Here is a 72,089-nt window from a genome sequence, read left to right as displayed (position 1 = left end):
CAATGTAACAGATAGATGAGCACAAACCTGATTATTTCCATAAGATGAAGATTTGGTTTGGAAAATTGAGCTCTGCAAAATTTTCAAGGCAGAATTCTGATCTGAAGGTTCAATAACACAATAAGCAGTATAATGTGATTTACTCCTACATTTGAGCACAAAAAGTCTTCTTTTAGGTACCAACAAAGCAAGAAAGCAAAGCTTACTCAACTTATTTGAAAAAATTTATGGAAAGATAGTATAGCCAATGAATCAGTGAAATAATTTTAATGTTACTGTATTGTACAAGACCACATGAAAAGTAAAAGATATTTTTGACATTTTGTGGAGTCCATCCACTAAAGAATATTCCAAGACTCTGGAGAAAGAACACAAAACCAAAAAATAAACACATATACCCCCAAATTAAAAAAAAGAAAAGCTTTGCATAAAAGAAATGTAAGTTAAAAGAAGATCTTAGAAGAATAACCTGATGTAAACGGTTGAACAGTGAGAAGATGTCTTCATGAAAGACTGCCTAAAGTCCATGCAGAACTGGATCCATGTTCCCAAAACTGTGGGAAGTGAGATGTCCTAGGACAGAAGGAAAAACAGAGAGAGGTGGAAGAAAAAGGAGAGTAGAAAGAGAATGAACAAAAAAACGTTATTTAGGTGTATGAGACAGGGTGTTATCTTGTATTAACACACGGTAATCAGCTTAATTATCATTGTTTTCCAGCACTAAGATTATTTAAAGACAGGGAAGTAAAGGAAAAATAGGCAAAGGGATGCATATACTTCAATTCACTTCAAGTATGCACTACAGCAACAACAATGTCTAGCACACAGCATATATCCTCTTAATAACTATCCTTTTATCAGCAAAAACTCTCAGTGTGTATAATTCATCTGCTGTTGTATAAGATGAAGAAAGGAATGCAAATATGCGAAAAATCAGAATTTTCAGAGATAAAAAATAGTATGAAAAATTAAAATAAATAAAAATCCATTCAGTCTTCAAACACTCAGCTTGAAAAGAAAGCCTCAAGCTTATTTTTTTAAATCAAGCCACAGATTTTGTATTCAATAATACTGATTTATGTGTCCTATTTGATGACTAGCACAAACCCTTTCCCACAAGTAGTTACACTGCGGGAGGGGCATACTGTTCTCTCTATATTAAGCAAGAAAATATTTACAAAACAATAATCAAATCAATATATATTACAGCCTCAAGATCACTTCCACTTCAGACAAGTTTGAAAAACTGGTGCTCTAGGCATCAAAGCCCTCATCTGATAAATCACATATAGGCTGCCAAGTAACTAGTAAACCATCCATATAACAAAGATGAATAATGACCTGTACAGAGTTTATAAAAATGTTCTTAGGAATGTCCTTAAATAAAAGTCATGGCAAACATAAATGAAATGCATATAAAATAACTCTGGGAGCACACTGCTGAATGGTGGCCATAAATGATATACTGATGGTGGTGAAAATGAACATGAAATATTAGAGAAAAAGCCTGATGAAAGAGTGCTTTTTCTGTTTGCCTAGATACGGTAGGAAACATATACCTGCTGTTGCTCCTTAAATTGACTTCAGCTCAATACTGTACCTGTAATGAAATGTCATGCCTTGTCTTTGTTTACATATACAATGACCAGAATAGTAAGTCCTTTTGATCGGAACGTCTAGCCCTCTTAACAGTACAGAGAAATACAAGCAGAATGTGTATTTTCTGTAAATCCAAAGGTTCAATTCTGCCTTCAGTTATGTCAGTGTTACTCTTGAAATTTCTGCTGCCTTGAGCAGAGTTGATTTGTGTAATGCTGCTGAAATAAAGAACAAAAGAATCTGTATTCAGAAAGGAAAACACTTTGTAGAAGATAATAGAAGGAAGATTTCAAAAGAATTAATCAGGCAGGTACCCAAGACTGCAAAAAGAGATGGAAATTGAAAACAAGCATATCTGTAGCATGGCCATATTTGTATTGGTTTCCCATTTTTCTCCATTTATAATTTATAATCTTGTGAATTACTTATTCATTCCTACCTGAATCACAAAAAGGTGTTGTGTGAACCTGCCAGCTGATATTTATTAAGTATATTGAAAATGTATTGAGTATCACACTCGACACATTTAAGGCATGCTTTAAAAATGTCAGATTGAAAATTATTTTAGAACAACATACTTTAAGAATAACTTCTATCTTGGCAATGAAAAGGGAGCCGACCAGAAAAAGAGTAACCTACAGAAACATTAAATAGAAAAACAAAAAACCGAAGGCTGATTCATCAACCTGACACTCAAAAGCCTTTACAAGACTGAAATAACGAGTGGAAATAGTGGATATGCTTCATATCTGAAGGGCTGGGAGAATGAGGAGAAGATTACTGAAAATAAGTTCCTTACATCGTTACATTTATGTTCCTGAGGTTCAGTTCCATACTAAGCCTCAAATGGTTCACTAAATTGAAACTATAGAAAATGTAGGCCCAAATGTCAGAACAAAAATAAGTTGATGTATGTTGCACATGCAGCTGATACCCAATAGGATACATAAATGTCAGCAGTCAGCTTTGTTTGTCATTCCTGATTGGTAGAACATAAATCACCATTTTACTTCCTTCCCGTCATAAAACATTCCTTCCTAAGCTTCAAAAAGCTAGTTTTCATTGTGAAAGGCAGCATGTGTGTTCTTATTCCTCTAAGTAGGCTCAATTCTATAACTTTTATCTTCTCAGTGACTACTGCATTTCTGCAATCCTGTTTTCTGTAACAGCACAAATGACAGACCATTTCTTTGAATTCTCTACCTTAGTCAGGTTTTGTGATACAGAAGATCAAGGAACGAAACACATGGATCCTGGTACCATCATGTGTTATGTCTCACTCAAAGATTACATTTTTCTATGGTTGCACGTCTAGCTTTTCCCTTTATTTGTCTTCTGTCGTGAATAACAATACTTTCTGAGCAAACAAATTATTCCACCCATCTAAGGAAGATATATTAGTTTTCGAACTTATCTTCCAACAGTTTCACTAAGGTATATCAGGATATTTTTTACATATCAGAAAAGATATCCAGTTTTTATTTCAATACTCACAGAGACGTGGCTTCTATTCTAATTCGAGGTACTTACACCACGCCCATCACTGTGACAATATAAAATGGAAAGGGAACAATATTGTCTCCTGTCTGATTATAGCTGAAGTTAAACCCCCTTTTTTATTGTTCTGTGAGTTACATTAGTAGTAGGTCTGATTCTACAATAAACTGACACAGCACAGTTGATTTCAACATAAGTAGTGAGAAAATCAATCCACAGTTAAAAGCTGGGATCAGCTGTGTATGCATAAACCACACATTTCAATACCACTTTCAAGTGACCTTGGTTTTCCTTTCCCTCCACCTTGCGTACCAATAAGAGCAGTTAAAAATAAATTGCAGAAGACTGCCATATCACATGGTTGGAATCTCCATTCATATTACTCCTGCAGAAAGAAATATGAAAGGTGGAAGACACCTGGTTAACTTTCCACCACCAGTATAGGGAAGGCCATATTAACTTCTCTATCTAGAAACAAGAATTGTAAATTTCATCGTCTTCTGATATATCACTCATAAAAGTCTTTGTCATATCTTCCTTTTAATTGCTGTGGTACAGGTGCATAATGTATTTTGTAAGAAAAACTTTTCAATATTTCTAGCTTGTATGCTGACAGGTATTACCTTCTAACCCATTTACAATTACAGAAAAAGATTTTGCCTAGTATGAAAAAAATTAACAGGTTGTTCATACAGCTCACTTCTTCACAAGGACAAGCAACTAGAGGTGACTGAAGATTTTTCAGAATGTATGAAAATGGGATGCCATTTTGTATATGTGCTTCACAATCAAATACCATCATTTCTTCCCCTCCTCAGGCTCGTAGGAAGATAACTAAATTTTTTAATTAGTTGTTATTTGTTGTGTTCTGTAATCTAAAATGGAAATAATATAGTCTAATAAAATATCATTGTATTTGTGTACCTAGAGAGCTGCCAAAGGTGTGTATCTTCCTTTGAGAAGGATTGTTGCTATTAGGAAAAATCAGTAATTTATATCAAGTTTACTACTGGCTCTATTTACGACAAAAATATACAGTAGGGTCATTTATTCTGTTTAGTAGAAACAAAAATGGAGGTGCTGGAGTGTGTCCAAAGAAGGGCAACAAAGCTGGTGAAGGGTCTAGAGCACAAGTCTTATGAGGAGCAGCTGAGGGAACTGGGGTTTTTTAGTCTGGAGAAGAGGAGGCTGAGGGGAGACCTTATTGCTCTCTACAACTACCTGAAAGGAGGTTGTAGCGAGGTGGGGGTCAGTCTCTTCTCCCTAGTAACAAGCGATAGGACGAGAGGAAATGGCCTCAAGCTGCGCCAGGGGAATTTTAGGTTGGATATTAGGAAAAACTTCTTTACCAAAAGGGTAGTCAGGCATTGGACCAGGCTGCCCAGGGAAGTGGTTGAGTCTCCATCCCTGGAGGTATTTAAAAGATGGGTAGACATGGTGCTCAAGGACATGGTTTAGTGATGGACTGGCAGTGATAAGTTAACGGTTGGACTTGATGATCTTAAGGGTCTTTTCCAACCTTAACGATTCTATGATTCTATGATTCTATGATTCCATGAAAAAGATGCTCAAAATACTACTTCATCTCACTTCATCTCTGTTTCCTAAAAGTCCCATTTCAATGCCTCCTCTCAGGACTTAATCAGGACTCCTTCCTTAGACCTGCTTTCATCTCCTACCATGTGTCCTTTTCAATAGGCATATCCTTCTATTTACTACCGATCTGCCATATGCCCAAACTCTTAACTGGTTCCTTCTCTGTTTCAACAGATACTTACACTGTGCCTGAAACACAGTATCTGGAACACCTGATGGCATTAATGTAACCTGTGATTGACTTTGGATGAAAGATTTTCTTGGTAGCAGCCATCATCAGCTCTCAATGTATTCCACAATAAGCTACCTTTTTACAGCAAAGATTTTCAAATAAGCCTCCCAGTATGTGTGTAAGATTTACAAAGCTGCTGCCTTTTGATGTTTAAAAAACATTTCGCACGATGGACTTATCTTGTTACCTGTATGGCTTTAATTTCTGAGATACTTGGGTTTCTTTCAAATGTTTATTTTGTCATATATCTGTGAGGTAGTAGGGTATTATGCTCATTTCAGAGGTGGGGAAATGAAAAAGGGAAACTTAAAGTCTAGAAGATGTCTTCTGATTCAAGCATCTAAAATTGTTTTAGGAAGCTAGATGCCTATCAATGAGTCATCTCAACAAATTTCCTGTAACATCTGGCATCTACGTTTAGCGGCTACCTCAGATATTGAGGATGCATGCCTCTTATGCAAGACATCTTGAAATCGTAGGTGTCTGAGTGTCCTGGTTTCAGCTGGGATAGAGTTAATTTTCTTCTTAGTAGCTGGTATAGTGCTGTGTTTTGGATTTAGGATGAGAATAATGTTGGTAACACACTAATGTTTTCGTTCTTGCTGAGTAGAATTTACACTAGTCAAGGACTTTTCAGCTTCCCATGCTCTGCCAGGTGCATAAGAAGCTGGGAGGGAGCATAGCTAGGACAGCTGACCCAGACTGGCCAAAGGGCTATTCCATACCATATGACATCATGCTCAGTATATAAGCTAGGGGAAGAGGAAGGAAGGGGGGGACGTTCGGAGTGATGGCGTTTGTCTTCCCAAGTAACCGTTACGCATGATGGAGCCTTGCTTTACTGAGGATGGCTGAACACCTGCCTGCTGATGGGAAGTAGTGAATGAATTCCTTGCTTTGCTTTGCTTTGCTTGTGCACACGGCTTTTGCTTTACCTATTAAACTGTCTTTATCTCAACCCATGAGTTTTCCCACTTTTACTCTTCTGATTCGCTCCCCCATCCCACCGGAGGGGAATGAGCGAGTGGCTGTGTGGTTCTTAGTTGCTGGCTGGGGTTAAACCACGACACTGACCCACTCACTACCCATCCAGTTGTCTGTCTCACTGAGCATCTCTCCATTTCACTCCCCCCTATTTCTCTCTCTCATACACAAACACACACAGAAAGAATTATTTCTCTTACCCACAAATGCCTACTTTCCATTCAATCAGTTTACAAGCTTGTAGGTTTCACAGCTAAAATTCCAAAACTTTTTTGTAATCTTTCTTTTCTCGTTAACTTGTAAACTCTCAACAAGGTGCTTTTAGAAGAACTATCATCTTTCATATACTAGGATTTGCTAGAGATGCTAGATGATCATTATCTGATGTCTTCCTTTTAAATTGCTGTATGTATCAAAAGAAGTAGCACAGATTTATCCTCTTTCCCCTGCATCCACTTCATCCTGCCCACATCTAGGCATTGCAATTCTTCTACAAATGCTGTTCTATTACATATGTAACATTACATAACATTAGTCTTGTAGCAAAAGTTTCTGTCATTATTCAGAATGCAGAAGAAACTTTAAGTCCCTTTGATGCATTACCGCTCACATCACATCATATCACTTTGAGCCACAGAAAGCCACACGTTGACAGAATCAGACATAACAAGACACAATGCATCAAATCTCTTTAGTCTTATACTCAAGGTGCAAAGACAAATGTTATCAAAGAGGCTTGTAAGGCTGCTTTATAAAACTCATCACCAGGAAGCAGTGCATCTTGCAGCAATGCTACAATTTAAGTGTTTCGGTAGAGCACTAATATGTGGTTTGATAGCATAATGGCAGTACAAACTTACTGATGTGGGGAATGAAGTGTTGCTAAACATAAAAAGGCGACACGGTAAATAAATCTAGTGGCACAAGTTTGCTGTAAGGAGCAGTATCAGTGAAATACTAGTATTTTACCAATGCCTTACCTTCCTACTGATTTTTCTGTCTACATCCCTGTTAACTAGTATCCCATTTAGAGTACATGTTATTCTCACAGCACTCCCTAAGCTAGGCACATCCAAGAACAGACCATCTGTTCACTTTTGGAAACCTTGTAAGAGTATAGTTCTTGTTTGCGCAAAGTTTCAGACTCCTTCCTAAGGATCTTTCAGTCCTGGAATCTGTCCCTCCCATTAACTGTTAGTAAAACATTATGGTGCTGTACCAGGATTAGTTCTCCTTATTGGAGCACTTTCAAGTCTTTGAAAGATGAAAGGCAACATTTATTAAATGTGTATTTTGATGATGTATGCTAGTCAACTATTGTGCATGATCTGCAATAGTATAATTAAAGGACAGGTTTTTTTGTGTGATTCTTTCAGGGTGGTTTGCTGGCTGACTGCTTATTGGTAATAATATTCAGAGTAACAGTGATCTAGTTACAGAAAAATCTGGTAACATATGACTATTTTATAAAGCTATTATGAAATCACACATTTAAGTACTGAGCATGATACATGTATTTTCTCTAGAACATGATCTTTAAGTTGCATCACCTTAAAACATTGTTCAAAATGTTTATGTACAAATGTTTATCTTATAAGAATGGAAATTTTATGTCAGTTGATCAGTTCATTTGACCAAAGAAAGCAAGCAACAAAACTGAATTATAAATGACATTGGAGGGCTTCTCTTTTAAGAAAAAAAAAAAAAGAATCAGATAAGAAAATTTGAGAGCAGTTAGGCAGATGTCACAGTGATGACATATACTTGAAATGAAGGAATGAGCTTTCTAGTCTTGAGTTGTCATTGCTTCATTTACCTGTATTTCCTCACCTGGTGATATAAAGCATACAGAGAAACAAACAAACAAAAAATTATCCATTATTAATTAGCAATCAACTGGTTGGCAAGTAGCATTGAAATGTAACTTTCTTAGATCTGAGAGCTCCCAGAAATAGAACACTAGTTTAATTTCAATATTGTTTGGGATAGAACACAAAAATTAAAGACCTAGCCTTGATTCTCCAATAACAAAAAATAATAGAGCTTTGCTAGTATCCAAATGAGAAACATACAGAATGGCTTTCTCTGTGTGTCTCAGGACAGGCAATTTCATGTTTTGATGTTAAAATGTCCATCCTCTGAGTTTTCTGGAAGCACTTATTGTACAAATGCCAGAAGGCAAGGGTTTGTCTTTCACTCAAGTTTTAAAATTGGGTTTCTGTTCTTAAAATATAACAATGCAAGTTACGAATAAACACTTCTACCTTTACAGGATGCTGGTTGAAAAGAGGACCTTTTAAATAGCTTTCAGCCAAAAGCAAGTTGAAAAATTGTATATTGATTCAAAAACCTACAACAGCAGTTGAAAACAAGAGTCTTAGAAAGATGTGCCACTTTTAAGAACTAAGCTTTATTCTTTGTCATCTTCTGCAATTGTACTTTTTTCAGGGCCCTTTCTGCATGAATAAAAAATCTCTCTTCAAAGCTATAATTCCTTGTGTATTTCCAGTGTCTTCTCATAAATAAAAACTGGGGAAAAAAAAAAAAAGAAAACAGACGATTCTCAGTAGTCTTTTAGTTCATGGCACTTTGGGAAATAAAGACCATGGAAGAGCAGAGGCAGCAACTGGGCATGAATACCTCTTGGTAGTCAGGGTAAAGGAATTTTGTTTATGCAGCAGTGTCCACTCAGAATGAAGATTACTGAAATAATGACATCTTTGCTCAAAAGTAAGGGATTATGAAAGCATTTATACTCAAGAATTGGATTAAGGAGTCTCAAGAGAGGAAAAATAAACCTTTGCAGTAGCCCTGCAGTGCTGTAATGATCTTGTGGTTTAAGCACTCAGCATGAAGTTATCTCTCTGTAAACAAAAATGAAACCTGAACTGCAAAATTTGGATCCATATCCCAACGGCCCCTCAGAAGTACACAATGAAAGACAGGGACATGTATTTTTATGTCTATATGCTTTTGTCTATGTCTACATGAATTAACTTAATTTTGGTGTCCTTTATGATGTTGAAAGACAGAAATTGTTGAGTAATATCAAAAGTATAATACACTAGAGCATAGTAATTAAATGAAAACATTTTATAGGAAAATTGTCAGAAACACTAAAGAAATTAAGGAACATGAGTCCTCATTGAAGATTAATAGTACAAATGCTTCTAAACTTTTCATGGTCTTAGGGGTTAAACTTCAAAACAGTGGAATGTACTTGAAAGTTAATCGACCAGTTCATGAACTACTGGTCCAGTGACCTATCTGCATGCAAGCTTACAATTAGCAAGACACAGAATTCTGCTGGAGATGTGGAGTTTCTGAAATCTTATAATATCACTCCATAATGAATGTCCTTTGTGAAACAGCAAATGCAAGGAGAGGTGAAATAAGCACTGCTCAGTAAAGGAAAGAATTTGGAGGAAAGAAGCAGCTTCTCAGTTTTGAAGTAATTAAGAAAATGCCTTTCGCTTGTTTCTACTAAGACAAAACAACAAGACCAACAAAAAACCACCACAATGCCTTCGGAATTTTTAAAGTGATAAAAGCTTGAAACAACACAGTTTCTAAATGACCTATCAAAATCTCAAGATCTCTGTAAGTTTTTTTCACTGGTGAGAGAGTTATTCAATAGCTGAAAGCCTCTATTTTAAGATTGAAGAGATTATAACACTAACCAAATTGCCTTTTAATGATATATTTCTTAAACATTGAATTATGCTTTGCTTTCCATAAATCTCAAGATTTTAACTTAAAAAGTGAGACATTCATTCTTAACTTAATTATTTGATAAGATTAGAACTAAATTATTAATCTGAATCTCAAAGAAATCTCTATTTCTTCACATATTAAAAAAATCATTTTCCTGTGCTTGTGGAAGGAAAGAAGCGGTAGGCTAACAATCTACAACATGCCTTCAGTGACAAGGAAAGTCCATTTCAGATATCCTTCTTCATGTTTGGGGCATTTCTCCATCAATTCTGTTGGACTTTTTCTTTTCCGCTCACCCTAGTTCCCACATAAAATTAGCTTCGTCTGGCCAAGAAAAGGCATGGACAAGAGAAGGGCTAACTAATATTGTTCCTTCGGTTAGTACATAAATCAGTAATGATATTTGTTGGAGGTCAGTATCGCACAATCTTTTCCTCTCTCACCATACTGAGTAGTTGCAGTACTAGCTTAGTCCTTGCTGTGTGGGGGACTTGAACAAAAGGTAAGTGCTGGCACCAACTATAATGCTATACAGAGCTGTCCTATTCTCTGCCTGTACAGCAAAGGGGAAGGGAATACGTAGCAAGAGGTACAAGCCACAGCTCATGAAAATCAAACGAAAGTGAACAAACTTGAACACAAAGCAGAGCGGCAAACCTCACCAGCAGCGTCATGTAAATATTTATCAGCATCTGTTGGGAGTGCACGGCTAGGTGAGTATGTGCAAGAACCAGAGTAAACTGTTGGTCGAGAAAAGGAACGTGTGGCTTCCTGGGGCTGGTTAAGAAAACAGTAAATTTTAATACTAGTCCCCTGCCTAAATCACTGGCATTGATTACAGCTTTTTTTAGATGACCGGGTGAGATGGTGTTGATTCAGCTCTGCGCTGCTCACTGCAGATTCAGTACGGTGGCACTCTTTGTTACACTGTTGTAGAGTCAACATTGCATCATCTCAAGAAGAGTGAGAGATTCATAGGAGTGAGAGGTTCAGAGAGAAGAGTTCATAATGGAGCTAAGTTATACTTCTCATATTATTGACACATATCAAAATTTTGACAGAAAGAAATGAAGGTAAAGGTAGAAATAAGAGTAAAGAAGGGCTGGAGAACATGAAACAAGCATCAAACAAGATCTAAGTATGTTCACCCCATATAATATGTGTAAACAAATGGAAAAACACTTGTCTTTATGAAAAAGCACAGATCAATAGCTATGCTGCTGAAATACATCCGTTTCTGTCCCTGGCAATGACTTTCAGAAATAGGCTGAACTTTGTATGTCCAGTTTAACAAACATTACAAAACAGTCAGATGCTTAATAAGAATTATAAAGTAAGTAACAAAGAGGCTTAGTTCTCTGTGCATTTCTTTGAATTTTTATTTTTATTTTTATGTCTATTAGTAAACTTATAACTTTCAGAAAATCCCAAACTAACAAATCTTGTCATCTCTGTCAAAGAATAAATAGATGATATTTAGATACAGATTTATCAGTTCTTGGTATACCTAGCAATTTGTCAAGAAGGGTCTCATTTAGTGAACGCTTGTGTGAGATTATTGCAATAGAACTACAGAGGTGTGCAACATATTGACATCAATGGCTTCATTCACAATAGACCATTAAATGGTAATGTCTTTTGTTTCTTGTTGATTTGAGATAAATTTCAAGCAACAGTTGAAAGCTGAAAAGTTCTACTTTATCTTTTGAAACTCTTGTAAGTTCATCTCCCTGTTCCTTGGATATTAATATGTCTTACAAAAAGAGTTTCCATTACAAAAACTAGGCTCAGTATGCTGTCTACAGACAGGATGTGTCCCTGTGATCACATAGAGAAGGATGCATTGCATGTAAGGAAACACAGGAGTTGCACAAACAGGGGAACTTAACCCCTAAAGAGCAGATGTTTGTATGCCTGTCATCCCACTATACTGGGAGGCAGTCTCAAAAGCCAAATGACTTCTATACGGATCATGGAGACAGCAATATGTGTTTTTTCCTTGGAATGGGCCTTCTCCTAGTCAGGGTGTCAATCAATCCTGGGTATCTAGTGATGAAGGACATTCAGGAAAAGGCATATCACCTTTTCACCCTCTCCACTTTTAGCTTTTGATGGGTGCATTAAAAAAAAAAAAAAAGAAAGAAGAACAAAGTTGTTTTATTTTGCTTTTTCATAAAAGAGAGAGGAGTAATGTGCATATCTTGACAACAGTAATAAGAAAAAAGGTATGTTACTTTTAAATTCTGTTTATAAAAGCTCACAAAGTCCATCCTTATTTTGAACACTCTAACAAGTGTTTAAATGACTTCCAAAGGCTGTCATTTACTATTTTAATAATATTTAATCATGTTTTTAATCAAATTTCTGTTGTGGAAACACATTCATTCCAAAACTGCACAGCACTTTAGTCATAATGCTAACAGCAGCATATAATAGTACTGCAAGTATGACTGCTTCTCAAACACATGCAGTTCATGGGCAAGCTCCCTGGACTATGAGGGTTTATTTCATATAAGAAATGAAGGTAGTAAAAATGCTATTCATTGTTCTACCTGTAGATCAGCACTGCTGAAGACCTCTCTGTTTCTTTTTATGAATGCTGTACTTGACAGCAAATGGGTGCTTCTAGGTTCCAGAAGCATTCAAACTGACCTTAGACATCTTTAAAAAGCTGTGAACACACTGATTATGTCCTTTAATTTAAATATAAGCTGAAGATATCTGGAAATTCTTGACAAATACAAACCAGAGAACAAACATATCAAATCTACAATAGGGATGCAGTTAAATCCACTATGCACATGGCACAAAAACAATCCAGACATATCTTTTAAATCTGACGTATTCTGAATGAGTCATGTTTCTGGGCATTTACAGTTCAACGGCAGAGAAGAAACAGAGAAAGGAAAAAATCAGGAAAGCATTGACTTTTACCTCACACAGACTTGCTAACCTTTCTGTTCATGCCTGCTGTTAATCCCATACATGATTTTGTTGGCTTTATGGTGATGACTAATTTTCAATGTTTGTGGGATGATTGGCTAATTTTCCAGTTTTCTGGTTACCTCATTACATTCCCTGATGCTATCTCCCTCACTGATGAATTCCATCCATCTCATAAATAACTGACATAATCCACTGATTCCTCTTGCATTGATTCAAACTTTTCATTTTGTTTAAAGTAGATAGATTCATTTCCTTCTGGAATTCAGTCTTTTGTCACTCTGAAATTCTCTAGTGATTTTAATGTAGTTTTCTTATGTGCATGTGAAATTTTAAGCCAGGGAGCAATTTTGCTTCAGTTTGACTTTATTTTCAAGATCATCCAGCCCTGTGCTTACATGTATTTGAATGAAAGAAATTACTAAGAGGCATGAACATGAATATTTGACCTTACTGTCCTCTGCAGTACCTTATAAGAGAATCGAATATGTATTTTAGCTTCCAGATGAATGAAGACTATCTAACATTCCCATTTTTGTTGTGGTTATTCAGGTATAACTTTTTTTTTTTTTTGTAGCTTATAGCAAAATGACTGCTTTAAGACTCTCATCCTGTAGACTGGATTCAAAGATAAAAAGAAGAGGTGAGGGGGAATATAGCAAGAAGGAAGCATAAACTGGAATATGAGAAACAAATAGGAAAAAATGAGGGGAAAATGAAGAAACATCCACCTTTGTGAAACCACAAATTGTGAAGACACCTGTAACAAATTTCCTTTAATATCATGCATGATGCCAAGTGCTGCAGTAACCCATAGAAACTAGTAGGAGAAAAGACACTTGGCAAGTTTCATGCAAACAATAGCAATGATGAAATGGAAAGGATTTCATAGAATCATAGAATTGTTTAGGTTGGAAAAGACCTTTAAGATCATCAAGTCCAACTGTTAATCTAGCACTGCCAAGTCCACAACTAAACCATGTCCCTAAGCACTATTTCAAATTAATCTGCGCTGGGGCTTGAATATCTCAAGTGCATTATGCTTGGGCCCACAGCTATAAAGGTGAACGTAAGAGCAGAGTGACTTTAGGGATAATGGCATACTCATAAAGATAAGAAGTCAATCTACTTGTTAACATGTGCTTCTTTACTTCAGTGGGAATAATGGCACTCTGACTTCAAAGGGTACTGGATTAGCCCATGTTATTTAGCTGTTAGCACAAGGAATGAAGTATCAATAACAAAGCTCATTTGAAAACGAAAGCAAGTTTCTGCAAAAACTCCACAGGATGCTTTTCCAGTTTTCTGGCAAAACTTGAGCATCATATTTTTTTTTTAAAGATTTAGTAAGTAAACACTTATGGTTGTAGTGGCAGGAACGTCCTAGTCAACACTACATATATTCCTGCAGTTAGTTTGACATTCCGTTTTGCTGCATGAGTGTCAAGAGCTTCTGCGGTGCAGAACTAGGAACTTCATAGTAGCTCCTGTATTACTGTAAATTAGTTGTTAAGACCATTTTCCTCAGTCACGTGTAATATGTTAACATGACAACATCATAACATAGAGTGTTCACGATGACATAGATTAGCAATTTTTATAGACACTGAAGCACCTCTGGTTCTGATTTTTCTGCCATAGACCATGCAGCAATGACAGCGATGGTTGGAAAGGGACCCATACTGACTCCCTTTCTAACCTAATGAGTAGAATATTGTTCCTAATATTTGTTCCTAATAGGAACAAATGCACTGCTGCAGACAATCTGACTGAGTATTTCTTGAAGCATTTTATTTAATCATTTGAAAATCTCTGAAGAGATGGTATGTAGGAAACAACTATTTCTGGGCTTAGTTAACTTTGGCAGTAGCATCTAAGATACTTTCCCCAGTGCCTGGGAATAGACGAAAGAACAGCCATGGGGTCACGTAATTTATCCATCTTCTGAACTACAACTCCATGCAGTCAGAAATATCAGAAAAGAAATTCTTTTCTCCCATCTGTTTCTGAAACCCCTATATATATTGATAGGATCTCATTTCAGTAATTTCACTGAAGTCATTTTGAGAATAGATATCACAATATGACTCTTGGGAATGTAACATCATCACGTACCTGTAAGGAAATGAATATGACTTTAAGCAATCCAATATTGATTACCCAAAGCAATAAAAAAACTGTACATGAATATAGAGATGATTTAGTCTGTCTTTTAATGGCAATAACTTAAGTCAATGGAACAGCAATTTGAATGTTCAAAGCCAGTGCTACCAAATAATAATTTTAGAATTAATTCCAAGGTCTTTCTTCATACTTTTTGCTCAGCTAAGTTCTGGTGTCTGTTTTCTTTCTTTGACATCTTATGAGGGTCTTTTTCTACTGAATATGAGTTTGAATGAACTCTATGTACAGTGTCAGACAAGAGTTCTTAATTCTTCTTAGAGCCCTGAAACGTGAATGTATTGCACTTCAGTAAGTCATAAAACTGAACAAATACTACCATGGAAAAATAATTTTGTAAGTGAGTTTAAATATTAATGCTCAGTATGCCTTATTAAAATTCTGAGAATTAAATAAAAGTGAGTGATATTTCCCAAACATTGTTTGCAGAAGAGAGCTTAAAAGCTAGCAATCTTTTTTATGCAATAGGAAAATAAAACGTACTTGAGCCAAGAAGAAAAAATGGTTTGCTACACAGAAGACCATATAATCTGGAATTCATCATGTTCTGCATATTTTTGGAAAGGCTGCTATGTTTTAAGCCCCATGGCCAGATGTTCCAGGAGGAAAATAACTCTTTTGAGTCTTTTTTAAGAAAGAAAAATGTTTCCATAGAAAATCTGATTTTCATAAATCAGTTATTTCTGCACAGTTCCTCTACTGGCACCTGGTCGGTCACCATCATTGTATCTGAAATGTGACTTTGGATGCAGTAGCGTCTTGAACAAAAAGCTCTTCAGGTAAACAGTTTATTTCTCAACAGTGAGGGCTTTAATTTAGCTTAAATTCTCTCATCTATTCATCTCTGTGAGAGTACCACTGACTGAGAAACAGAGCTGAGGAAAGTAGAGTTGAACTGTGTCCACTGAGGTTTTACATTCTTAGTATCTTAGTAAAGCTGAAACCTTAATCTCATTGAAGTGATCAAATGCCCATGTAAGAGAGTTAGGTAGCAGCTTTGCAACTTTGGACCTTGAGGCTGACAGGCAAAAATATATTCCCTGAAGTTACTTGCATGCAGACTCTGATTTAGATGGAAAAACAGTAGAACACAAGGGAGAAGGACAATTACATTGACATGTTGTGTGTACATATAAAAGTGTTAAATTGTGTGATTAAAGGCTAATCACGTTAAATACAAAGACTGGAGGAAGAACCCTAGTAACATCACCAGTGAAAATGGCACCCACTGAATTGACTATCCTGAAGTTATCGAAGGAGAACAGTTTGACCATTCTCCTTGATGGGAAACCCACCAAGAAGAGTCAGTGAAAGAAACTGTTTCTCCTGAAAGCTGTGCAACTTAGAGGGGGTGGTTGCTTACAGAAGTGTAGGACTTGTTATAGAATGCAGAGGAAAAGCATTTAGTTACTATGTAAAACTTATTACGAGAGGTTTATGGTAAGGACCAAGGGCAAGAAAAGGATCAGGGCAGATCCAGGACGAGCAAGCATGGGAAATGTAGCACTGTATGTGTTCATGTGAGTGCCAGTGAAGGCACCGGTCTCTGCATTGACTTGTGTGACCAATCAAGTGTGTGTACAGTACAGTACTCTCATGCACGTGTGTGTACACATGCACACACACCTGCCTATTGGGCATACACACTCAGCCTCACTATTGACTGTACCTGGGAACACAAAGCTGTAGCAGCATCACATCTGTCAGGCTGGGATGGGAGAAATCCACACGCAGCCTGAAGCCCACTGGATTAGACTACCTCTAACAGTAAAATTTCCCATTTAATGTTTATACGTATAAACCCCATTCTTAAGTTCCTTCTACCTGAAAAGAGTGTCCTTTGTGCACAGCACTATGCATATGTGCTATGAAAAAGAAAAGTGGGAATATGCAGAGGGAGATAGAGGTGTGTGGAAGTTCTACCTACTAAGGAGATACAATTTTCTTAGGTTTTGAAGAATATGTATGCATGAGATCATGTGCCAGGATATTTAATTGCCCAAAGGTATCTTTCATTTATCTGCCTTCTCCCTTCTTGCTGATGTTACCTCTTTGTAGAAAGGTTTTATCTTAAATGCTAATATTTGCCCACGTTACAATAAGAAAAAAACATAAAGGCAAGAAGTACCACCATTTAAATGAACAATACTACTCTCAGACTAAAACGTCACAGTAGTAAATATGGAATTAAATGCCCCTTTAGCAGTTGCAAGGAGCAGAAAGCAGTGTATTTGTCTGACAAATGTGCATATTGGTAACTGCCATTTCTACACAAAGAACTTTAGCACTGCTCAAATTAGTTCCCCTTTTTTTCCTTGTATTTGCTATCTGCACAGTCATACCCACATTAATATCAGTAGTTTCTCTTGCCAGAACATGCATTATTCTTTCATTCCACGTAGGTAATCCAAATTTAAATCCATACCTGCAATCAGCATTCTACTCCTTAGAACATTAATGAACCGAATCTGTATTTTCTAAATGTAAGCAATGCTCCATAGTAAATCTATGATAAAACTCTGAGTCAGACTACAGCTTCTGCATTGTATTGGCCACGTGGATTTGTGAACTATGCTCATCTCATCAAAACCATTATGTGCAAAAAACCCTGAAAAATAACAAACAGAACACTGTCTTTACAGAGTCAACATCATGAGCACCAGCTGGGTGCTCTGATTATCAGTAGTTATAGAAACATTTTTATATTTATCATAAACCCCCTGCTTTTGCAAAGCCACATATCTGCTTCTGAATTGACCCCAAAATTAGTGCACAAAGATAGATAGTTAAATGTAATGTATTTGGTGGGGAAAAAAACAAAAAAAACCAAACCAAAACAAAAAAAACCCCAACAGACTCAACTCTTCACTCCTGGGATTGTCCTACTTCTTCAGGTAGATTTTATGTGTGTGTATATATATACACACATATATAGGTATATATATGTATATATATACCTATATATATATATTTAACTATATATATATATATACATATATATATATATACACACACCCCCACATGTATACACACACACACAGAGACAGAGACACTCCAAGACACCAATGGCTGTCACTTTGCATTTTGCAGCCACACAGTTGGCAGTTTATCAGATCCATTTTGGTTATAGCTTCTGTATCACAGTTTGCACCAATTCCCACAATATCTGCTCCTTCGAATGTAAACAAGATGTTCAAAAAACACAGAAACATTTAGTAGAGCGTAATGAATGTATAATAAATGCCTAATGCTGTATAGTTCAAGTAAATATGCTTTGTTCCTGAATGCTTGACTTTATCCTTTGTAGAAATGGAGCCAGCACATGCACAAGTATAATCCAGTCTTTGGTTTAGTTCCCAGAGTTCATCGTTCTTGCAGTGAAATTGTGGTGAACCAGTGAAGCATCTTACATCGATATTAGAATTTTCATACCCAACAAGCAGTCAGGCATTACTTAGCTTTTAAAACTGGTTCACTTTTTCCATTTCAGTTCTACAGTCTGGTTGGCTGCAGGTAATCTGATATAATAATGATTTAAGTTTTTCAGTTATTTGCTTCACTCAGTCTATTGTAAAATAAGACTCAGAGAGTAGGAAGAAGATCAAAATGTCTCCTTCTAAGAGTAGCACTAGGTCATAACTGGAGACACTTAGTTTGGGAATCAGTTCAAGATGAAGACACCTACATTTAGACATCTCCGTATGACCTGTGTGCCTAAGCTAGGCTTGGAGCTAGGCTCGATTTAACTGCTTAAACACAAGCATCTTTTTGAGATTCTTTAGGCTATTCTCCATGGTTTCTACCTGCCATTTTAGAAAGGTACAAGTTTCTGGTAGGACCTGTGTCATATTCCCAGGTTTGTGTAGCTATCTTGAATACCACAGGACATCTTGGATGGGATAGAAACCATGTTTAGGTGACTGATTCGACCTGGTAGTCAATATACTCAAGATACTCATCTTACTCTGATGCAGACACATGAGATGGGATTTGTTTGCATAAATACAGCCTCCTTGTATCATTTTAGGCAAACAAGTCTTACGTTTAGCAGCTGGTCAGCTGAATAGCTCCTTAGATTCTACTAACCTTATTCATTACATCTCCATTGATTATGGACTTATGTCCAGCTGACAGAGTTTGTCATTAAAGATATTTCCCTGAAGCAAATATTTCTTGTTTGCTACTTTTCATTATTCAGGTAAATCTAGTACTTTTCTAAAATAAGTCAATAACTGCATAGTTAGTTAAAAAGGAATGCATTAAACAACATAACACCTGTAACACTGAACCACCTTAAAAATGTATTTTGTTTACCACTGTGCCATAAAATCTACTTCCATTTGAAGGCCAAAAGCTGATTTTACAATATTGGTCTATGACTTGTGCCATGTGTTTCATAGTTCATAAGTGTTAATTATAAATGAAACAAGCTACTGTAATTTACAGTTTAACTTTTATAAGAATGCATATTTCAAGTGAAAAACAGTTATGAATATGTTCATACTGCTTAATTCAGTTTTTACCATATAGCAGATTTACAAGGAGGTAGAAAAACTGTGTTGCAAAAGTTACCAAATAACTGCAGAGGATTAATCTAAAATGTGTCTCTCATGCACAAAGAAAATGCATATTGGAAACAAAAAATGAATAGCTACTGGGCAACAAGTTTTAACACATGATTATTTTTGGAATTAAGAAACCACAACGTATAGTTGCTTTAAAAAAACCAGAGCTTGTCCTGGAAATTCATGTTAAATTCAGTACTTTACAGCTTCAAATGTGAACTGAGGTGGAAATTTTAAGACAACAATAGAAACTTACATCAAAAATTAATTATTTTATAAGTACTTTGTAGACAAACCACTCTTCACAGAGATCTGTAGTTTTAAATATTTAAAATAACTAAGGAATGTAGTATCACAAAAAATGATAAGCAATTACTTTGGAAAAGAAAGGTGAAGATAACTCTATAGACATTTATCAATGCAACATCCATGAAATGTAAAGTATTCTGCATGGTAACAGCAACCATTGTCCCTGTGGACAAGAAGAATAACCCATTTTCTAGTGAGGCAAACTGAAAATTAAGAAAAAATATGGTAAGAATGAAGTGATGTGTTTGTTTTTTTCTTTTCTCTACATAAAACCTTCTTTTTTTTTTTTTTTTTGCCAAGCACCAGAAAAACAAAGTAAATGTACTGCTTAATAATCAAGTTGTAATCTGCAAGAGCAAGCCTGGTTAATAGTCCCTGTTATTTAGCAATTTAAAGTCTTCCCTTGCTTATGTAGAATGCTGATGTTCGGTTCCTTCCACTGCCTTCAGAGGGTTGATGCCACCTCCTAGGAGGTGCCTTTGCAGTCAGTCTGTCTCTCTTTGCCCTAGGCATTTCTTACTCTTACCAGCATGGTAACAAGAGCTAGTAGATGTGGCTGAGCATTCTCAGAGAAAGAAGTCCTAGGATTTCACTGTTGTGCTGTGAAATCATATGCAGTTGGACATAGATTAACACATGATCTGAGGAATTCATAATCTTTTGGTTTACTGTAGTTCAATAGAACAGATGCAGATTGCTTATTCAAACCTTAGAGCTTCACCAGTAGTTCATTACCTGCCGCTTAAAACTCCAAGAGGAGTTGCAGAAGCATACTGTCAATCTTCCATGACACTCTCATTTTACATAAACAGGCATTCAGCAGAGCAGAAAAAGAAAATATGATGTCCTTCTTTCTACATAAGTCTCTCAACTGGGAGACTAAAGAGAGATTTTTCACTGCTTTGTGTTGGTTTTAATGAGTGTTAAGCATTTTAATCAAAATGGAATAATTCCAAAAGAGAGTTTATAGTCACTCCCTTCAAAGTGAGGTCTAAAAGTGAGAAATCCTTCTTTCCGTTCTATATTTTTTTCCTTTTTTTGTATCCTGAAAATGCATTTCTGACTCAGTGTCAGGAAAACCAAACTATCTCTAAGTTGGCTGTGGGTTATGAACTCTGAAACAACTCAGTGAAATTGCTGCTTTCCTTTCTGAAGCCACCATCACTAACTCCATGGTGCCCAGTCATCACATGACCACCCCAGTCCTCACGCAGCTCTCCCAGTCTCCTCCTCTGGAAGCTCCCAACACTCATGCCTCTGCAGGACAACTGATAGGGCATCAGGCAGGATGATTCAGGGTTTCCAATAGCCTACCAAACCTAGAAGAATGAAAAATATTTGGGTTAAAGAGTAGATTTGACAAACACTCTCTCATTAGACAACTTTCAGACACCGTTTAAGACATCTTAAAGCTTGGCATTATAAAGTAGTTCATAATATGATTACTCACCATTTACATATGTTGGCAGCAGTGTGCAAGGTAACAGAGCCTCCATGTTCAACCTAAATGTAGCTGCCAGACTGTGATCACACACACTGAGTCCAGACATCTGAAAAACCAGGAGTTTTATTCTGTTTGTCAGACTGGTGGAAGGAACCTATCTGGCAAGAAGTCACTCAGATTTGTAGTGGCATTTCATCTGCCCTGTTTGTACTGCCACCTCCTTCTTCCTTCTCAGGGGAGCTGAAGTATTCTGCAAGGGAAGAGATTCAGTCCCTATCTGTTCTTAATGGGGGAGGGCCACCTGACGACTCCATTGCCCGCGGACATGATGGATAGACTCTCAGATCCAGGCACTTGTCAGCAGGTAGTAGCCTGCTAGCTCGTCAAAATATTTCTTCATAATAATTACACCTAAAACATTTATGCTTTAATCCAGCTCTGAATAGTAGATTAATTTAATTTTATTTTTTCCCCTTCATTTAGCTAAGTCCTTCTGTTCTTGGAACAAGGCTGCTTAGGTTTTTCAGGCATTTTCATTGTTTTAAATAGACTATTTTCACAGGTTATATTGGAAGAACTTTTCAGTTATTAAAGTGGTTTATGCCTCCCCTGTGCGCTGGCTTTTTTGGCAGCTGGAAACAGAAAGCTCTTTCCCTTATCACATTTCACCACGCCTTTACATTTCACATACTCAGTGCTTTGACACTAAAGTATCTCAATACAATTGGACTATCGTGGATTTTCTCCCCTCGATTTCGTCTGTTAAAGAACACTGGAGCATTTGTTTCAAGTGAAAAGAAAATCAAAAGACCTAAATTCACCAAATCCAATAAAAGATGCTGTACACTGCATTTTCATACGGCATAAATGAACCCCTGGACCTCTGCAGAGAGATTCACATCATTGGAGTAGAGGTAGTGCTACTGCCACCTGCCTTCCCTTTGGGTTTCTGCCAAGAAGGAATAGCTTGTCAATGCAGGTCTGATACTCAGTTCAGGATTTTCATTCCAAACAGAGCAGCTCTTTTAGTGGCAGTGTTGGCTCCAATCCTCTGACAGGAAGGGGACTGAGACTGCTTTCCAAAAGACTTTCTGCTGCTGAGGACTAATACCAGACTTACTGTAAAAGGCACCATAATCTGGTACTTCATGAGTCTGACCAAAAATATTTAGAAGATTTAAACACATACATACAGAGAAGAAAACTATAAATTTCAAAACTTGGTGTTGTTTCCTGTCCATCTAATTTTATTGTAACTTCACAGAAAAAAATATTTTAGGGACTGAGCATATAATCCATAATTTTTATACAGTTGATTTCATATCACCCATGTACTTATGCCATTAAATTCTACTATGCCATATAAATCTCCACAGCTATGATTACTCTATGATAACTGCATGCCCTGTTGAGCCTTATTGCCTAATTGGTAGTTTACAAGGAAATTCCTGTGCTGGTTTTGAGATTAGCATCCTGTTTCCTCAGCAGCAAGAAATATTTGCTTGACATGCTCAAAGTTGTTAATATTGGTATGCCTGCTTACACAAACTGTGAGTGTAAAAATATCCTGTTCAGATGGGTAGTGAAAATAAAAAAAAAAAAAAAAGTGTTTGCAAGGTGAATGTTTTCTGTGAGATTAGAGAACATCTTGAAGCCTGCTTCAGTGTTCATTTGCAGCAGTATAATGCAGGTGTATCTCTGCGGATCTGCAAAGCTAAAAGTCAGAACAGAATCTGGAATGCCAGGTACCCTGTTACTGCAGAAGCCTCCATTAGGCCTCATGTAGATGCCACATATAAGATGTATCTGAAGAAATATATCTGCCAGCTTGGTTAGAAACTGGATATCCCATAGTAACATTTTTGAAGAATAGACTGAAAGGAGCATCTTGGATGTCTAAGACCACATGCAACCAGCTAATGAGTGGGACTGGTCTCCCCTAAACTACCTGGCCAGAGTGTATTTAGATGATTGTGGAATTTTGCCAGTTTTGCCAATTTTCTTCATGGTTCTCCAAGCAGCAAGCTGAAATCCTTCATCCTTCACAATCCTGCAACTCTTGGGGCAGCTTTTGGGTCACATGCAGCTGCCACACTTCTTCCTCTATTCAAACCCCAGAGAAGAAAATAGGCTTCGGTAGGATGACAGAAAATGTCAGCAATATTTCACATCACACTAAGATTTACCTACAAGAATGCCCAGCCACAGGACATCACAGGCTTTTGATCTGAAAATACACAAAATCTTAACTACTACTTAACTTAAATACCTTTTGCTAAGGGAAACATTTTATCACAAGAAGAAGCATCAGTCTCCCATGCTTGGAAGATCTGATCATGGAACTGCCACTTTCTGGAGGAGGGCTCAAACCAATACTGACAGACATCTGCATTTGCACAGAATTTTTCAGAATGCAACGTTCTCTTTTCTAGCTTCCCTATAAATCTTTCCTTGCCCCTCAGCCCCACTCCTCCCAGTCTAGGGCTCATTTCTGGCAGCATCTCAGTCTGGACCCTGTCAGAAATTAACTGGATCTAGAGGTTATGCACCTCACATATCTGCAGTTAGTTGCTTCTTATCTAATCAGAAGCTAAATACTGAATCCTGAGGTGCAACTGAGAGGCTCCTGGACCAGACACAACAACAGGTATAGAGGGTACAGTATCTGGGTGGTATAAAGAACAAAGTTAAGCTAGACAGAGATATGTCCTAAGACTAATCCTTGCAAAAATGTCTTCCATGGTGGCTAGAGAAAGACATCCCTTTCTCAGTGAAATGTGGAAAAACCAATTTTAAAAATAAATAAAACATGATACAGCAACTGTTGGAAATTACAGATATATGAAAGGAAAAACACACAAGAAAGCCCGAAGGGACAGATGAACTTCCCCAAATCTTATGGCTTTTTGACCACTATTTGAAGCCTGAAGGAGTGCTGGTCTACATAATCCCTGTGCACTGCACATCTAGAGCATTGAATAAAAGGAATAAATCAGTCTTTTGCTTTTCTTGTGCTTTATATCTGAGTTTCTCTTCAACAGCTACTGCAACATTTTCATTGCATGAGTGCAGGAGCTCAGTATGGGCACAGATTCACCTGATTCTGCCAATTTTACATAATATAAAGAGATCAGGTTTAGGAACAGTGGCAGTTTCTCCTCCCTTCCACCAGGACACAGATCTCCACAGTAGTCATCCATGAAAAATGATGAAAAATGGTCCTAAGGGATAATGCCTGTGTTAAAATTCAAAGAAAATTTTATGTAGACATCAGGACTGACTTCCACTTCCTTCTGTCTCTTATTTAATCTCTCCAATTCTCCTCAGCAGCTTTGCATGTGTCTAATTTTTTTTTTTCTCTTCTGCTCTGCACCACTCTTTTTTCTGCATCTATAAGATTAGGTTCCTTTTTGAATGTTCCCCATCATCTTATTCCCCTCCAGGAAAGGATTTCATTGAGATAAATGGCTGCCGCTGTGCCCCAGTCCCTCACATGTCCTCTCTCCCAGAATATCCAAGAGTCCCCAGGCTAAGTGACTGTTGCCATTAGCATCAGGCACATAAGTCACCACCCCATGTCTTTCCAAAGCATGACCCTGATCAGGGGTTAACACCTCTGACCAGAGCAAAGTAGCCAGCCACCATGCTGCATCTAAAAGAAGATACTCTGGAAGTCCTGATACATTATCACCTACCACCCATGAAGCAAGGTTGTTCATGCATGTGAAGCGTAAAGACATGAATGTGCCTACAGATTATGATGTGCACTAACTGGCAGTCAATTACAGGATATTAGGCAGGTGAGTGGGACACCAAAGAGTGCCTCCCAAACCAGTATCCACTTTCACAGGGTAATGGTCACTCGCCCTTTTTCTGTGTAATTTCTCCCTGCTTTGCCTCACTTCTCAGAGGCATTACAGCTGCCTATAGATGAAAGGAGTTATTTAGTTTTGTTTTTCAATCCTGTCCATTCCTTTTTTTTTTTTTCAATGTAACTTTTAAAAATGTTACCTTTCTTAAGACACCTGTTAAGGAATGTCTGGTCTCCCTACCCTACAAACAGTTTGCTGTATCATTCTCCTCTGGATCTACTGGACCACTCCCTGTAGAATACTGTTCCTTATCTGCTTGAGATATCTTCCCTTTCCAGGTGGATTCCCAGAGCCAGCTTTAAAAAGCGAGTCCTTGCTACTTCAATTATGCTGCTGCTCTCAGTGTCTCAGAAGGCATTCTTGTGCTCCTTCTCTTCTTTCGTACTTATATTTGTTTCTGTCTCCTGGACATACAACTGTTCCTCCCAGTCCCTCCTGACCTGTTTCTTTCTAGACTCGCATTTTTCAACATTAAGCCTGACATAACAATGCTGTTGACTCCCAAAGGACTTTTTGAATACACCTTCACAGTTTTGTGATATAAGAACACTGAACAGAGCAATCCTTGACATAGGCCTGACTGAACTCCTCCACTGGACAGGAACTGCTCCTCTTTCGGGGACACAAGAGGAATCGGGAACTGAGGTGGTAGACATGGTCCCATGTTCAGAGTCTGCAACAGATGGTCAGAAGATTCATGGCACCTGTGGAAACCTGGGCATCAAGACCTGTTTCTGCTGCCTTTGGGTTGCTATGTAGGTGCGAGTTATCAACTGACACAGAATTTTATTCAGCTGAAACTGAAATTGAGAGTTGGCTTCATATCATGTACACCCTGCATTGATTCCAGGAACCTGAAGCAGATGTTAGCAAAGTGGAAGTTGATATCAGATAACCATATACCACACCATGGATTTGATGTCATCTGACAAAGACATTGTGTTGTCTGAAAACTAATATTCATGTCAAGGTCATCAACCATCTCCAGTACCCCAGGAATTCCAGCTCTTAAGTTGTCCTAACTTGTCTTGCACCATTTGCATTGGTAATAGCTCCTGGATATTTACTTATTTATCCATTATAACCTCCTTCAGCTTTCCTTCTCCAGAGTTAAACAAGCCAACAAATCTTTTTGTCTCAAGTTCAAAAATTTAAACCTAAAATTTATCTAATGCAACAAAGGTTACATGGGAATAGAACAAAAAGTTTATAATCCTCATGTATTTTCTTCTATATTTTTTCACTATGCAAGTACAAATCCACCTTACATCAACAGCTGATTTTGAAAACCTTTGGTCTGGAAGTTCCTATATCTCTGTCAAAACTTAGAAACTTATTAAATCACAGACACACACCCAGACATCTGCATTTAAAAATTGTATTTTGTCACATCTTGTATGGGTAGACAGTAGAGAAGGATCCAAAGCATTAGTTGGTTGTTAAATAACAAAACGGGGAGCAATGACCACAAACTCTTAAATAAGAGTATCTTTCTGGGGGAAGAACAATTGTTCCTCACGCATCAATGGGCACACACCCATTAACTGTACTGTAAGCACATATCTGCACAAGAGAATGCACCATGCGTTCAATAAGCCAATATGGGTACCAGGAGGAGCATTGTCTTGGTCCCTTCCTACTTCTACCACTTCTCCTTCCATCATCTTCTATGCATTTCCTGTGGTGTACACTATCTCCATCTGCAGACTGGTGTTCCCACAGCTGATTTGTTCCCACTATCTTCAATATCTTCACTCAGTGCAAACACTGTGTTATGCACATGCACTCCTCTCCTCCACACTGCCTTGTGCTCCCACAGTTGGACTGTTTCTGGACCATAGGGCACACTGCGTTGTGCCACCTGACTTATTCATGACTCCTATGCAGAATGGAAGCACAGTAACAGCACTCTTTTAGTTTTAGGTGTTATGCATTTTGCCATCCATATAAACAACCACCCCTGAGATAAGGCAAAGTCTGAAAGATTCAGTTGAATCCTACAAGGAACTTTATGCCAGTTGCTTCTCATGAAGGTTGTCTTTTTTTCAAGTTCACTATCACAGAAAACTATTTCCTAATTCTCTTAGATTAAGTTCACAAAAACACTAGCACTGTTTCCAGTAACACAAGAATCATAGTAGCTTCCGAATACGGGAAGATTCATTTTGAGACAGTTTGCTTTGTCCACATCATTTTATTTTAATTTTGTTCATTTGTCACTGACAACATCACCTGCTGAGCTAAAATGTTTTTCAGACTGAAACTGGAGGACGGGCAGCCAAGATTAATGGCCCACGAATCACATGTTAGCAAATGATTTTTTTTGACCAGCACTGAATCCTCATTTATGCTATTGTTGGATAACACTAGGAAACTGTAGTTGAAAAACAGTGCACATTTTCCCTTTACAATATTTCATTTTCAGTCAACTGACCCCCAAAAGTTGTCAGATTCATCACTTAAAGACACCATCTGCTGACCTGTCATGGAGGGTGGTCAGAGCTGTCGCAGTGGAGCATTTTTTCTCACGGATTTGTGTGTAAAAGCAGCAGTAGCAGAAAAGTGCTTATTTAAAATACAGACCTACACTTATTTATTTTGTTTGGAGGATTCTCTACATGCTTAACATTTGCCAAGGCAACAAAATAATAGATGCAGAGGGAAACTAAAACCTGTGTGTTGCATGGAAGAAGGCTCTTGTATCAAATGTGAACTTTAACTGTTTTTTTCTGTTCAGCTAGAGTAGCTGATTTGCCAGCTCTGCTAGAGACACACATCTCATCCCTGTTTCACTGGGATTTTATTGGAACCACTGAATGCAATAGAGTGCAGGCAGATGGTGAAGCCGAGGAATATCATCAGTGCAATCCTTACTCTTTTTTCATGCCATACTTTCAAAACTTCTGGTTTGCTGACTGTGTTCATGTTGCAAGAAATCTGGCTTTGAAGCAGAGTAAAGCAAAGAACAATATACTTAGTATGCACTTACACATTTCTGGTGCAACTGGTTTTCAGTCATAGCAGCACAGACCTGCAAGATTTCTTAAAAGGCTGCTTATGATTTAAGTTAGGTATTCCAGAGACATGTCCTCCAAATGTTACTCCTTCTGCCAAGTATTCCAGCAGCAAATATCCAGCCTCCCTATTAAACTAATAAATGTTTTTCTGAAACCCCATACAGATTTTCCTAGATCACTACTTATTTTGCATTGTAACCACAATTTTTTTCCTGTGTTGTTCTTATGCACTAGGGTTATGTTTGAAACCTGAAAAACTATATTAAGGGCATAAGGACCACAGCTGCAACTATGGAAACTACAGTCTTGATTAAACTATAAATGAATGGTAAACACACCATAAACATAATTTTGGCAGTAGTTGTTTAGCATGGTATTCTAGTGATGTATGCAGATATCCAATGGATGAATATCTTTGTTCCATGAAAGCTCTTCCCCCCTACCTACAAAACTACATTCATCCTGTTTCTAACAAACACTAAGCTGTCCTCAGGCAAGGCTTTCTTACATCCTTTAGGACATGTTTCCTATTCCTGTGCTCAGGATCTATCATGTAATGAGAATTGGCAATTTCAGATTTATTTACTAGCTAGGTAAGAAGAGCCTCAGGGACCACGAGGCTCAGCTGCTTCATTCTGTGAGTCAGCAGAGGCTTCTTTCTCCATGACAGCCCATAGGAAAAAAAACTACCAACAACAACTACAAAAAACCCCAAGGTGAAACACCTTTGTATCATTTTCTACCAAACAGTATGTTGTTCTGAATAATTTGGGATCTATATGGATGAGAATAGGACTCATAATAGGGTTTACAAGTCCTTTCCAAGTGGAAACATTTTCTTGTTGTTCTACAGATCTCTTAGGTGAACAATTGTAAGTTTCCAGAAAATTATAAAGACTCCCAAAATTTTGCTCAAAGACTATTAGGCAGATAATACCTCTGTGTCTGCAGTATTCTTTGTTCATCAATGGACAGGAGCAAAGGACGTCTTTCCTCTGTTGTGGCTATTCATCTGGAGTTCTAAATAAAGAACATATGGAAATACAGTGGCTCTGTGTTTGGGTTTTGTTTTTCCACCTCTGTTCATCATCAAGGAGCAAAACTATGATCTGTAAGGGCAGGCCATAGGAAGCAAGTGTACTTATATCAAACGACTCATTAGGCTAGAGGTAGTAAATACTGTATTGTCTTTCCAGTGAAACAGTTATAAATGTTCCCTATCCATTGAGGCTGACCTTCAAAGTATTTCCAGCTCTACCTTGATCATCTCAGCAAGAAGAAATAGAAGAGGGATGAAGGATTTTACATTATCAAGTCTGCCTTGGAAAGTTTATAAATCATCATTTTAGCATTTGTGCATAAACGTGAGCATGATGTTATCATAATCTGACTACATTTCTCTGAGCATCCCTTCTGCCCTTCAAAAACTTGTATGACACTGCCCTAAGAATCTGTTTAAGTGGGAAGGCTGAGCCATTGATATAAAGAACAATGCAAAATAACTGGAGCTCTCCAGGAATGGACAAAGAAAAGACTGGAAACTTTGACTAACATTTTCATCTCTGTCTTCTGCACTTTAAACAGGTATTATGCATCTTCACTTTGGGACAGTAACCACACAAGGAGTCATTAAATCACAGTTTTATTACCTTCCTAGGGCAGAGGGAGCACCAGGCCTTTGAAACATCTGACCCCACACATGCCATGTGCAGCTCCGTTAGGTCAGCCACACCAGGGATCAAAGTGAGGACAGGGGCTTAGACCCTTAACATGCTTTTGCTCTTGCCATACTCCCTTTAACTGATAAACTTCTCTCACCACAGCCTACCTTTTTGTCACCATGTTGGTGTCAAAGTTTCTTAAGTCTCTGAAATGGCAGGCACATGTCAAACTCTCAGTACCCACTAAAGTGCTGAAGGTTGTGGCACAGACTCTTTCCAGAAATCATGAATTAATCTCCTGGTTGCTGTGATTTTTCTTAGACACATTTTTAATGTAATTTCAGTCTGGCTCAATTCCGTATTTGCTTTCACTTTCTCTTTTTTTTTCAACAGATAGATGAGCATGATAACTGTTGCTGTTTCATCACTAACAGATGGTAATCAAAAACTGTTTAAAGAAATCAAACAAATGTTCCAGCGTGATTCACTGAGTGAAACTGAGAACACTGACCTCCTGCTGCTGATGTACATCATCTTTTCAATAATTACCTACAGATTTCTTTTCAACTTCAATGACGCTAATTGTGTGAGTAGGATTTATAGCTAAAATATCATATTCGTGTTAAAATGTGAGGGAGAAAATAGCACATTTTGCCTTCTTATGACAGTTTTTTGTTTGTTTACTGGAAAGGGCTTGTCTTTGCAATAGTTCACTATTTTGCATTTTTAAAGAGCTGTCTTTAAAAACATATATATTTATTTATTAAATTTTGTTTCCTCTATAGTTTGTGGTTGGGATAATTTTTTCCTACTGGATTGCATCAGCTACTTATTGAAGAGTATTTGCTTATCTGCTACCAAAAGATATGCTTGGCTCTCCTGAACATCAAGTGGGACATATTATTCATGTTTCTGTACTTGAATAATACAATGGCAGCTCATAATCCTCTTATATGTGAGGATTTTCAGCAATGATTCAATGCCATGTGACATGCTTTGTCTGGCTTTTGAAACTGGCCTTCACATGTGTGTATGTTACCTGAAAAGCTCTTTTATTCAGAGGTATCTTAGTTTAATACCCACCTGATTCTTCTTAAACATAAGCCCATGTACCTGCATAATTCAAAATGCAAAGCCTTCTCCGGAACAGTGAGATATACATGAATTACTTACTAACCAGCACATATTTTTTTACTTAATGTGAAAAGTGCATTTGTGACCTTAGTGCCACCATAAAAATCTGGAGAAAGTTGTTTAGACTATTAAATCTCTGGGTTTGAGTAGTGGCAGAATTCTAGTTGCTGGAATTTTTAAGACAGCTCTTTTCAGCTTGTTTGAAGTGATAATATATCCATCCCAATGATCTGATATCTAGCAGAGGCCTTCTTGCCGTAGTTACAGCTGCAGAAAAGGACCTGGAAAATTATTTTACAGCAATTTTTTGTGACCCAGGTCTAAAATTGGGCTCTGGGTTTAGATGGTTTTGTGACTGTCACATGTCACCAGGCATACCACTCAGTGATGTACAGGAATGGAAATTCCTGGTTCAGAAATTTAGGCTTTCAATTGCTATCTACATAAGAAATGTGTTGGTGCACAACCTGCTCATGAGGTGTTCAGAGCCAGCCATGAGAAAACCTGTTGCAAAATGAGTTTAATGTCTAGCTGATTTTAGAAACTGTTGTAAATATCAGCATTAAGCATGTAACAGCTTCCAAGTGTATTCTTAATTACCGTTATATAGTGTAACATGTTCAAAGAGGGTGTTCCCTAAAGGCATCTCGCTATTAATGAGTTCTATTATGGGTCACTGAACAAAGAGGAGAAACAAATACAGGCGAGCACAAACTCAGGATTGAGGAGACAGTATTAAATAATTAGCAATAGAGTAAAAGTAGCAAAGATAGTCACCCCTCCTCCAACCATGTGGAAAAGAAATTCAGTTGATTCATAGGTTGCCTAAAAGGAGCAAGTGGCAAAAGAATTTAAATTTGCCAACGACAGATAGTTCAACATAAGCTTAATGTGAGGTGAAGGAATAATCGGTCAAAAGAGATATGACCCTGGTTTACAGTGAGATTCTTACAATCAAGGAAAACCACAACTGAGGGTATTTTGGTTCCCACAGCTGTTTTCAGTGCTAATCTTCACTTCTGTAAATCAGTGTAAGAGAACTACTTGCTTGCAAATAAAGGAAATTAGTGTGTTGCTAAGATGCCTGAATAATAAACTTGGTGTCACTGACATCTCTATTTCCCCATTGAGCAGAAAAAGCCTTTATGGAACACTGCTCCTCGGTGTTTCTTTTCAAAGATTTGTGGGTGTTGAAATCCAAGGCAAGATGTTACAGTGAAACAGACTTTGGCTATGTGTGGTATAGAATTTTGTAATCTTCTCTATAGCATCCAGTCATATTTCCATTCTTTTATACTTCTTTTTGGTACTAGGGAGACCACCATAGCATGCCTGCCTAATGCAAAAGAACTAGGCTCTTTAAAAAAATGCATGCACTTTAAAGCCTTCTTCTCCCCCCGCCCCCCCCAAATGTGCATAATTAGAAGTTCCTTATTTAAAACTATCTTTTGATTATCTTAATTTAAACTCAGTTGGTCTTGCTGGAATATCCTTTAATCAAGACAAAGCCTGCAACTGAATCAATGAACTAAATGTCCCATTCTTTGCACACACATGAGACAGTGCATACGGTTTTATGGATTGTCTTAAATCTTCTACTACAACATCAATGAACTTTGAAGAACAGAGATAACATTATGGGAATAATATCAGCCAACAGGTAGAGCCAGCTGTAAATTTATAACTGCCAGTCATTTAATTTCATATTTCCACTGTGAGTTGATGAATTCTGTGAATAAACTCCTTCCTAGATACTGTGAATCCTTCTAGAACATGATAAAATAAACATTTTTAGCTTCTTATAACTTTGGCTTCCCCCCCGCCCCGCCCCAGTTTTTAATCATGGTTGCAACTATTCACATAGCACACTGAAGATCTGAAGTGTATTGATGTGTGAATACCAGAACCAGCACCCATATTCTACAGTGGTCACGGACATGCCTAACACAAAAGACTATGGTCTTTTATTTTCTTTGAGATTTTCAGTGCATGATTCCAAAGCTCTGCTTAACTGTTCTAAACCTAGTGATATGTTGAAATTGTACGTTCAGCTGATTATCCCCATGAACTCACCAAATTTTTTATGTCGCTGAGTTCTGCTCCTGTAGTCCATACCTGAAACATGGCAAACACAGAAATCCCTCTTCTGGATTGGTTAACCAACATGAATCTTTCTCATATGTTTGGGCAGAATAGCAAGAGAGTATTGATAATCCTAGCTATTGTCTCTCTCTTATTTGAATTTGGCATTTGTACCATGCTAAGAAGAGAAACAAACAAAATCTGAAAAATGTAATGAAACAGGCCACTTTTGCACAAAGTTTATTGACAAATTTCATATAACACACACGCGTAAAAATTATATTCAGTTGGCTCTTCACAATATTTCTTAACATTTTGGACACAGAATTTTCGGATTTAGTTAGCTGGTTTAAAGTTGAATTTTGTCCCTTGTTCTCAGGAGTCAGAGCTCAGATGTGCTCAAAGGCTGGGTCCTTATTTTTGAACAAAACAAACTAGCTATTGTTCTCTGGACCTAAGGCCAAGTTGCACGGCACCATTTGCATGCCAAAACCCACAAAATTAGGTGGCTTCATCTTTACTGGGAACAGTCACTGCAACATGCTACTCTGCCAAACCTTATCTGGGCACTGTATGGGAAAGTGCTTATTTACATAGGTGAAATAACATGCAATGGACTGTACCTACTATTAAACAGTATGGGTGATCATGTGACATTACTTTAGTGTGTACCTGGCCCTGTCCTGTTTACCAGTATAGACACAGCAGGAGGGCCATGGTTCCCTTGGAGAACCAGCAGTCAGTACAAGGGTTTTACAGGATGTCCTATTTATCCTCTGGACAAGAAGGTGACTGGTGCTTCTTTCTATGTCACATTTATCTGGAAATGAAAATACTTTTTTTCTGCAGGGTAGCTTAATTTGGAGCTTTTGTGACTCTCCATGCAAAACACCTAGAAAATTAGTGAGACTAAGGGGATTAAAATTCAACTTATACCTCCCATACCTTTGGCTTTCAGGATACTAAGTTACCTATTGTCAAGAGGCCCTGACTTTAGAAATCAAAATAAAATATCGGACAGCAGCACTACTGATGCATTATTCCTTTTTACATTAAAAAGTGAATGGGAAGTTACTAAATGCGTTAGATGCAATCAACTTCAGTTATGCTCCAAAGTATAAGCTGAGTATTAGACAGTTTAACAATATTATAAAAATCTGTGCTTTGCGAAAGAATGACACGGATACATTATACAAATCTGAAAAGAAAACCTTTGGGAGATGATCTAATGGTAGCAATTATACAATATGTAGCAGGATAAAAGTTCAACAGCATAAATATTGATGGCAATTAGCTAAGAATTAAATGCACAGTTAAAAAGGTAAGTGCTGTATGAGAATTGAATGCTTCAGCAGAAATCTTGTTTGGAAAATACAGTGGGAGATTATTTCACAAAGTTGTGCTGCATCATAAACACACCATTACTAAAAGTTTTTGATTAAGTGGAAGAGATCAAATTTGTTTCTCTGAAACTAAAAAGCCTTGCATAAGCATACAAAAATGAGAAGCGGCTTAAAATTAGACTGCAGCAAAGGAGAGTTGGTTTTATTCCTACAACAAAGATACAGTAAGTCACTCCAAAATTTTCTATATCCCCAGTTGATAACTACTGTGTCTTGTCTCAGTAATGTGTGTATATTTCCTGTCTAGATGTTTGCATGTCTGTTAATACAAGGATTGATATGAAATATGTTTCAGCTAATAAAGTTGCTTCATACTGATACCTGCACACAGATGCCACAGTTTCACAGTCAGTTCAGGAAGGCATAAATTGGCACTGCTCCTGAACCAGCCATTCCACCCTCTCCCTCCAGCCCTGGCTGTACCACCTTATCCCTATCTCTTCAATTTTGGCACATTTTTCAGTAACTTCAGTCTCTTTCTCTGGGTTGATTCCCTGATTCAGACCAGATCTGTGTAACCACAGAGGAAGGGCAGTGCCAAGGTGAGGATCGGCAGACGTGAGTGGGGGTTGGTCTTATGTTTCAGCAGCAATGCCAGCATATGCTGGTTTGCACTGATTGGGGAACAACGCCATCACTAAGGAGAGAATTGAGGTGAGACAAAGGCTGATCTGTCAAATTCAGGAGATGACAGCTGGTCTAACAAAGCAACAGCTGTTTTTCTAGGAAAGAACAGCAACGCTTATTTTATTTAAGGAGTGGCAAAACTCGCTCCTGAAGTAGAAGGATGTTCCGGAGGAGAAGTTAGCAGGAAAATTTACAGGGTATGTAAAGCTGTTCTCAGTGAATCACCAACTGTTTCTCTGCATCTTCTGATGCAGAAAAAGTCTCAGTAACACAGGAAGAGGAAATGTTTTTGTAAACTTGGGCTCATTTATTTTCGCATGGCAGGTAGACGGATACTAATCCACAGGTGACAAGGACAGTTGACAAGGAGTGGCTCCTGTTATAGATGACCCTTGGTGATTCATATACCCAAGAAACCAAGAAGAAATTTTTGAGGGAGCAACAGAATTGTCCATGTACTGCTCAAGTTGATGCTATTTTAATGGCACCAGCAGGTGGAAAAAGCACACCTAATATAACTAAAAACTAAAACAATTCCCATTTGGTGGCCCCACTGGAGCTAGATATTTAAAGCCTAGCCCTCAGAGATAAACAGTAGGAAAACAGGGTCCCAGATCATGAGCTATGGCTACAGATCAGACCACAATCAAAAGGTTTTGTATGGATTGTGGAGCTTACCTGTTACCTTCACACAGGAGAAGATCACTCAAGGACCTGATGGACCAGGGACACAGGGATTTCTAGCTGGAAGGTAGGAGGCTTCCTTTACCTATTTCCCCAGTGCTAAGTATGTCTGGATACTTCGTATGTCAAAAGTCTCTGCTATCCTTTACCACAGACAAACTCTGGTCTAAATTCCTTGAAAAATTCTGGAAGAAGATAACTGAAAGGCTAACCTGTTCCTCTAGGAAGATCTTTTATGAAGGAATGCAACATAATGCAAATGCAGGCAGCGAGACAGAATTTTTGACAAATGGTGACCTTCTACAGCTGGATAGAGATCTTTCTTTTTCAAACTCAGCACAAGTAAGTTTTTTTTGTTTTTTTTTTTTTTTACTTGCATCTTTTATAAACATTTGTCTAGCTTTTATGCTGAAAATAGGTACCTTTATTTGCATTCATGCTAGCCTCTCTGAAGAGTAAATTTTAAGAGGAACTGATTCCCATGACCTTGCTAAAGATGAGCAACAGCCTACTTGAAACCAGATAATGCTTAACATCATCAGTTTCGTAGTAGAGTCAGATAATATGCTGAGTAATCTACTCATGAGTGCTCATATTTATTCAAATTATTCAAATTTGTATCAATGTAACTTGCAGTGTTAAACATTGCTGCAAGATATGTTGGAAGAGCCTGTCCTGTCTCACCACTTTTATTGCCAGCTTTAGCAATTCCTTCTTCAGTTCTTACTCTTGGTTCATATGATGATACTGACCAGTAACTATCTAACTTTTCTCACAGAGCAAGTATTTTATCCTCTTTAGATGGTGCCAAAAATCCATAAGCCTTTATTATCAGACTTTATTATAAGCCTTATGAACTTACTATCCACTGCTTTGCACAGTACAGAGTCTCTCACACCTGAGCAATGTGAGTGTTAGGTGACTGTTGAACACTTTTAATCAGGAAAAGTATTTGACAGATATTTAGCACTTACTTTGCACTGATATAAATAACAGAATATGTAAGGCAGTAGAAAAGAAGAGTCTAAGGTGCCTTAATTGCTCTTTATCAACTACTTTTGTTGTTGGCATAAGCAAAGGAAGTTTTCACTTGAGAAACATATTCCCTTTGTTGATGTTGGTGCTTTTAAAAATCAAAGCTGTGAGAAAAAATGATGGCATTGGAAGAAAAAAGCACTTGTCATTGGATTATGTAAGTACCAAAATTATCTCTCTTTTCAGACACCTCAGATGAGAGAAATTGAAAAGAGAGTAGCTGTGCAAATAATGAGAAAATGTTTGTTTTTTTCCATGACAACTGGAATACTTCTTATTTTACCTCGCAATTCACAATGGAGGCTGCAAAGATGAAGTAGAATATATATATATATATATATATATAAAAATATATAAGCATATATATACATAAAAATAAATATACATACATGTTTTAAGACTAACAATCCTGCGGAGATAACTCTTTCAGAACAGCAAGTGAGACTCATACCCTGGATGTCCCTGAAGACTGAATGTTCTAAAGTGAGTACTGACTAGCCGTGGTAAGCTAAAATGCAAAGAACATAAACAACTACCTCTACCTCTTGTCCTCATCTGAAGATATGGCATGGAATAAGAAAATAACTACTCACATTAGATTATAAATGATGAGATGCAAAATCTCTGACTTTTATCATCCATAGTTTGGAAGAAAACTTTCTTCTACCCAGTAGTTTTAGAAACCATTACTGTTTGCTTAGGCCCCTCCCTTGACAACATCCTAAACAGTCCTATTAAAATAAGTGGGACAATTGCATGTGCAGAAAACTAAGCACGTATGTGCCTGAAGGACTGAAGCTTGAGAAGCTAAATTACTTGATTTGTGGGTGCTCTCAGGCAGCTAGACTTCTTAATGGACAATATTATGGATGAACCCACTGAAGATAAAAATAACACCCACAGCTTTCAAGAGCTGTGTTAGAAATGTGAGCCACCAAATAAATTACCATCTACAGATTTACATAAATGGAAATATGAAAGTATCATTCTTCAGACTTTCTGAAGGTCACTAGAGCAAGCGATGATTTACTTGAAACCTAAAATGGGCTGTTACTGGATTCAGAAAACCACTTTAAGTCTTAGTAGATCAATAGCAAATAACGGTCCAGACCCCCAGCACATTCTGAAAGTTTACCCAAAAGATTTTGAATGAATAACAATGATATTCAAATACTGGTTCAAGTATTTGTCTGCTAATAAATGCAGTAAATTGGTTGTGTTTTGTGATGAAGGGGAAATGCAAAATGAAATAATATTTAAAGTTTACTTAAAACCAGAAAGCTATCTAAGGTAGCTAACAACAGAAGACATACTTCAATTAATTAACTTGGCCCTAGATTCTCTCTGAGACTGGCTAAATATTATTGATTTAAAAAATAATTTCTTTGAGGACAGTATCAATAAACTAGTATACTATAATATCTCCTTTCATGAAAGTCTAAGGGACAAATAAAAGTTTCAGCTGAAATTATTATCCATTTCACTGGGTATAACTATTCTTTTCTAGTAAATGCCCAAATATTTAATTTTCCAACAGCAGGTCTGCTGGGAATAAGGTCTGAGAGTGTAATAGCCTCCTCGTTAGTACTGCTGGATGTCATATGGGTCTTCCAGACAGGAACATGATGTAGTAAAATTCTTTCACCTTCTCCAGTGTCTTTAGCACAGTTTCCTACTAGTCTCAACACTGTAATCAACAGAATATTAGAATTAGCCAAGGGATTTGAGCCTGTCTGTGTTTCAAATAGTAAAAGCAATGGAAGATGTATATAAGATATATGTGGATGATAAACTATTATCAGACTTAGCAGTTTAAACAGTTGTGTGTTTAAAAATGAAGCAGAAAGGAAAATAAAAATAACATGATTAACTGACAAATCGAAGCGATCATTCAAGCCAGGAAGAAACTGAAACCCAGTCTTGGGAAGCAAAGAGGAAAATAAAATTATGTTAGATAAAACATAAATTAAGAGACTTCAAAGGCAATCTGAAGTGCAAATGCTGAAAGCTTACAGAGGGAGCAGGAAAATAGCTCACTGATATAAAGGGAAAGATCTAGTTAGAAAAAAAAAGCCAGCTACTTAGTATTCATCGTTTTTCCAGCTGATTCAAAATAATATGTCATAGAAGCAAGCTTATGGCTAGAAATTTGCAATGAATCCCAGGTTTCTGGTTTCCTTCCATATCGTATGGTTACTTCCTACAACTTAGCTGGTGGCTGGCTTCTTGGCACAGTTTACCATGTTTTGTTGAATACAGTCCACTCTGCCGTAAAATTCAAGCTCCCAGACTGTTAGGTTACTCGGACAGACACATGACTTCTCAGGTGCCAGCTGTTGTTAAAGAGCTCACAACCTTAGTTCTTAATATCTCAGGGAAGGGCCAAGAAGCTGTAGATGAATTAATGTTACCAATTCCTACATAGCCCACTAAGCCATCCACTGAGGGATTTCTGACTCCCTGCTCGGTGAGCTGCAGAAGGGCCAAAGACTTTAACTTTAGCAAACAGACACACTGGAATTAGTTCTGCTTAGATTAGCAAGGAGCACAGCACAACTGGCAGACCACTTGGTGCTGAGGACTGGCAACTACATTATATGTGTTTCAGGGGGGTTTATGGACCAGGCTAGCTCTGCTCTGCTCCTGGGAACAGAATGCCTATTATGAGTTAAAATGTATTAGATATGTAGATACCCAGATCATATTTCCTAGTTTAGTTTCACCTAAAAGGAACCTATTTTCTGTGCTTTGATACCACTTTGTGAAGCAAGCCAAAGAGCAGAAAATGGAGGCTACTGGGAGATTTATTTCAAAATGCACCCTTGATCTGGAGTAAAATGCCAATGCAGACTCACTGATGATTAACTTGAAGAAAAGCATCTGGTCAGATTCAGATTGCTTTTGTGGGCAGCAGTGAAACTGGGGTTTTGGCATGTTGAAAACAGTGAGGGAAAGATCTGAACATGTGGTGTTATCTCTGCATTCTTTCTTGACCAGCTTTTAATTAAAGAACCAATTTTAAACTAGATTGCCAGGGAGTAAGAAGACCAGTCTTTCCTCCTCAATACTGCAGAAAAGGCAAATGAGCTCTTTCCTTCATTCTTTACCACACTTGGCAGATATGCACCTGCCCTAAAGCTATTCTTTGCAAGTAATGAAGATGAGGCACTGTCAAAGATCAAGATGAAAAAAGAGGGGATGCCAGAAAAAAATTGATAATTTAAATTGTAACAACTTGCCAGAACTGGATAGTAGAATTGGAATGAATGAAAATGCTGAATTGCTAACAAAAAAAAAAGTCAGTCTTTATTGGACACCTGGAAAATTACACAGTTTTGCCTATCTTTGCAAGAGTTGATGTTGTGAACTGCTAACCATTTATGTTCACTCCATCACACAGTAAATTAATTGCAAAAAATATTATACAAGTTCTTACACAGATAAACATGATAAATAATGTTAAATTCTTATGGTTTCTTTGCAAGGTAATCATGCTGCTTCAGTCAACTGAAGCTGTTTGAAACGTTAAAAAATGGCAAATACAATTTTTGGGGTAGAATTTTTATAGGTCACGTTGTTTTTGTCTTTTTTTAAAAAACAAAACCTTTTAGTCTTTTACTAAGTCTATTAACCTTGCAGGTTGTAGAGTGCAGTTCAACTGTGGACAAGAAACCAGTGAGGTGAGAGGTGGGGAGAAAAGCAAAAATAAATAACTGCAACATGGATGGAAGTTAAAAATGAGTGCCTGGTTGGTATAACATGCCAGATTCTTGCTTTAAGTTAAAACAAACAAACAAGAAAACAAACAAAACCCACCCAAACTAAACCCTTAAGGTTCTTCTGAAGTATAGCTGAAAATTTTGTTTTACAAGCTTTCCCATCTGTCCCTACTTTTTACTTACTACTTTATAGGGGCATTTGGGGGCAGGGTGAAACTGGAGGAGAATGTACTGTGTCTGTAGTGCTCTCCAACACAAAGTGCTATAGGAGGCAATTCCTAAATTGGGGCAACCCCTGACTTTCACAGGCATCATACTCAGACTGTGAATTACAGTCTAAATGATTAATCCATTTTTAAAAATAAAGCTAAGGAAAAATAAACTATTTTTCCTCCATAGGTTAAAATTTTTGTACTTTCTTTGAGATGTTCCTGAATTTCTCTTTTTTATAGCAAGGACTTGAAAACTAGCCACCGTCTGCCCACTCATTAAGTTTCTCCCTATTTCTGCAGCAAAGAGTGATACTCCAGATAATAACCAAGGCAGTTTCTCTCCAGGGTAGGTTTCATCCTAAGTACTGAGTGAGATGGAAGACCTATGAAAAATGTGCTGTTAAAATATATTATAAACCACTGAATATAAACAGTTAAAATGTATGATAGGAAAGAGCAGAAGGTACAAATTGTATCAGCAACTTCCTTCTGATATTTCTTAATTTCTAATATTAGCCACCCTTAATATTTTTCTTGTGTAATTTTTATAAGGCCGTCATTACTGTTAAAGTTGCTGTCATGAAATACGGTTGAGAGAAAGAACTGTAGGGTTTGGAAAAGAATTAGAAATGGCGTACAAACAATAGGAACCACAATTACCTTGCCAAGGATTAAAAAACATGCTTGGGTTGTCATTCTTCATGCATCACAACACAAGTCCTCACAGCGATTGCCTAGGGTTAGGAAGAGATGTCCCTTTCATTACAGGGATCTCATATCCAGCTCTGAATTCTTTCATATGGTACTGTTCAGTATAACCACAAGAATATCATGTTAGATAGACCATTAGTCTGATTCAGCATGTCAGCCTCTGTGTTCCCTGTCTCTGTGCCATGTAGCCAAGGCAGAAACTCTGCTTTATTACCTAGTGATAAGGAAACCCTGAACTCTAATAGCTGTATCTTAAAGGAAACCAGCCATGAAAGAGCATGCCAGCTCTTGATTAATAACACATGCAATTTCCCTTCCAGGCCTCTAAGCAGAGGACTTGGCAGCTGTGTGTAGTTGTTATGATATGAGAAACACACAGTGTATTAGGAGACTGCACCGGAATGAGATGTGAAAACTTAGGGGGAACTGGAACATTATCACAGAATCTATTGAAAGAAATAGTCTGTACAATTCTAGAAGTTATATTTAGGAGACAACAAGGTAAACGAAGAAACCCAGATGTCACAATGTAAAAAACAAACAAACATACAAATGAAGAACTGAGTTTATTGAATCAACTGTACAGAAAAAGATCAATAAAGATTTTGCCAGAGCCAACCTCCAGAGAAGTAAGGTCAGTTATTATTAGAAACTAGCTCTTTGACTCAAATATCTAAAATATTTTATTCTGTACTTTTGTCATGAGTAGATAGTGAAGACTTTATCTTGCAACATGACAACAATCTTATAAAAATAAAACCATTGTCATCTTCACTCCAAAATGTCACTGATAACTTTTTAAAATATATTTGACTCTCTATAGTTAAGTTATTGTTCAAACTAGTGTTATTGCTTACTGGCTATGTTCAAATCTTCAGAAACAGTGATCAAAATGGCAATGCTGTCTCTGGCATGCAAATGTTTTAGCATTTTTAAACAGTCAGCCATATAATCTTCTACGAGGTACGATAGCCTAGTTTCAAGGGCACAGTAGGCAGATATCCCCATCTGCTTGCTGTTTTGCTGTTCTGCATGGGCACAGAAGGGGAGATGGATCATCTTTTACAGCACCTAGCTCTAAGGACTGTCTTCCTACACTGTTTAGATATCCAAACCTGTTTTGGATTCCTCTCTGGAGCCTGTCACCTAAAAGATATAGTACTAACTTTTAGATGCAAAATTCAAACTTTATGTAAGCTCTGAGATTCTTGCCCCTTGAGTTTCCCCAGGCCAGATATGGTTTGGTTTCTCTCTTTTTTTTCTCTGACACCTGGTCATCTCTATCTACTCAAGATCCCAAACTGATAAATCTTCTGAATATAGACAGTCCCTTATGACTATCCATTTGAGAGCTGAATAAGACTCAGTAATTTTTGTGTTTGTTTTCTTAAAATCCCAATCACATTCTGGTTATATGACAGTTTACTTCATGTAAAATCTTGTTGACTTTTGCAGCTCAAACTCCAAGAAACTTAACCCATTTCTCTAGCTGCAAAAAGAGGAAAAAAGTCTCTGTTATGTAACACAGGTTTTTTTATCACCTGATAAAGTTTTGGGTTTCTCCCAAAGTAGCATTCAAGGGTCATGAATTGCACCTTATTTACTCATGCTTGTGCTATTGGATACTGAGATATTAACATGAGTTTTCAAACTGTACATAGCTCTCTATGGGAGACATCAGCAAATACATCCCAAAGCAGTATTTCTGTGATATAGTGCAGCTACATACAAAACACAAGCTTTTAATATGAGTGGAATTTCACCTTTTTAAAATGTCACTCTTCCCTGCAGAAAACTCATAAAATGATGCAGTTTTTGTTTAGTAGGACATATCAGAGGTTAATTTTTTGTACTGATGAGCACCTATGGTCTAAAAATCAGGACCTTTGTAACACTTCCTGTTGCGCACCTAAAATCGTTAGCAAGTCATAAAAAAATATCTTCTTTCCCAGCATGAAGTGAGTTGCAAAAATGAAACCGTTGCTGTCATAGCTACCATCACATGATGGTGGCTGTGTAAAATATTAAAAAAGAATTTGATCATAGTTTTGATTTTTAATTTGTCATAGGCCTCTTAACCTTCTGTAACACATTGTGCTTGAGGATTAAGGCCATTAGTCTAATAACTATAATTATTCATAATTATCCTAATAGGGGATATTAGTTAATGAAATTTCATTTCAATGTTCTTAATATATTCAATTAATGCAATATTTATGTCAGCTTGAAAAACAGAAGCATTTTGCAATGCTTCTAATTCTTAATGACTTACCAAGAAGTATTAGTTTAATAGAAGTTGCCAAAATATAATCATATGTGACCTCTCAATGTGCCATAAATTTACCTTACACCAGTCACAGTAACATAAGGAAATATGAAGACCTTTACACCTCTTCCCCTTAATTTTGCTGAAAAGAATTTTTAAACATCCCTGGTTGGCACTTTTGTAATGGTTTATCTTTCTTCCTAAATTCTTTCTTTTATTACTGCCCTACCAAGTAATTCAAATATTATTCAGTCACTAGTGTCCTTTCTTCACCTATGGTCCCTCCCTCCCTTTCTGGGAGATGGCCAATAAACCCAAACAAGTTGAAAATTTCCAATACCAGAAATAGAACACAGTGAGAAAAGGATCCCTATATCACTATTGCCTCTCAACAGCTCTGGGCTCAGGGAATTCATGTTTACATTTATGAAACAAGCACTTGAAGCAAACTAGCACACGTTGAATTCTAAGTGCTAATTGAATGTTTGTGTTGATTTTATCATAGAAAAACACAAAGTTTTAAAGAATACTTTTATTTACTAGTTTCAAAGACCTTATGGGGTCAGGTTTTCTGTTTAAATCTATTGTAGTCTTTCTTTTACTCCATGCAGAAAATCAGCATGAAGCTTTACTATTGCTGTCATAACTCGGGGCCTAAAGCATTGTAAAGAAATCTGCTTTGAATTTACAGAAATATCCTTACCTGTGAACAGAGGCAGCTCTAACCTTGGGGAAAGTAAGGGAGGCCCATTCCCACCAGAACTTTATAACCCTCAGTAAAATCTTTCCAAGTCTAATTCCCCATCTGTTCTAACCATGATGATGCCAAACCATACTAGCACCAAGCCTGGCACCACAGCATGTTAGAACTGGAAGTGTACCTCGCCTGTGTATCTGCCCTCAAGTGGGGATCGCCAGCAGCTAAAAGGCCTTAGAGTTCTATGTTTAAGCATATTCAATCAAAAGAAGACAAAAGTGTAAAAAATGTGACAGAATCTCCAGGAAAAAAATTATTTCAGAGGAAAAGAAAAGGAATTTTTCATTGTTCTGAGTACCAGATTGAAGGCCCTTGTAAGCTTTGCTTTCTCCCTGAAGACAAAGAAAAATTGATAGGAGTCTTTCATCCTTTCAGCCTCGCTGCCATAGAGCCACGGATGCTTAGTCTGCCCGTCCCTGCTGAAAGCAGTAAATGGTCCAGGAACTTGGACCACTCATGTAAAAACTGAAACTGATAGCAGTCTTCTAGGTGAGCAGCCAGGGACCCATCATTTTCACTCTTTCCACCAGAAAAAATGCTTCCTTAGAAAAAAAAAAAAAAAGATATTTCCTACGAGAAATTTATTTTAACACAAAATTATCAACTACCTCTAAGCTTATAACACTTGTGCATGAACTCTGTACCAAGTAAATTTCATCTACAAGTTAAATGTCATCATACCATCCAGCATGATATTCCTAAAACCACCCAAGTAGGTTAGAAGCCAAATTTTGTTTTCAGTAATGACTTAAGCATTTATGATCTAGATACTCTGGAAATTTTAAGTCCAGGGTTTTCAAATATTTGGTGCTAAATATAAAATGTAAAAATGAAAGGAAAAAAAAAAGGAAAAAAAAGCAAACACTAAATTGAGAGCTGAGGCTTTTAAACCTTCTACAAAGATGGTTATGTCAAAAAAAGTTCCATTTTAAGGGCCTGACTTTTCCATGGGAATGGACTGGTACGGATTGATACCTTCGATATCTTATCTTTTGCTTTGCTTGTGATTGTTTTATGTCCTAAGCAAATTGCTAGAGGAAGCTGGTGAGCCCTTAGTTGCCCCTTCTCCCCAGCCACAAATTCCCACCCATTCCTTTATGCCAGCCCTTGAACTGCAATGGTTGTGTCCTTTAGTCAAGCAGGGAGTTGATGTACTAGGAGTTGATCTTTGATTGCTTCTTTTTTGTTTGATTAGTTCTAAGCTGTGTCAGCTCATTAAGGACATGGGAATGATCCATGACAGGATGAGGAGTGTGTAACTGCCCTGGATGCCCCATTTTGTGCACTGGAAATAAGATGGGTAGGGGAAAGAAATGGAAAGCTACTGAAATTCAGACTAAAATTTCACAACTGGCTTGTTTTTCTCGTCTGTACCTCTGCAAAGTTGCCTATCTTAAAAACTGAAAGATTTGGACTGCCCAAAGAAGCAGAAGGTTTATCTTGATGTAAATCATGTTTATAAGTCTTTCTTCTCCATATCTGTTATATAATTTTGTTACCCAGTATGGCTGAAATTCACTGTGGGAGAAAAAATCAGGAGTAATAACTGTAAGCTACTTCAGCCCTGCAAAAACCTTATCTTTCCTAAGCAATGCATGTCTAAAATCAAAGGTGATGCATAAGGTGATATAAGCAGTTGAAAGGCAGCCCATGCTGCCAACATTAACATACTGAAGAGCCATAATTTTAGTTTTTTTATGCATTTCATAAGTGTTCCCCTGAAGAAGGTTAAGCATGATAGTGTTATACACCTCATTCTTACGAAAAAAATAAAAATTCCAATGGGTTTTCAGCTGAAAGGATTCTCCACTATACAGTTTGACTTTTTTTTTAATTACTGAACAAGTAAACATACTTATACAGAATTCACTAAGGCATGCTTGAGCTTTCTCCACCTACCACAAGCCTAGCAACATTATGCACTAAAGAACCATTCTAGCTACCATCCAGAGATTCAGGAAAAATGAAGTTTGTCTTGAATGCTTATTTCTTGGGGTTTCTTACTTATATCATGCCTGCTGTTGAAATTTACCCTATGGGGAAAGCAATGTCCAAGCTAATGTATGTGCAAAGTGTCCTAACTCCATTTTTGAGGATTTCGGAGGGACTTCAGGAGCATTTAGCTTTGGGCTGTCCCTCCATTGGGAAGAGCGCCTTACCCAAAGAGAAGCTTTACGGTAATTATCATCATCCTGGATTTTTACAAACAATACACACAATAATGAAGAATGCTTTAAAATATTGCCCTAATCATTATTAATTCCTTTGGTATTTATGGTAATAATGGTAATTATGATGAACTTGTTTTTCAATAATGTGAGTGCTTCTGGAACTCCACATTAATTTGTAACACCATATTGAAGTGTTATTCAAGAAGGATATTACACACTATATTTTTTAAAGGTTTGCAAACTCTTTAAAAACAAAGACCTCCTGAAGAAAAAAGCACTTTTTTCAACTGAGGAGATTGTTTGTGTTTGATTAAACCCATAGTTTCTGCTGAGATTTAACAGTGATGAAAACTGACAAGGTTGAAGGGAATAAGCTGAGGCTCATGTCACAAGGAATACATACAGAGAGAAGAAAAATCTTGTACTTTTCAAAGGCATTTGCTTAAATCATTTTTGCTTTCATTTTACCCCTAGTGACAACTGCCAGATTAATGCCACTGGAAATTAAAAATTATAAGTTTGTTCAGTATATAAAGAGTGCCGGCTTCTCCTAATGTTGACTGTATCTGATTGAAAGACTGATTTATAATGAGACTTGGGTGATTCAGTTTGCATATCTGTTCTGGTGTATCATCATCACTGTAGTATCTTTACTAATGATCGGGGTGTTACAGATGTATTAGTCCACTGTGTTCACAGTATGCCAATTTTTTGTAAATGAATAATTTAAACTGTAATCCTTCAAACTCCTAAATTTATCTACCTATGTGGTTTATTTTTCCACTTCAGCTGCCTGTTGCACTTAGGCCTGAGCATCTTCCACACAGGTGAAAGGCCAAATCTACACTAGATATGTGGTTTGCTCTGCGTTTTTCAAAGCTTCTTTTAAAATCTCAGCAGGTGTTGAGATCTGCTTTTTGCACCCCATCAGCACAGGACTATTGCTCCATATTGTTTCCCCTGGCAGCAAGGCTGATGTAAGTGGCTCCAGTATCCTGCCACTCATTCTCCCTTCAGAACTGCCTGGTGAATTTATATTATTTAAAGCACCTCCTTTATTTTTGCAGTGTTATTATCAGTGCAGCTGATGGGAAGTCACAGGGGTGGAAATCATCGGCAAGGGGAGAAAAAGCTGCTTAAGTCAACTTTGCTGCCCAGGGAAAATGGAATGATTGGTCTTAAGTTTATGTACCAGTGAAATTCACTGAGGGCTTAAATTAAATGGGATTTAAGTAGTGCATAGGCTGCTGTGCACAGGTGTTTGTGCCCTGGCAGGGAAAAACTGGTGAGAATTCATTTGGATTCAAAAATGCTGTCACTATTTTCACAACCTTTTCATTTTCACTTTTTGCAAACACTGGAGTTTGTGAACTTTATTATGCTAAAATACACATGAAAATCAATGAGCAAAATCAAATGAGCTTTGTTAAGCTCAAACTCTCTGTTATTCTAGACAGAGCACAGCTGGAAATCCTTTGAGCTTTGCTGGCTATTCCTCTGGAATAAAGAATGTGTAACCCCCCCCATTCTCACGGCTGTTGCTATGTGCCTCTGATTCCTGGATACTAGCTTCTCTCCTCTGAGCAACAGGCAAACAGACAGATCTCAACACAGCCTAAATGCTGCCAGCATCACACTGCTGCAAAAGGTACCTTTAAGCTCCCTTTTTTTCCCAACCCTTTCTTCATACGCTGCTTACTTAACCAGCTGCAGCTGTGGATACCTTCACGTTAATGGGATTGTGTGAGGAAAAGGAGACATGAGATGTAGGAAAAAAAAATATTGAGGTGGAAGATTTCCTATGAAAAGAAAGATTCTTTCATATCTTCCATGTGCTCAGTGGTACTAGAATGTTTCCTTACAAGGAAAGCTTTGCATTGACCAGTAAGTATATACTTCAAAAAAGACAAAAGCAAAAGGCAACAAAAAATCTTTAACCTGAGTTAGACAGCTGCCCAGAAACAACCATACAAAAACACCTTCACAAGGCAGAAAGTGAGCAAAAGATGGTAGGCATTTCTCAAAGGAAAGCTCTCCTGAATTGCCAATGTTTCCTACATGTTTATGTCTCCAGCTCTACAGCAAAACTTCCAGGAGGAAAGAAAACTTTCCACTAGATAGAAATAGTTTGTAACCTCCGATTTTGTTTATCATCACATCTATCATCATGGCAAAAGAGTGGTTTTTCAGGAGGTTCTTAAAGTATCCTTGTGTTGTATTGTGCAATAAACACCAAAATGCAAACAATTCTTGATTTACTCTAATGAATATTATGAACTTGAGTATTTTGTTCCTAGGTTTTACAGAAACTGACCACACTCCTGTTTGCTCATTTTTTGATACTGGGAAGAAATCAAAAGATTCCTAATCTTGATACCCTCATCATCTGAGGATATTTTCCAAAAAGCCAAGTGTATTTCCCTGAATAACTGCATTCAATTAAAATGGGTTGAGAATATATTTTTTAATAGCTTTACGATTTGTATATGTCGTATGAGGTTAGACAGATAGATAGATAGATAGATAAAATTATTTTCTTTCATACAAATACATGCAAAACCCATGGCAAACAAATGTCAAAGGAGAGAACAAAACTGACTGTAAAGGCAGAAAAATTGTGTATAAATAAAAGCTCAAAACGTCAATTAATAAAGGTAGCAGGTTTTTTAGAACTTTCAAATTTGTGATTTTTTCTACAAATATATGATCTTTTTCTAACTCTCAGTAATAGAAAAATATTTTTAGATTAAATTATAACCCAAAGAAACATTGAATATAGAGTGAGAAAAGAAGTTAGCAGCTAAAAAAAGAAGACATAAACCACTAATTGCTAGTATTTTGGTATATTGTGGTATTTCTCTGTCTTATAACATAGCCTTCCAAAGTGAATGTGATTATTACTGGTTGTTTCAAAAGAGGTTTTCTATGTCCCATAATGCCAGTGAGATTTTTGATTGCTGTATTCCTTTCCCACCTTGCCACCACTGCTTTAGGTTAGTGTTACCTCTGTATTAACTTTCTTTCCCATCAGGTTTTTTTTCTTACTGTAGTTTGATAAGCTTTACATTTCAGCATCTTTTGCATTTGTATTGTAATTTTTTTGTTTGTAAACAAAATGGATTTTACAGTACCTTGCATTTTAATTTAAAATGTTATGAGAGCCTATCAAACTTTAAAAATTTGCTTTGAAAGTATGTTGAAATTAGCATTTGTATTTATCACTTCACTGTGCTGGTAATAATCAGTGGAACGAAATGGTAAACCACAGAAATTCATCTTTTATGGCTGAATAATTCCATCAAGAGTGAACAAAAATAGGCCGTTCTCTTCTTTAATAGGCTTTGAGATGCATCTGTCTTACAATAGACATCAAACCTCACCAGTCATATAAAAAATATTTATATTGTCATGATTTAGTTATTTGAAATATGACTTTTAAAGACCAAAAAGTTACTTATTGTTTTTGCTGCAGTAAATTTACAACCTTTTTCTTAATGAACTGCATAGGAATACAATTTAAATACTGGAAATGCAAAGAGAAATTTTTAATCATGAGTTTCATTAAATTGGATAAATGTTATCACGATAAGATTAGAAAGGAAGTAGGAGAGATAATCCCATAAAAAATAATGAAGTAGTACAAATAGATTAAAATTATTTACGTTTTTCCTAAACCAGAGCACAAAGGAAGGAGTGTTTAGGGACGTATTGCACCTTATGATAACGGATGTGTTACCACAATGCATGGACTTTCTAAAGCAGCGCATTATTTGTCACTTAGAGTGTGTTTCTTTTCTCGAGGTGAAGCATTTTCAGCCCAGAACTGCAATCTTTCAAAGGTTTGTGTAAACTCAGCATTATGCGCTAGCATCTTTAGAACAATCATACAGCTAAAAAAATATCAATTACTGCTCTAGACCCCATGTTTGAAATGAGTGCCTTGATGTAGAGCCTTCAGTGAAGTCAGAGATCAGAAGTGCATCTTGTCTTATACTTTTTCATTTGAAAAATTAGAACATGAAAAGAAAACGGAGAATGGCAGGGACGGAGGGCAGAAACAAGACTGTTACTTCTATGGAAAATACATGAGAGAGTGAACCTTGCATGAAGAGGTATTGAATAGCCTCACTCAGCTCCTCATTCAGTCTGTGTGACCACACCAGACTGAGTTAGAGATGGGATGAAATTTTTCAAGATGATCTGCGCAATGTACTTGTTAATTCAAGACCAGTATGAGTGATTTTTCATATTTAGTTTTAAACTCTGTAGCTGACTTGTGATCCTAGCAGCGTATGCTGGTCTGAAGAGTTATATAGGAACATGGCAAAAGATTTGACGTTGAAATTCATAGACGCCAAGCCCCAAACGTGGGCTTTGAGGAGGCAATTTTTAGCTAAGGAGGGGGAAAAAGGACTGCTTTCTTAGAAAGACAATAACCTTAGCCTAGTCATTACCCACTCACAGCTGCAGGAGCTCTGCCAACTGTTGAAGAACTGGCAGTGAATTTCCCCCCTCCCCTGCCAATTCAGGCCAAGTGGGGATCTGCTGAGGATTTGGCCATGTCACGGGTGCAACAGATAACAGGTTGGTGCCAGCACAGGACTGTGCTGCAGGAAATCTGCTTCCGTTTTTTCTCCCTTTTCTCTTCCTCATTTCCTCTCTCCCCGTGCAGTTTATAGCACGTGCCAGCAGAGCTTGTTTAGTGAGCCTTTAAATTCAGTTTGGTCTGATCATTTCTTTGCAAACCTATTCTAGGCACTTGGCAGATTACAGTCATGAAGTGTTGACTGTGGAATGGTTTAATCTCTAACCGTAGCCCCTCCAGAAATGTTGTTTTTGGAAATGATTTTTAGTACAACAGATGACTAGGGTAGATAAGAGACCTTTTATGCAAAGGTCTCCTTTATTACACACATCTTAAATATTTGTTCTCAAATATTACATCTGATGCCAAGTCCTTTGTGACACTTCGTTGCTGGTGCTCAAGAGAAATACTGCTTTAGCTGAAATCAAATGGAAGGGGACGTGATATCTGTTGTTTACTTGAAAGATGAAAAAAAACCATTTGTCTCCAAAACAAACTGATCCATTTCCAGCTTCAGCAGGACGTTTTCAGATTTTTTGATTTTTTGTCTCGGAAAGGCAAGGAAACACAGTATATAAAAGCCAATAGTAACTTCCTTGGAGACTTCACTATCTTTCAGGTACAAAAGACTGAATTCTTTTTAAATGGAATGGTTTTCAACACTTTGGAAGGACCAGTCAACAATACAGAGTGGAGACTATACCTGCAGGAAGCCATTTTAAAGTAAATGTGCAGAAAAATTATCAAAGCTGGAGTCTGAAAGTAGGCAATGAATGTTATGTAGGAGAACATATCATAAAGTTTTTAAATATAAGTGGCCAGCCAAGAGCTCAGCTACAGTATGGGGCCCATTTCTAGTACTGAACTCATGACTCCAAAAGATATATTCTTTTATACATATTGAATATGTTAAAACATAACATATGGAGGGGGGATAGTCTTTTTTTTTGAACACTTGAATAACTACATATGCCATATGAGATGCCAAGAGACCTATACCTGACATATGAGCTTGTTTAATACCACTGAGATGTATGCACAATCAGCTAAATGATTTTTTTTAAAATTGCTAGTACTTCTTGATACCTTGCCTGAGCTCCTTAAAAAAGATTAATTGCTTTATAGGGAAATATCCATTTCCTTCTTCCCAGAAAATTAGACCCTTATTGAAAAACCTAATTTAGAAGAAGCCAATTATTTCTCAAACTAAAATGTTTATATTATAAATCTATTTTACCTTATGTACTTTATAAATCTAGTGATACTTAGGTATAAGAATATTTTTTAAGACAAAAAGATATATTTACCATAATAAAAAAGCTGTTTGAGATCACAGCTACTGCCTTAGTACAGAAGCAAACCAAAGAGAACAACTTATATGAGAAGTCATATCTTCTACCAGTGTCTACCATCTTCCTAACTAATACAATACTTTCATACTGAAAAGTTTTTGAGCTTTTTTTTTTAAAGTTACTTTTTCTTTATTTTAGGATCTTTTTGCTGTAGCTTACTGTGCTTTGCTGTTACTGTCAAGGGAACTGCTTATCTAATAGGAGAAAATTGTACACCTTGTGAGCTTTTCCATGCATCAACATTCTACTGGCTCAGAAATTAAACATGATCACAGGATTTCTGTCTCTGAAACTCCTTTGCTTTTTGTGACCAATGTAAATATGAATAGTAAATAAATTCATGGGAAATTTATTTGTTAGAGAAATCACTGTAATGTGGTTTTGATTCATAATAAGAAATGTTAATATTTCCAATAAAAAATAAGTGGAAAACATTTGTTGTATTTAATTAAGCATTTTGGAATGTGTTGCAACTGCTGATACTGGTTTAAATTGACTTTCAGCTAATGACGTTAGAAAACTACTTAATTCTGATTACAAAATTAGAGACTTTACAGTCTAATGAATTTTTAATAAAGCTTCTGTGTATCATTGTATGGGCTTGCTCCTTAATGCATGAGATGGAGATAACATTCCTCATATTCCATTTGATTCCCTATTTCAGGGAAATGATAATAAGTCAGCTGAATATTTGCATTTCCACCTTACTCTCCTAAGAATAAGCTCTCTTTAACACATAGGACAAAATTCTTTCCTTAGTTACACCTCTACATTTGAAAAATTGATGCATGACAACCTGATTTGTTCTTCAGAAAAACATGTTCATTTCCTAAGTCACACATACAAAATGCCACAGAGTGCTAAATATGTAGAGTAGACTCAGATATCTCAACATTACTTGCCTTAAAAACAGACAGGTATTTTTAGTTGACTCAATTCTTTGCATTATCAATGAAAAGAGGTAAAATATTGCAAAGAGCAATTCATCTGTTGAATATCTATTACCTGTACATGTGTTAGATACCACTTCTAACTCACTGGTTATGTTTTAAACTGCACTAAAAAAAAAGCAGGGTATCTATTTCCAGATATTGGAAGTAACAGGGATGAGGTAATGTGATCTACGGAAAAAGAAAATAAGTAAAGCTTCATATCTTCTCCCTGCTCAAGCACCCATGGGGAAACTAGGCACAATATGATGTTTTGTTTAGGATTTTTTAGAAGAGTAAAGGGAAGGGTTATTTGGTATTTGACTTCATTATTTCTCTCACGCCCGTTTCAGAAGGTAAAACACTGGGCCTGCTGTTGCTGAGAATGCTGACAGTCACAAGTGTTGAAGTACAAAGCTGTACCTCTACAACATTGTGTGGGAGATATATATTTATTACCTGATCCTGTTGTTGTTTGTGTTATAGCCACAAGAAAGCCATAACATCTGCTTAATATTTACTTAAAGAGGGCAAAGTCATAAGAAGGGACATCTTTGCCCTTGCTTGATGATTTCTGGGCCCTTGCATGACTATTCCAAAACCATTTTAGATAGAAATGTACTCAATGCGCAGTAAAGAAAATTAGTTAAAGGGAGCATCAATACAGCTGGTGTTTCTTCCCTCCTTTTCCTAGCTTGCCCTACTGAATTTCTGTCTTGTCTGTGTTTCAAGATGCTGACTGAATGGTTGTGAACTCTGTTGTTTGATAACCCAGAGAATTCTGTTTGATGTTATGGAGTTATTTTTACGAAACTTTTTTTTCATGTTAACGTCAATCTAATAAAAATGTCTTAAGTGTTACATTAGAATAATGTAAAATTACTTAAGTCAGATATTAGAAAAAGGGCATTAGAGAAAGGTCAGAAAGGCACAGAGGAACATTTGGGAAGAAAACAAGAAAAATAGAGAGACTTTCCTAGCAATGGAGATGAGGACCATCCACGATCAGAAAAAGTAAATTAAGAGTTATTCAAAATATATACAGTAGAAAATGCAGGAGAGGATTCTTGCACAACTGAAAATAACCCAGGACTCATCCCTGGAACCAGAATTAACAGAAAGCTGCAACAAGACTGTGTTGCAGTTGCAAAAATTCTCATACTACCATGTAAAGTTTGAAGATTTAAAAATTGTTGTTTATGTTTATGCTTATAATGTTCACTGTTCCTCTCAATTACCCCTTAAAACCTAGTGTTAGGCCTGGATCTGGAAATCTGCTGAAATGTGTACCAAGATCACTTAATGGTCTGCATTAATTCTGGCTGCTAGGGGTTACATCTCCAATGCAGAGGTAACAGACAGTGTCCATGCCTAGGAAGTGTGTCGGAGAAGACAAGAAGTGAATCCTTTCCAAAGCCTGCTGCACACAGTGTTGCAAGCAGGGCTCTCAGCCACGAAGTATCCGTGTGGACTGGTTTTACCATCCACCAGGTAAAGAAGCTCTATGCCCACAGCCCCCTCAAATGAAGTTAACCGATGAGTCTTTGTGTCAAGCTCATACAAAAGGAATGGAGAACTTAATGCAAAAGTGAACAGGAAAAAAAAACTCTCTCTCTCCTGTCTTTTATGTTGAGTAACACTACTATTCAATCTTTCTGGAGACACCAGCACCCAAAGTTTAGATGAGAATTTTGAGGAATTTTTTCTCTTATGTCTTCCCCATCCCTCAAAAGAGAAGGACAGAAAGGACAAGATGTAGATCTTAACTGAAAAATTGTCCCCTCCAGCCTTTTTGAATGGAACTGTATTTAGGTCTATCAGCAGGAATCAGGTCCTTGGTGTAATGGGCTGATTGTTTCTTCAAGTCCTAAAAGAAACAGTATGCCCTCTTACCATACAAACTGGAGTTCAGCCAGATATGTAACCAGTGATTAATGTTGCTCAACTTGAACCTGAAACTGGTCAGCCTGCTGCACTTTATAGCAAAACTTGTAGGCAAAGAGGATATATTTTATTACAGGGCTGATGCATTTGGTGAAAAATCAGAAGATTTCAGTGCATACTAGTCCTTCAGATTTGGAATAGAAATATCAAACTTCTAAATAGCAGCAAATCTTATAAATACAATTGGAGAACAAAAGCTCTGAATTAAAATTGATCATGGTAATCAGAGCTAATCAGAAAACAAAGTACTGGTGGACTGGTAGGACGAAGAGATAAAACAGTTAGCTCTTGTGCAACCTGGAGAGATTTTATCTCGATTGGGAAAAATTATAGCATGTTATAAAACTGATATTTCCACTGAAGTCTATGATTTTTAATGTACAGCGAGTGACGAATTTTAGTTCCCAGGCTTGTCTTTTGAACTTACTTTGTAGATGTCCCTTGAGACATCCTGGACTGAGAGGTCAAAGATTGTTGTGAAAAATATTCTTCCAGCTGTGACTGGGTGTCTCTATTGTTTATTGATTATGTGGTTTTATTGTGGTACATTGTGTTTGATAGAGTTCATCCATTTAGTTTCTAGAAAAGCTTTTAATAAACTGGACAAAACAGATTGCATTTTGGAATGTGTACGTGTAAGATCATGGATTTTCGTCCTCTAGCTTCATCAAGGTAGTTGGTGGTCCTCAACAAGATTTTTTCTGCTGATGATCTTAACAAGAATTGGAGTTATGAAAAGGCTGGGAAAGTACAGGTTGTAATTCATCAAATGTTTTTCCATGTAGGTTTCAGTACACAGGGGTCCTCATAATCTTGAATTTAAGAGTAGAAATTTAGGCTGCAAAAGCACTCAAGCTACTGCATCACTATAATTTGTTTTGAGGTGTAGTTGCTACAAAGACTGCTATTAGATTGTGACAGTGCACAGTCACACAAAAAATCAGTTCAAAGATTAAGAGAGATACTTTATTTACTGTTAAAAGCATCAGAAATTTCAAGAAAACAAAATTTTGCTCTCTGAGATGTGATGATCCAAAGACATCAGATTTGACTTTGGTGTTTAAGAGCATGGTTGCATGAGCTTTCTTGATTTCTGTCATATAATGTCATATCTCTGGAATTTAATTTTCTTACTTGCATTCAGAAACTGCATGTGAATTGCAATAAGTCATATTTATTTTAAAATTAAGGCTCAGTTTACTTCTTGGAGAGTCACCCATTTTCCCATTGAATGTATTTCCAGATTTAAAAAGTTACGTGCTGTTTACGGTGACTGTGTGCACCAAATGCAATATTTTAGTGGGTGCTGCTACGGTGCAAGGAATTTTTTTAAGCAGAATTTATACTTTCAAATTCAGGCTAATGGCTAGTTGTGCACTCAGCATATGGTTTTCACAAAGTGCTGACAAAACTCTCCTCCCACTAAAGGAAATAGAAGTGTTTCTGCAGACTTCAGCAGAAGCACGCTAAAGCTAGGCAGAGGACTACAGCAGTAGCTAACTAAGGTGCTATACTTCTTAACAGATGAGACACAGCTACATGACAATGCAAAACCATTCTCACTTGCAGAATTACTGTATAAATTAGGCTTGTGCTTAGGGCTTACAAAAATACTGCTCTCAGGGGGTGATCTAGCACAGGTGAAGTCAAGGTGTTGATATCAGCAGGACTGAATCCTCACTGCATGAAAAGCCATGAACGCAGTCCATTTTTTTTACCCACCTGACAGCTGCTCCATGTCTTAGAACAATGATGTCATTTTCTTGCTCAAGTAGCTCTAACTAAAAATTAGAATACCAGTGAAAACAAGCGCTATTACTGTTTCCAGTGTGTATGTAAAGCTGTTAAATTTGTCAGAGAAGGGATGAGCTAGTAAAACTGCGTTAGGCATCGAGATCTGTACCAGCATTCTACAATAAACACTGAGAATGGCTGTGGTTCTATAGAAATATGGACTTACAAGAGAGGCACTGCTTTAGTCAATAAACTCTATTTGCTGTTCTGTCCCCTATAAAAAACAAAATAATTTAGTGAGTCTACACCCAGAGCTCTTATCCTTTTCTCTGGCTCATCTAGAAATCTCTGTAGCTGCTGAGGCAGTACTAAACAGACCAAAAGATGCTCGTCTGTAAGAACTGCCTGGACAGGGAGGTACTGAGAAGTCTCTGGTCCATGCTCTCTTCAGCCAGTTGCACTCCTTGTCCTTTTTCCCAAAGAAATTAGGTCTGCTGCTGCTGCTTCTCCTTTTTCTCCTCCTTCTTTCCCTCTTCCTTCTTCCTGTGCTGTGGAGTCAAACCCACCTTCTGTTGGTAACTACTGTTCCTGCCTCCCTTCAGTTTAAAAGAGTTGCTTTTTTTACTACAAATGAGCAGAAAAAGTCCTCTGTATTTCTCAGGGTCTGTATTCTGTTTATAATATGATCTCATATTAATAATACATGTAGGGTTTTTTATCAACTCATCTACTGGAAAAAGAAAGCAGCAGCTCCAAACAGTTCCCCAGCTGAAACTGGGAATTAAACTACAGCAATAAACTGCATGAAAATAATTCTCACAGGTCAAAGGGGGTATTCACAAGGTAGAGGCTAATCAGGCCTCAGTATCATAACAGAGACACTAATTGCCTGATTTTCAGTGTCACTGGGCACCTGCACCTCCTACTGAAGTGTACGTTACTGGCAGAAGAACAACATAATAAGAATGTATGGGGTAGTTTTCCTTTAGGATGTGGAAGGCTAAGAAAAAATGTACAGCAGCAGACTATGCTAGCAGAAATAGTTTATTCCAATGTACTCTGAGTTTGCCATTTTGTTTTAATTCCTGTTTGTAAAAGTGGTTAAAATTCATAATGTTTAATGACCAAGACTTTGTTGGTACAGTGGGCTCAGTAAAACAATGCTGAAATTAAAGCTAAAACCAATGCAGTGTAAGCTGTAAGTCATATATGAGAAAATGCCAACCAACCCAGCTCAGATTTTGAGAATGCCCTGTGATAAGCTGCATAAAAATTTCCATGGAAACACAGACAGTTGGCCTTTTAACAAGTAATCCGTATGTTGAAATATTAGCATATCATTTTTTTAAAATGGACAAATGAATGAAAATTATGTTCAGTTTGTGTACAATAAAATAGAATTGGCCTTGATTCCACAAACAAATCATGTGCTGCAAACAATTAATCTGGATTTCCTTCTGTACTATAAAACTCTAATCATTTTCCCAGACATTTCAATGAAGCAATAGTTCAGAAATTTTTCATTTTCATGTCCTTTTGCAGTGATAGATATTGAAATAGAAATATTTAACATTGGTTTATTTTAATTAAAAACTAACTTATACAATATTTTTATTACTTATGTAGCATAGTCTGGCTTAGTTTGTTGGATACCTTTAAATATAAATATGTTTCAAAGCAAATGAAAAGCAATATTCAGTCCAATTACAGTATTTAAACAGTTTTACTGTTGGAATTACAATAATAAAACTAAGAAGTTGCTAAACTGCAATTCTGAGTTACACTGTATTCATTGACAGAGACCTGAATGATGCCAAAGAAGAATATATAAGGAACAAGAATATATAAGGAAAAAAAATAAATCTAATTTCCAAACATAAAGAACATCAGCTACTTTTTAGACCCTCCTACCTGCCTCCTGGTTTGTGACAATGTATTTGTGCTCTATCTGGATGTGCTAAAATTTGCTGCATTTATATAAACAATTTTATTTTGCTGATGCTAACTCTAGGGAAGGGCAAAACACATTAAACTGGTATTTATTATTATTAAGCAGCTTTTGGAATTCTGGAAAAGAAGGGAAGGGAAGGGAAGGGAAGGGAAGGGAAGGGAAGGGAAGGGAAGGGAAGGGAAGGGAAGGGAAGGGAAGGGAAGGGAAGGGAAGGGAAGGGAAGGGAAGGGAAGGGAAGGGAAGGGAAGGGAAGAAGGGAAGGGAAGGGAAGAAGGGAAGGGAAGGGAAGGGAAGGGAAGGGAAGGGAAGGGAAGGGAAGGGAAGGGAAGGGAAGGGAAGGGAAGGGAAGGGAAGGGAAGGGAAGGGAAGGGAAGGGAAGGGAAGGGAAGGGAAGGGAAGGGAAGGGAAGGGAAGGGAAGAAGGGAAGGGAAGGGAAGGGAAGGGGGAAGGGGGAGGGGGGAAGGGGGAAGGGGAAAAAGTAATAGTAATTTTACACTCCAGTTCAATCTAACCATTGGTCACACTCCTCTGTAGAATCATTTTATAGTTTCATTCAAGATTATATCTGAACAGATATGTTTGCAGAATATTTGCTTTTGGTACTCCTCAATTTAAAAATCATAGAGAATTAAGAGGCCTTATATTCCATCAAATCCACATGCCTCATAACACTGAAATCTTACAAATGGGGGAAGAAACTAAAGATAATAACAAGGGAGAGCTACGCCTAATTCATTCATTCTATGAGTGAGCTTATAATAGTCTTCCAAAAGACTGTAAAATCACATATATCACCTTTGCAAAAAAATGCTGCCCCTTCTTCCCACACAGATAGCTGGGAATGGTTCAGTAGTGAATGTAGCCTGACTTTGTCCCTTCTGTGCTGCAGAATTTACTGGAAATTCTCTACACTCTTCCTGCAGCTTCTTCCATCCAAGAGCATAAGAGGGCTGCAGAGAAACTATCCATTCCTACACACTAGATCACAAAATTGCTCTCAGTCTGTTTATTTATTGTTGAAATTTAGATAATTTTGTGAGCAGAGGCTATGAAAAGAAAGAATGTGAATAAAAAACAGATGTCTGCTGAAAGGCAAATGTATCAAACAACTTTCTGTGAAGATAACCTGAAGGTAACATTCTTCTGAATAAAGTACTTATGAGTAAAAATATACATTGCTTACTGTATTCCATATACAGAGGATAGAAATGCAAAAGAACTGAGTTTTTTTTATAGTGCAAACTCCACTACTGTTACTTCTAATTCAAAAATTTGTGTATTCCAACTTACCACTTTGTGGCTAAAAATTCTTTGGAATGATGCCAAATAGCATTCATTTTCAACAAGATGTCAGAATATATTAGGAAGTCAAAAGAAAATATCTTCCTTTACTATTAGCGTAGTAAGTAATGCACAAGAAGAGCTAAAGGTTATGAAGTTACCATTCTTGGTTTGGGTGTTGGTTTTTTTTTAAAATATCTGAAAATGCAGCCTGCAAGCAAGAAAAGTCATTTGGGGGACAAACAACATTATCTGTTTCACCCGAGTTACAGCCCTGAGATGGACATATGTAACACATTCTTAGGCAAGTAAGCCCAGTAACTCATAGGTTTGTTTAAACATGTAAATACTCACATGAATGATAAGGTGTAGGACAGGACCTTTCTTTTCTTCTTTAGAACCACAGAGTCTAGTGTATTCCAAATATATTTTCATTATGGAACAAAACCAGATTTTCAGAACTTTGCTACCCAGTTTAAAGATGTTTTTCAAGCTGAAATACAGAACATAAGCTTTCTGTCTTTTTAGGAGAGAGCATTGCTTTGAATGGGTTTCTTTTTATGGTAAAACAGAATAAATAGTGATTTCTCTATCTAGATTCAGAACCTTCTGCTATTATTTTCCTTCAAGGTTTATTTTTAACTTAATTTTATCACACATGATTAATATACAACAAGGGCTAATTGCTTAGTCTCTTTTGAATAGAACATATTAGGAAAGAAGTTGGCTGAAGCCACACAGAACTGGCTTTATGAGTTAATTGTAGGAGAGACCACTCTAAGAGTTCCAGAGGAATTGTTTACCTTTTTTCTGCCAGAAGTGCTGTTATTGTTCTGCAGATCCCACTCTACAAGGGAATGAGAAAATGAAGCTGAGAGCATCTCAGCTTTGATCACTTTTTCTCTTCCCCACCTACATCTTTGGACTTTGGAGGCAAGGCAATCAACTGATTAAAAAGAGGGGCAGCCTGTAGGAACAGCCTTCCCCTCACCTCACCAGTGCCAGTTTTCAACATATCTCAGGCAGAAGATGGGCAGGACTTGCACTCTACAAACCAGTGCAGTTTTTGACCTTTCTTCTTATCTTACAGTCTATGCCCTTCTAATCCTGAAGGTGGATGCCATAACTCCACCACTGTTTTCATTCCCAGCAGGACAAAAAACATTAGCCTACCGATTCTCTTAATTAGTATATAGCTTTCAGCAAAGCTCTGAATAGTAGCATTTCATGCATTTTTGGATGAAATATGAACAATTACTGGAAATTAACATCATGTAACACCTCCATGACCAAAGTGTTGCGTGTACAAAAAAGGTGTTTTGAAGAAGCTCACAGTACCATACAATATGTTCACTGTAACAGAAGCAGAAATAGCTACTTGACCTCCCATTATGGGCTTTAAGTTATCAATAGAATTGGTTTGGCCAGCTTGCCTTACTGAACAAGTAACCTGAAAAATGTTTCAGGTCTAAGGTGTAATCTTTCTGGTAACTGGGACATTCAGTGTGATACTGACACAAAGTACATTGCACTTAGCCATACTGGCCAAGTGGATAGTTTGTTGGACTGTGTCTTGGCTTACTGGACAGTAAATCAGGAGCAAATGGCTTTTGCAAGGAAATATCTATTAAAAGGCCAGGAATGGTCTAATACAAACGAATCATACTGTTGAAATTGAATTGATACCTGTTTATTAGGTCAGGCAATGACTGATCAGTACAGTATTGTAGAAGATTAATTTCCATTTAATATTTTCATCTCAGTAAAAACTTCAAAGCAACATAATTTTTCCTCAAGAAAATAAAAATGTAATATCTTATGGTTCTCTTTAATCTAAATTAGGATTTTTTCTCCAGTGGTTGAACGAAAATTTTGCAGATGATGGCTGCATTAGAACTGCAGTAGTTTTGGGAATCCGGGTCAGGAGCTTTGTAACTTTGTGCACCCTTATCGTCAAGCAGGCCCCAAGAACAGAGCTTTTCTCTGTCTAACTTTCTTGGGGAGTTCAACCCCAACATACTTTTAGCCCTTACCCCTCACAGGATCCAGCCTCTCTAAAATATGATATTCAGTGGCCACTAGCTGTATTTTTTTTTGTCCCAGAAAGAAAGGAGAAGCAGCTTTCATAGAATCATAGAATCGTTTAGGTTGGAAAAGACCTTTAAGATCATCAAGTCCAACCATTAACCTAGCACTGCTAAGTCTACCACTAAACCATGCCCCAAAGCACCACGTGTACATGTCTTTTAAATACCTCCAGGGATAAGGACTCAACCACTTCTCTGGGCAGCCTGTTCTAGGGCTTGACTACCTTTTCAGTGAAGAAATTTTTCCTAATATCCAACCCAAACCTCCGCTGGTGCAACTTGAGGCCATTTTCTTTAGTCCTATCGCTTGTTACTTGGGAGAAGAGACCCCCACCTTGCTACAGTCTCATTTCAGATAGTTGTAGAGAGCGATAAGGTTTCCCCTTTCCTCTTTTCCAGACTAAACAATCCCAGTTTCCTTAGCTGCTCCTCATAAGACTCCTTTCCATTATGTATTTCTGCTTATTTCATAGAAAAGTTATCTGAGCAGTACAACATCCAGTTTCCATTCTATCTGCCTTTAGCCAGGCAGAGTTCAAAACAAATCTTCTGCATTTGAGATTTCCCCAAAATACCTGGCTCTCTGCAGCTCAGGCTAGGAGGAAAATGGAAAATTGGAACATTACTTTCTCAGTGTTTCTTGTGAAGATAGTTCCACTGTACAGAAGAGAGACTTTGGGTACAGACAGCATATACAAGCAGGACCATAGCTTTTAACTGAATGATACCTGATCAGGTTCCGATACCTGCTCCTGGGAACTTCCTGTCATTATTGTAAAATCCCCATTAGATATTATGTTATGCTACATCATCACAGTATGTAACAGGTATTAATTGATTAATTTTTCTAAAAATTCTGTGTAGAGATGCCATTGCTATCTTGTTTTCACAGAAAGGTAACTGAGGCTAATTAAAAAAAAAACAAAATCAAAACCCAATAATAAACCACACAAAACAATCAAAAAGCCCTTTCACTAATTTGGAGTACCTGGTTTATGATATAAGTAGTCAGATTCTTCAGTATCGTTAAGGTCTCCTGTATCAAAGTGTCACGTTTGGCACTTAAATAATGAAGAATACACAAATGCTGAGAAAGAATATGTTATTATCGTGTCATTGTACCCAGCATCATAAAAGCAAGCTATTCAGTTAAAGTTTCAATTTAATTTTTGAAAATACAGTTTAAGGAAAAAGTTAAAGCATGTTGCATGTGAATTCCCAGCAAAATTATTGGGAACTTTGCCCTCAATATCAACAAAGACAAAATGTCATTGATTTTTCCCAGGATGACATCTATAGATCTGTATATAAAGCATTATGAGATGTAGACCTTTTTTGAATGCAGAGTAAACTGGCTGTGAGATTGCCACTATTTTCCTGTGACAAAGATCTCACTGAAATTTGGAAAAATTCCTTTAGATTTAATCAGTTATAAATGTGGCATACCATCCCACTTCATCCACATTGCAGAAAGAGTTAAGATTGTATTGTGAGTGATAGCTTCAGTCTTTAAAGTAAGTTTAAATGTCAAAGACAATTAATATATTTTTTTAACTGAAGTTGATACAAATTATTAAATTTTCCAGCACAGAATACATTGCAAATAACTCTAGTCTCTAGGAAAATATTTCTTATAAATCAGAAACAGACAGTTTCCTGAAAAAATTTCCTTTAATTTTTGTAAGACTATATGTGCAGTACCCTCAACCTAACCTCTTCTTTTCAGCTTGGCTTTGTCAGAAAGAATTATTGACATTCTTGGAGACTGGCAATATTCACAGAATATACAGTAGTGTTTACTTTAAAAAATGAAACTGTTCAATCAAAGAAGGTAGACAGCTAGGACTTTCATCTAAGCCAAAGTCATCTCAATGGGAACTTTCCTGCCGTGCAATGCTCCGTATTCTAAATTGTTACCATGCTGTGCCTGTCTTCTTATTTTTAGGTAACAGATGCAGCTCATTGCTTGGAATACAATTTACGGATTTTTATAATAGAGGTATGAATTATTAATCTGCCTTTCATTTGTAACTTTTTGTGTATTGTAGCTTAGTAAATAATGATCAGGAAGAAATCAACAAGCACGCTATGGTATGTTTCCTAAAATCAAACAGGTATGAGAACAGAGTTAACAGACATAGTGACTAGACGGAGTGTGGGCTTAGTGACCACAGTAAAAATATGTATTTGCTGCCTCTTACGAGCAAATCATTTTGCTGAAAAAAAATATATTCAGTCTGAAAACCTTCAATATCTTTAGAAGAGTCAGCATCATTCAAGTGGTGTATAACAAAATTCTTCTGTAGTGTTTCATGTAACAAAACTGAAACCATGCCCTTATAACCATTTGAACAGATTTGATTGTGAAAGATTTTAAATTCTATATAGTGTATATATATATATATATATATATATATGGCCATTCAAAGATAAAAACATGCAAATTTTGAAGAACTTCAAACTAATTTTGCATTGTTTTCAGTCAACATAATTTTTTGGAATATCACATGCTATCATTATTGTTTATAAAATAACAATAAAAAATTATCAACTTAAGACATTTTCCGAGTTCCAGTTGAAAAAAACACAACACTCCACATTAACCTCAACACGCTTTGACTCAAGCCTTGACAAAGTAAAGGGAGATTCCAGAAATTTCTAGTATTTTTATAACAAACTTGTATAAATTGGAATTGTGTTAATTTATCAGTATTACCTAAATATTTTTAGGTAGGACTCTTGGAAACACTGAAAGACTGATGTTCCTTAGCATTACACATGCATACATACACGCATGCACATGTGTGCACATGTGCAAATACTGAAGTTTGTTGATGCAGGAACACCATAAGAGGAAAAACTCCTTCATAATGTGAAGTCATTAATAATATGTCATTAACGATATTCTGCACATGAAAAAAAGAAAGCAAGACCTAAACAAAACTAAAAAACAAACAAACAAACAAAAAACACCTTGGGATGTATGACAAATAAAATATAGCTGGATTCGTTTAATGCCACAGGTTGATTACAAATACAAGGAGATGAAAGAAACATAGACTTCTCAGAGATTTTCTCTAAGCATTTTAGGCTTTACTATAAAATAAACATAGTTGGCTATATTTTTTATCTAACATAATTTTAGCTATTGTAGCTTAAGGCTAATGTTTACTTTCCATTCCATACCACTTCAGACTCCAGAATTCACCATAGTGTTATTTTGTCATTTGAAATATATTTTCTATTTTCCTTTAATCTGTTCCATTGTCTAATGGGTAAGATCAAAATAACAAACAAATAAAAATTTTAATTGACCTCACTGTGAATGGAAGCAAAGTACTTGTCCTGCTAGTTTAACCATTGAGCAGATAATGAGTATTTTTTACATTCTATAGAATTCTATAACATCCTTTAATAATCTGTTAGCACATAGTAACATTATTATTTTGTGGTATTTTTATAGACTGTGATATTAACATAGGCTGATATGTAATGCATCTTTTGTGCAATTAAATGAGCACACCTCAGCTCTAAAGCATGGTGCTCTAACATTAGTAGACAACTTTTTTATAGAGGTCATTGTCAAAATTTTAAAACATTGACCACTGGGCTCAATTGTTTGCTGGTTTCTGATTGAGACTAGCTGTTGACCAATGAATTCATTTTCATTTCTGCTGTGTCCCTAACACTATATGGGAACCAAAATTGTTATGAAATTAGCAAAATGAAAACTGGTGCATTCAACTGAGTCTTACTGAAGCCAGGTTTTCAATAGGCATGGAAAAAATTTCTAAACACAAGATTTCCATACCGACAGGACAAGAATAATCCTGGTTACCAGATATCATGACAGAACTATATTTAACTATATATTTATAAATTAAGGCTTATAAGATGCTGCATATAAAATACTAAACAGAAGTGGCACTACAGTCCTTAAAACCTCTTCTGCCTTTTTGCTAGTCATACATTATTGGTAATGTCACAAAAAAGATAAGAATTTTTTAATGACCCCGAAAATATTTGGTATTTAGAGAACTTAAGCTCATATGTATCCCAATAGCAAATGAATACCTGTTCTTAGAATTCTGTCTTCAGGCAAGGACCTTTCAAAGCTGTTTTGCATTTTATTCATTTCACACCAAATGCATCTGATAATCTTTTCTATTATTTGGGGTTAGGAGTGCTTGAATACTCCCATAAGTTTAGAATTCAGATGTGCATGCATGAGTTGGGTACAAAGTTTGCGTATAATCCCCTCAGGGTGTTTGTATGAATTTCAGTGTGTTATATGATAGGTTCAGAGCAAGGTATGGATTTTCTGCATGACACTTTCCTACTTCCTCTTGCAAATCTTTACCAGCAAACTTGATACCCTCATTAAGCACTAACAGTAGCAAACTGTGGATATAGAAGGTACTAACGGAATTTAATGATCATGGCAGAAGACACACTGAAAGCCTTGAAATCTCTCTCTTCCAGACTTGGTGTTTTCTGGAGTTGGCATTAGCTTAAGGTTTGCTCTCAGTAGAGGAGCATCCCAGCTTCTTCAACAGTTACAAATCTATGAAGCATAGCAGTACTCTTCCCTCACCAATTTCCTTTGGCAGATTGTACCACGTGCTTTGTTATAAATTGCATGAAGTCTAAGCAGAGCTGCTCATTTCAGCTCTCTGTACTGGAAGATTGTCTTTGTGTAAGAGCAATATGTGACCACCACTGGAATCTTCAGCTGACCACTGTCTGAAGTTTATTTTGTGGCCATGAAGTGCTATAACATAGATTTAATGAATAACAGTAACTCACAGAACTTCTCTGATTATTCACAAATAGTCATTGCTGTCACACAGATGCCACAAGTAGTTTGAGACTGAGTAAAAGAAAGATGCCAGACTGTTCTTTATGCCATGGAACTAGTTCCTCGCTGGGCTGTTGAGAATCTGGTCAGCAATGCCCTTATGCTAAGGTTTCAATTTAGAGCTGCCTTCATTTAAAAAAATCAGAGAAAGTAGCAGCAGCAATGCAGACTTCCTTGTGATAAAGCATCACCTTCACAAGCTCACGAAAACATGCTGAAAATATGGCAGCATCTTTCTTTTTTTTTTTTCCTGGCTTACTGTGTTTCAATGAAGTTTAGTACTTGTCATGAAACATAGGAATTCCTAACTACATGAAAGAGTCCTAAGACCTTTCTAATCGAAATCTAATAGTTACCTTCAGCTCAGAAAAAGAGGTCTACAAGTTATCTATTGATCTACCAGCATAAAAAAAAAAAAAAATTTGTTTCCTTAATAATCTCCTTCACTGGAATTATTACCCTTAGCCTCATCAAGATTCTCTGCAAGATTTTGCGACTTTGCACAGGGATGTGACAATAGTAGTTCCCCAACTAGATATTTCATTAAAAATATACATGAATTATCAACAAGAATTGCATTAAAAGCTACACTGAAAAAGGTATAAAATGATGTGGAGAAGCTTCCAATTACTAATACCTTCAACAGACCGCAGATGGAAAGAACAGCAGCCTCTGTTCATGATGCATAGCTGCTCTGTTCCTTCCCTTTCCTCTGAGAAAAACTTAGCTCTCAGAATGAATATACCAGGCAACAAAGTACCTACCAAATATCGCTTTTTTAGACCAGCTTTTTTCCTTTCTTAATTGTCCACAATATTTCACCTATCAATACCCTGAATTTCCTCAGAGATAAAAAGAAACAATCTAGACAGTATCCTCCCCCCACAGTAAAAATAGTAACCGCACTATGCCATTAGAGAAACCAGAGCCCTATTTATTCATTTCACACTTGGTTTCTGGAGGAGACTGGTTTGTTTCTGTCCCTGGAGGAAGTGACTGGTATGAGGTTTGAAACGTCAGGGATAATTAAGACAAACTGTGCTTTTTTACCCCAACAAAGGAAATATATCTCCTAAAATAACTCCCTACTGAAATCTCTGAACAAAAAACAGCCCAGGACTGTTGAGGTAGCTTACAATGCTAAATCAATTGTCAGCATTAGCAAGGCTCTGAACTGGAGCATCTTACAATTTCATTGCAATCCAGCAGCTACCGTGCTACCAGCAGGTACAAGTACAGACAGAATGTTGAATAGTCAGATATGAAAGCACTGGTACGGGGATCAAATAAAAAGACATACAGCAAAGATGTTTATGTCTCAGAAACTGAAAGTGTAATTACTGTAAGGCCAAGGTTTAGAGCTCAGAGGCATTCAATATCATTTCTAATTCAGCCATTTTAGTGTCAGTAGGCTTTAAGCAGTGTTGGAGTTCATGTCCGCTTAAGAATTGTGCAAATTACTGTCTTCCTGTACAGCCGACTCCCCACTGCACCGTAAAAACATCTCTAAGAAACACTGAGCAAAATTCTCTGCCAAAGTGAACTGGTATCAGACCTTGACTTCATGTCTGTCCATCAAGTTTTAAGACAGGAAGATAACAATTTTCCTCATATAGGTGCTTATTAATCCATCTTCAAGACACTGAACAAGCTCAAACATCTAACATTTTTTTAAGAAAGGTTCCCATCACACTGTGTTATTATTTTGGCTTGAACTTCAGTCTGCTAATGCTCATCCAACAACAACAAACAGATCTTGGATTCCAGGTTTTGTAGTCTTCTTGGAATTAACAATATAATGTTAATCCCCTTACAAAGCTTTCATCAGTACAAACAGTATTTGCCTGTAGTTTTGTGGGTACTTTTCTTTCATTCTTAAACATCTTCTTGAACCAATAGGTTATGTAGTGTACTTTTTTTTTTATGTTTGAGACTTTTTTTTATAACTATCACATTCAAGAGTTTTTCTTGAACTGACATCTTTTCTTTTGGATTAGTGCTACTTAGTCTGAAAAAGACGTAAGGATAAATTGATGATGAAGATATAGTGTTTTTTAAAAACAGCTTTTCTGGTTGTATATTTTATATTTTAAATTTTATATTTTATTTTTATAACATGGAAAACATAGTTCAAAAGGTTAGAATAACAACTCTGATTTGCCTTTCCTCTTGTGAGATATATGACAGAATAGCATGCAATAAAATCATACATAAGATGTTAAAAATTGTGATAATTACATGAAAAGTAGAATTTGTTCATATGTTTAGGAGGTCTGTCTTATCAGACCACTTCCATGCAAAATGCATGAAAACCCATGAAAACTGGAAACTTCTATTAAATTATTTTTGTGAAGCTGTGTTAACATATTTTTTAATGGTTCTAACATAAAGGACAGTAAGAAGGGTATTCATGACAAACTTGGTCACTGTCAAATGCTTCCTTCCTGCAGCTCCAGTTGCAGTGTAATCCGCAGTGCCGATGTGGGTGATGAAGCTCCCTCTGAGATGGAGAGACTCAAGGGTCTTAGAATAGCAATCACAGCAGTAATTGCACTGTGATCAGGGACTCACCTAAGAAAGCTGATGATAGGAAAATGTTGAAAAGAGGTCTAGCGCCTCTTCAGTTGTCCCTTTTCTTTCTTTAAAATACAGGTGTTTCTGCCAGGAAAGCTGGAGGTGCTGTCCCCTCCCCACCTTTTTTGATTCTACAGTAGCTCTCCTAAGATGAGGGGACCAGGGTTCAGTACACTTTTCTAATGTCGTTTAGGAAACAGGACAGTTACATTAAAGCAGAATTTCTGAATTCCATTTTGTGCTTGAAGAGTCTCATATATCCCCTGCAACCATTCACTAAAGTACATAAATAATCTTTGGAGCTGGAACTGGAATGAGGATGCCCTTCCTAAGAGATAAGAGACTGTAACTCTTATGCCATCTTCTCACCCCACATGAGTCTTCAAATATTCCATGGAAAGCAGAAACACTTCAATATGAATATTTTGAGATGTCCCCTACCCTGCACACCTTAGAATAACCTTCATTTGTAAGATGGTGGTATGGCTTGTATTTCTTTCAAGTGGGCAGGAAAGGTGGTGAAGAGAGCTGATCCTGATTCTTCACATTCTGTTAGGCTGTTTTACTCTTGCCTTTATAAAAGTGGAACGCTACCATGACCGTTACCCTTCTCTGGCAGAGAAACACCCAAATTGTGAATCCTAGTGAAATTTAGACATGTGTTCGACATTGAACTGTTCAATTATCTCAAGCCTTAGGCGCTTCAGGGCTTCTCCTAAAAAAGAACTGTAGGACATGAAACACCTGAAGGTCTAACATAGACATGTTTTGGAATTAAATCCCTACAGTGGGATGGCAGCTGAATGAGAGTTTTGAGGCTTTTTGCATTTAAGAATCTAATACCACATGAGGTATCTCAGTCTGTCAGTGAATCTGGCCCCCAATGGCTTTGTGCTTGAAGTCTCCAATCCTAAAACTATAGCCTTGCAACAGTTGCTGGCATCACAACAGTTGTTGTGAAGCTAAAGACTGTAATGCATACTAGTACCATGGTAGCAAGGATTACCTTAGGTAAAGGAATAGTGATGGAATCTGAAACTAAGTACCTTTAGGGCTCTTCAGGCTTCATAGTATTTACCTACTTTCCTCGTCAGAAGCACTTCCAAGTCATGTCATGTTTAAGAAGTTAAAACCATGACAGCTCTACTAATTCATATTAATGCTTCCCCTTGAAATATGTACAATGCCATTAGTAGATATAGTGGCACACCCACGCATACTGCTGTAGCTGTTCTAGGATGGGTCAGATATCACGGAGTGCTGTGGGGGCGGAAAAAGAGGAAAAAGCACATTAAATTTACAAGTGTTTCTTTCATGTCTGACCATACTCATTTTTGTGTGTGTAAGCATCTACAACTGGTGCTGGAAAGAGGAATAATCTGGAATCTGACTCTGCATGAAGAATAGCAATATTCATCTAAGATGTAAAGTCTGGCTTTAGTGCTCATGTCAGCATTAGCAGTAAATAACATTTTCAGCAATATGAAGAAGGAAAGCATTAGCACAGTCCTGGGAATCATAAGCTGAGAACCATGACAAGGTCTTTCCCCCTGCCTACTGAATACAACACATAGTTTCCAGCTGTGAGTAAAAAGATTTAAAAAATACAAAAATACAAAAAAAAAAAAAAAAAGGCAGGAAAAGAAAGTTGGGTATGCAGAAACACATTTGCAGAAGAAAATCTTTTATGATGTTGTCTTATACAGAGAAATGCCCGTTTCCAAAACACAAGAGCTAGTGAATAAACAGCATCTTTGGACCAGATATTTAGAAGCAGTAGCTAAAAACATCAGCCAACCTGTACCTGGTACTGATAGAGAGAATACTAATAATGACTTGGTGTGACATCCTCAGGTCATTTGATGATTCTGAGGGAGGGATGATGACATTAGCCAAGGAAATCAATTAATCTGTCTGCTGGAAAAAGAAATTGAAACAACAAAGCTGACAAGGTTTAGACTTGTATTACAGTAAGCGTGACTGGGAAGAATTAAGAGAACTAGCCACATACAAAAAAATGTCTGATATTCAGGCTATATAACTGGCCACATATTTAAGGATGGAATTGTTTATTTCTGACAGAGAAAGGAAAAAAACAATGGTAAGAGAAAGGACTAATTGACACATGACTGCATTCAGAATGGCCACGATCCAAGTACTGGGCATATAACATTGCTCTTCAAAGAGCACAGCAGGAGGAAAACACTGATTCAGATGGAGAGATGTCCCTGTGGGGTAGCCAGCAATTCTTTGAACTTCTCAGACTTACCTTGCAAGCTCCAGAAGGATTCAGATGAAGCTAGGAATGCACCAATGCTCGATGGATAATTCCAGGATACCACTGTTCTCTTTGCCAATGCATATTCTTTAATGTCTTGG

The sequence above is a fragment of the Platalea leucorodia genome (genome assembly GCF_965183815.1).
Source record: "Platalea leucorodia genome assembly, chromosome: 6".
Classification (NCBI taxonomy): domain Eukaryota; kingdom Metazoa; phylum Chordata; class Aves; order Pelecaniformes; family Threskiornithidae; genus Platalea; species Platalea leucorodia.
Note: the sequence above shows the minus strand (reverse complement) of the source record.